Source organism: Narcine bancroftii, chromosome 10, assembly GCF_036971445.1.
Source record: "Narcine bancroftii isolate sNarBan1 chromosome 10, sNarBan1.hap1, whole genome shotgun sequence".
Classification (NCBI taxonomy): domain Eukaryota; kingdom Metazoa; phylum Chordata; class Chondrichthyes; order Torpediniformes; family Narcinidae; genus Narcine; species Narcine bancroftii.
The window spans coordinates 62,259,319-62,322,625 of NC_091478.1; the positions used below are offsets into that span (position 1 = coordinate 62,259,319).

At 42.7% G+C, this 63,307-nt stretch overlaps 1 protein-coding gene across 1 annotated transcript; it reads right to left on the bottom strand.

Annotated features, from left to right (window-relative positions):
• Positions 1 to 8,754: 8,754 nt before the first annotated feature.
• On the bottom strand, positions 8,755 to 56,229 carry trim71 (tripartite motif containing 71, E3 ubiquitin protein ligase). Its single transcript, XM_069901013.1, has 4 exons — positions 55,192 to 56,229; positions 31,120 to 31,287; positions 11,939 to 12,073; positions 8,755 to 10,833 (listed from the first exon to the last, which is right to left on the bottom strand). The coding sequence occupies exons 1-4, from the start codon at positions 56,104 to 56,106 to the stop codon at positions 9,382 to 9,384; spliced, it is 2,670 nt and encodes an 889-aa protein (XP_069757114.1). The 5' UTR covers positions 56,107 to 56,229; the 3' UTR covers positions 8,755 to 9,381.
• Positions 56,230 to 63,307: the final 7,078 nt, after the last annotated feature.

Consider the following 63,307-nt stretch of genomic DNA (forward strand, 5'->3'; position numbering starts at 1 on the left):
TCTAAGGAGCAAAATGTTGAATCCATAAATTAGAAACAGTAAAGGAATAAAATATCACTGGTGGGAGTTATCTACAGGCCACATATTACAGTGGCACAAGCAATAAACCAAGAAATATCAGAGGCATGTAAGGGTGGAACAGCAGTATCATGGGGGACGTCAATATGTACATAGAATCAGGTTGGTTGAGGCAACCTTAAGGACTTCATAGATTGCATGGATGATGGCTTTCTTGAACAACATATTACTGAACCTACAAAGGTACATGCTATCTTGGATCTGGTCCTGTGCAATGAGACATGCAAAATTGTAGTTCAGGATCCCCTTGGAAAGAGTGATCACAGTATGACTGAGTTTCTCCTACAAACAGAGTGTACAACTGTTCGGTCAAAAACCAGTGATTTAGGCCTCAAGGGCATCAGACTAGAAGCTCGTACAAAGTCACCAAGAACAGTGGGAAACCAGAAGATTGAGAAAACTAAAAAAGCAACAAAGAATCATGAAGAAAACAATAAAGGGTGGAAGGTAGATAATGAAAAATGGTTAGTACAAAATAGAAAAAAAATACATCTTTATAATTATATCAAACAGAAAAGGGTTGCTAAAGTGAAGGTGGTCCCTTGGAAGATGAGAAGGGGAAATTTATATTGGATGAGGAAACTGCTGAAGCTTTGAATGACTTTTTTGTCAGTCTTCACAGTTGAGAACATGTCTACCATGCCAAAAACTGATGTCATGGATAGGAGGTGAGGAACTGGATGCAATGGCTATCACGAAAGAGGTGGCACTGAAAAAAGATGAGGATCTAGAGATAGTAAAGACCACTGGTCCCAATGGGATACACCCCAGGGCACTGAAAAAAATTGCAGAAGTTATCGTCAAGGATTTGATAATAATCTATCAAAATTCTCTGGACCCCGAGCAGGTCCCAGCAGCTTCAAAGACAGCGAATTTCGCACTACTATTCAGACGAGTTCAGGCAACTATAGGCCAGTTAAACATGGGTGGTTAGGAAAATGCTTGAAGCCGTCATTAAAAATGAAATAGCGAGGCACCTGGAGCAAAATGGATCCATTAGGCAGACGCAGCCTGGATTCAGAAGAGGCAGGTTCAGTTTGGCAAACTTACTGAGTTTTTTGAGGATATAATACATGCAGTAGAGAGGAGCAGATGGATGTTGTTTACTTGGATTTCCAGGTTTTCATTAATCTGCCACATAAAAGGCTTCTACATAAGGATGCAGTTGGGGGTGATGTATTAACATGGGTAGAGGATTGGTTAAGCAATAGAGTGGGGATACAGGGGTGGCAAATTGGTGGTGAGCAGGTGCTATGGAGTCGATGCTGGGCCCGCAACTGTTCACAATATATATTGACAATCTGAAAGAGGGGAGAGGGTGTAGTGTATCCAAGTTTGCTGAATTGACACTAAATTGAGTGGAAAAGCAAATTGTGCAGAGGACACGGAGAGTCTGCAGGGATGTGGATAGGTTGAGTGGGCAAGGGAGGGTCTGGCAGATGGAGTACAATGTTGGTAAATATAAGCTTGTCCACTTTGGAAGAGAAATGTAAGCTCATATTATCTAAATGGAAAGTGATTGCAGCAAGCTGCTGTTCAGAAAGACCGGAGAGTGCTTGTGCATGAATCACAGAAGTTTGGTTTGAAGGCTATCAAGAAGGCAAATGGAATTTTGGCCTTCATTGCTAGAGGGATAGAATTTAGCAGGGAAGATATGCTGGAACTGTACAATGGTATTGGTGGGGTTGCATTTGGAGAACTGCGCGCAGTTCTGGTCTCCCAACCTGAGGAAGAATGTATTGGCTTTGGAGGTTCACCAGGTTGATTCCAGGGATGAAGTCTTTAAGGAATCGGCTGGGATTGTACTCACTGAATGAGAGGGGATCTTGTAGAAACAAAAAATTATTAAAGATCCATTGATAAGACAGAGCTAGGCAAGTTGTTTCCATTGGTAGGGGAAACCAAAACTAGGGGGACATAGCCTCAAGATTTTGGAGAGATGAGGAGGTACTGCTTTTCTCAGAGTGCAGAATCTGTAGAATTTGCTAGTTCATTGAAGCAGTGGAGGCTACTTCAGTAAATACATTTGAATCAAAGTCAGATAGACGTTTACATAGCAAGGGAATTAAGGGATGGGCAAATTGCAGGTAGGTACAGACGAATCTGTCACGCAATCAGCCACAATCTCATTGAATGGCAGTGAAGGCTCGACGGGCCTGATGGCTGATTCTTGCTCCTATTTCGGTTCTCAATAAAGCACTGAATTGATGAAACACTCCCCTTCCCCTCCAACAGCTTTGACTTGGCTTCAATCTATGATGGGAATGAACCAGGAGGCATTGCAGGACTGAATGTAATTAGGTGCCTAACAAAGTGCCCACAGAAATTTCAAGGTGGTGCACAAATGACTGAAATTGCATCAATTCTTGGTTAAAAAACCATTTTCCACTGAATAATCCTGCAATCCAATTACTGGATTAAACTATTCTCGCAAATCCTGACCCATTGATATCGAGCTGCCTGGATTTCAGAACCCATCAGGATTTGTACAGTGGGCAAATGGGGTTCTCAGTATCTATTAAAATAACATTCTGAAACAGTGTGCTAAATGACTGTATTAGGTTGTGGCTGGCTTGTTTAATACTATATTTTAGGCCATATCTCTTGATATCAAAGCTAAAATCCAGTAATTTTTTTTTCTTAATGACCCAGCATCAAATGCTGTTTCAAATTTCTCACATAATTCCACGATTCTTGCTCCAGAAGTTCTAGATTTTCGGCTTGGTCGTAGATTGTACTTCCAATCCAGTGAGGACAATTCCCATCTCCCCACCACCCCCCCCCAATCATAAGTTCAGCAAAATCACCCCTTGCAAGTTTCTAGCTCATCTCCTCTTATAACGTCAGCCCAGTCATTGCTAGTAGATCTACACTGCATTCCCTTTAGAAAGGTAATTATTCCGTTCCTAAAGCAGGAAATAAGACAAAACGGCTTCTGTGTGCGTAAAGCAGTGGAATTTAGCCGAACGAAACAAGTTGGGAACAGCCTTGGTCAAGAACTAACAGGAAAAACAGTACTTTAACCTTTTTTTTTAAAAAATGTTAACGATACAGCATGGTAGAAGACATGAATCAATGAAACCAATTAACTAAAATAATCCCCGTACATTTTGGATGATGGGACGAAATCACAGCACCCGAAGAAAACCCACACAGACCAGAGAGAGAATGTACAACCTCCTTGTGGGCTCGATCCTGGGTCATTGGCAGTGTTGTGCTGACCATTATGCAGTTATTGGAGGCAGAAAGAGATTTAGTCAATGAGGAAAGCCAATGCATTCATCATGGGTTATTGTCTTTAAATAGTTTGTCCGAATTAAAAATGATTAAATGCAGCCTGGAGAACAAGTTCACAAATTTGCATTTCTAATGTACTGTTTCTTCCAAGTATGAGGAGTCACCTGGGAAACATTTTTTAGGTATTTATCGAAGAGCCAAAGCAGTGCAAGGAGCTTAAAGTAATAAAATCTAAAAGTCGACAAGTTCACAGGAACTGATGGCCCTCATCCTGATTCCTAAATGATAGATGATGGTCTATTTTACACCTTTTACCTTGCAAAGCTCATCAAAGTACATTCAATTGCAATGAATTGAGCAGTTATGATAAATTAGCCAATTACACAATCATTTTGCATCTGGGAACGAAAGGCACGATAGACTTTATGCCAACACCTTGATTTCCCCACTGTAACCCATAGCAAATTAACCAAAATAAACTTGCTGAAAAAAATTCAAACAAATATTAAAATCAGAATAGAAAAAAAATTGGATTACATGGTCCATTGTGGTAATCCTACCCATAAAATCGTGAAGACACGGGTGTATAAAGTAATAACTTTTGGAAAAAAAAACTGCACAAGCACATGTTAACTGTAAACAAATTTTATTGAACTTTCATCCAGATAAAATTGCACAAACATCAATTTAGGCTTTTAAACACACAGGAATAAGAATTGTTCCAGATCAGTAAACCTCATTCCTTGGTGCCGAGGCTGGGTCCTTACAATTCAGAGGTAAATTATATAACAAGGAGGAAAAAAAAATTACCCGTCACCTTACTGTAAAGACAAGCCCAAGAGGAATTTTCCTTTAAAATGAACTTTTTTTTGGTAGTCTAGGACCCCATTTCCCCCTCTCCTTTGAGCAGTGGTAACCACCAATGAACATTAAATGCTGAGTTGTTGCACAACAGTAACTTAAACAATACTGCTTGGACATCTTTAAATACAGAAACAGGCTCTGTTATTTTGAGGCACTTGTCTAAGTTTGAGAAAAGGGCCTTTGACCACTTGCACCAGACATTTTAATGCTATCCCCTTAATCTAGGACACAGACTACAGTTACAATTAGAACAGAGGCAATTAGCAAAATCATTTCTTACACAAATCAATAGAACTTTTGATTTCATTGCAGCCCTGCCTCTAAAATAATGAGCCCAGAACTTAGTTTCACTATTTTTAGAAAACAGCGAAAACTTCTTTCAAGCTATATATTACGTCTTCTCAACCAGGATTTCTGGATCTTGGACCAGACACTTAAATTCTCAAGAATAAATTTTGAATAAAGTCTGCTTAACTAGTGGTTTGAAACCCAGTTTCAGAATATAAAAAAACTTGAGCACTTCATAAAATTAGTCCACAAAAACAAAATCTGTTCAAACAAACAGCACAGCAGGTGCTCCCATTAACAATTAGGGTCACATCTTGTCAATGAAAAAGTCAACAACTCTTGTCTACATTTAAACATCATCCAACTACTGTGAGTGTGAAATGGATTATTAAATTTCAGATTAATTTCGACAACTGCACTGGCTGGTAATAGGCCAAATCCTGCAAGACTAAATTGGACCTACTGGCAAGCTTAGAAAACCCACCAATTCCAAGTGCCCCAATCACCAAATTTCTGTTTTGAAAGCTTATTTGAAAACCTTCAAGGGCCTGTAGTCCAACTGGTTCCCAAATCTACCCTTTATCTAACATTTTTCCCTGCAAAGGCACAGCCACCTCTCACCAGCACGTAATTTGAAGATTTGTCTCCTACAACAACAAATTAGGTACAACAAACCACATTCAGTGTATAGAGAGGAAAGCTGGTGGCTACTATGTTATCAACTCAATCTCAAATAAGAAACTTGACAATTAAAAAAAAAATCATACCCACCCATTGCAATAAAAAGGTGTGCATTTTTTAAAAAAAGTATATTTATTAATGAACTGGCAACATTCAGTAGACAGCAGGGCTTGACAGAAAATTAGATATCTGGAGTTTTTTTCTGTACTCCTCTTTGATGTTATTGAATTGCAGAAAAATAAAACAAAATGGTTCTTTCATACAGTAACTGATTCACTGAAAAATACAACACTGGAAAAGTGAAGCCGTGCTGAAATTGTAAAAGCCCATTTTGGTTTTGCAGAACATTTTCTGAACTAATGTAACCACGACAAGAATTTTTAAAGAGTGGCCAAGGGAAGAAGCCGAGCTTTACCAGCAAGGTTTTACAGCAATTACTACTTTGTTCTCCCTTTTCTTTCCAGCAGCTGAATCATGGGTTCCATTAAAATCCCAGTAATGAACAACAACAAAAAAAACAAATGCACATTAGCCCCCGGTCGGTGCAAGCTGTTTGCCCAACGGCAGGCGAGCCAACTGGGTTCCAACATGAGGTAGTTTGAAGCTGCCGCAGAACGAAGCACCGAGGTAGACAAAAGCCGTTTACCTGACAAGGCACAAGAACCACATCTTGCATCCCTAAAGCCTTCAGAGGGTAGGATCACTTCCCTGAGAATTATGTATCATTTAGATCCTATTCTCTAAATTAAGCTTCTTTGGGTTCTGCAAGCTGATCTTTTGTTGAAGTTTGAGGTAAGATACTGTGCCTGATTAAGTTTAATAATTGTGAACATAATCCATTAAGCACTTTTAGTGAATTTTCTCTGCATTTGCTTGTAAGGCTGTGTGAAATTTGCTGTGAATTCAAGCTAAATTAAACTGTAGAGGTTTGTACAAAATTGGAAAGCGACGCGTTTTGGATACTCTCAAGCCTTGTATCACACAATTCAAAATGCATACACATTCGAATCAAGTTCATATTAAGTTACCAATTGAATAGCAGACATTTAAGCCAAATAGGAAAGAATGAAGGGCAAATTTTAGGGGGAGGGGAAAAAGGGACTTTGTCGACCCCTGAATTCAACCTGTAACTTGCAGTTTTGCATCTGGAAAGGGCCTCCCAAATGTGTATGGTCCCATTAAAACAATATTCAAGAGACAAATTCAAAAACAAATTACATTTGAACAGCCATCCCACCAAATGCTTTCTGACAACCTCATTGGGAGTAACATGATCGTAAGTCATCACACTTTACATGAGCTAAGTTCCCCAGGAGCCACAGCAAAGCACAGTCCTAACTCCATTACAGAGGTCACTTGGAACTCTACTTCACACCAATTAACCTGCAGCATCAAAAGATTTGAAATCTGGGAATGGGAGCATTCTTGCTTTGAGAAGGTTCAATTTGCTTTGAAGACTGTGAAGCCCTGCTATCCCAGAGGAACTCAATAATAGGGTACATTATCAGACTGACTTGGTTTATACCAGTTTTGCTTTTAAAAGGCATCGAAATTACCTTTTAAAAACACCCCAATTGGGGGCGCCAGGTGTGTGCTTGTATCTAAATATTGTGCGTAGAAAAAATGGCCTTCAAGAGATCTGAAGGCAGTCCATACAAAGTTGCAAACTGGAAAAACCTCAAAAGCTAAAGAGCACAGTATTCAGAATACAGCAACTAGATTTAATAGGCCTTAATATTAAAGACAAAGTTCAGTTCCTATTTTAAAAAGTTGGAAAGCTTCAAAGCAGATGCCAAATTGATGGGGCCTCCCCAACAGCTTTGTGTTAATGATTCACTACCACTCATGAAAAGTTTCCTATTTTGTATCGGTTACAGTCCACCTGCAGCAGCAAGTTAGCTAGCAACATCTTGAAAGCTAAACCGAGTCATTAGGGAGGTTCACAACAATGCAGAATACCCCTATTTATAAATGGTTAGCCGAATATCTGGTCATTTCCAATCTTACTCAGCGCCAGCCAGAAATAAATCACTGTGGGACTGATGACCTCAATTTGCATCAATACTGTCCAAATCGTCATAAGATTTCTCACTATTTTATTTAGTAGCATTCCTCACCTTCCCAACCCCCAAATAATTCCAACCAAACAGCAAAAACCCAGTTGTGGGTGCACTTGCTCTGCATTTTCCAAACTGGTGGTTGAAGAATACAAAAGCCACTGCTTCTGCAGGTTGGCCTAGTAAGCTCATTGTTGTTGATGGTCCGTCCGCTCAGCCATGCAAATCCTTTCTGGGGCATTTCTCATGTTTTGATAAGCAGCTTTAGGAGCTGGACCTCAAAAGTACAAAAGCAAACACCGTCACAAGTGAGCACATCTTATCTTTAGAAGAAAAATAATCATAGGAAAACAGTGAAATACTTGGAAATCCCTCGCCTTCACAGCTTTTAAAAACTACTGGACCCTTTTGCCCTGACTCGTGACTGCAGGGCAGGCAGTACAGCAGCAGAGCTACAGATAACAGCAGGCAAATGACTTTAAAGGAAATTAAATAACAAATGTGACTGTGCTTATAACATTGATCACCAAACTAGTGAGGTAGAAGATGTAATGGAGCATCCTAGCAAGTTGGATGAAACTGGCTGTGTTAAAATTATACCAATTTTGGCCGTTAACCACCTTTTAAAAAGTGATTTTGTAAAATGTTTATATGCTAGAGCTCCTAAACTGTATAAATAGTTTTAAACTAAAATCTGAATTGAAGGCTGTGATGAAATAATTTGCATAAACAATTTAAAATAGTTTTTTTTTTAAAGAGACATGTCTCATTTCTAAACTAACGGGCTGCTTTTCGGCTACAGGGAAAACACAAGATTCATAGATGGAAATCAATCTATGGAAGCTACCCTTGCTTCTATATTGAAGCGGATATTAACTAAGGGGATGGGAAAAAAAACTACAACCAAATTTCTACCAGAATATTCACATAGAGCACTGTTACAATCAGCAAGTCTCGTCAGTCCTTGTGGGTCTTTGCATTATTACCATGGCTTCAGCACACATGAAATCATCATTATTCATGTTGAAAAGAATGGAATTATTTTCTACCAACCACATTCTCCAAATCCCAGCAGTAAAGAACTGATCTGAAAATGCAATAAGATATTGCAAAGAGCATCATTATCGCTAAACAATTCCTCAACAAAGAATCAGATGATTTGCTGATTTTCCTGATTGAGAAAAGATTAGGTATTCAAATTAGGTGCACGCTTCACTTCTGGCCATCGGGTTAGTGACAGCACACACGTTGCAGCAGTAATGCACCAAGCAGCACCTGTGAACACCTCCCACCCAGAATTCATCCTTTTGCAAATCCCAATTAGGACTGAACAAGAGGCAAGAACAAAAAAGCACAAATGCATTTTTAAAAAAAACAGCCAATTCTTATTTCTAATACAAAGCAATACTGCCTCCAAGACCAAAGTGGCCTACTATACAAGTAGGAAATAGATTTCATACAGGTACCTGAGATAGCAGTTGAGGTAAATATATTTTTGATTATCCCAGGTGCCATAAATATAGTTTGATCTTCAGGGTATCAAATAACAATTTTATTTTTACACAACACCCCAAATAAACACTCAGAACTACCCTCAAGAGCTTCTATGTGCATCAGGCCAAAGAACATTACACCCTAAAAACAAAAAAAAGAGGTATTTAGTTTACATTCAGGTGGAGTGTAGGGTTACATTCAGAAAGTGTAGGGCTAAACATACAAGATGTTCAATATCAAATAATCCCTGAAAACAAAATGTATGCCAGGTAGGCAGCCAAGGCCTTTAACAGTCACCCACAATTGGCCATTTTTTAGGCTATACAAGTGGCCAATAGTCTTCCTACCTGAGAGATTTTCATTAAATAAAGCTACAGGACACCTTTAATACTAAGAAATAACTCTTTGGATTCAGATCATAAAGGCACCAATTGCCTGGACACATTTGCACAGTTCCATGGAAATATCCAAACATTAGTCAGCCCAACATCTGCAGGCAGTGAGGTAGGTCTGCTTATAAATTCATGTAATTTTGAAGTAGTCTCACAGCTCAAGATCACACTTTACCAACATGAGGTAGATGACTGCAGTACAGAAAAAAAACCTGTCTTCTAGAGGGAAAACAATTAACATCGTCCCTGAGCAACCAATCGACAATATAGAAAAAACAAACACAGCATTATTAAAACAAGAGGATACGATTGTTGCCAAAGTCGACGACTACTATCAGTCCATCTGGCATGAGGGCGATTCCGGACGGACGGTCCATCTGCCCAAAGCCACTGCCTTGGGTCCCAAACTTGCACAGGAAGTTGCCGTTTGGTTCGAAGATCTGAATGCGGTGGTTTCTGGAGTCTGCTACAATGATGCGGCCTTCTTGGTCAATGGCCACGCCCTGAGGTCGGAGGAACTGCCCATTACTTGTGCCTTCAGAACCAAGGAATCGTGCTGACTGGAAGTCAGGGTGGATGACCAGCAGCCGGTGGTTGTTGAAATCTGTGACCACAAGGTGCCCTTCATGATTAAAGGCCACTCCTCGAGGAGAATCAAAGTGCTTCCACAATGCTCCCTCAAAGCCGTATTTACTTACAAAATTGCCATCTGGGCCAAAAAGCTGAACTCGATGATTGCGAGTATCTGAGACCAGAATCTTCCCATCAACGTTGACAGCAACATCCCAAGGATAGTTGAACTGGCCGTTCTTGCTTCCTTTCTCTCCAAATTTAAGAACAAATTGCCCCTCGAAGGTGAAAACCTGAATACGGTGATTATCCTTATCAGCTACTATGATCCGACAATTCTGGTCACAGGCAACACCAGCAGGTCGATCGAACTGCCCTGATCTGGAACCCGCTGTTCCAAACTTGTGGTGATATGTTCCACTCGGTGTGAACACCTGGACACGGTTATTGCTACGATCAGCAATAATGATATAACCCTCCTTGTTGACACAGACACCCCATGGCCGACAAAGCTGCCCATCTTCATCCCCCTCCCCACCAAATGAGCAAATTGGAAGCCCAATTCCAGTGTAGTTGCGTCCGGCTTTGACAATGACGCGAAACGGGCTGTTCTCAATATGCTGGCCACGGATCGTGACTGAGACTACATGCTCTCCTTCCAGATGTGGGGAGTAATTGACTGTATAGGTGCCGTCATGATGATCCAGGACATCCGCTCGAAAGAGGCACCCATCGGGTCCCATAATGACAACCACCACCAAATCGCCACCAGATGATCTCCCTTCGCCAGTGTGATCCTTGGTGATTACAGTGAAGTTGCTCATTTTCCCCCGCAATGCTCGCTTCAAACCCTCACCAGTTGCTGTTGATATTGGGGCATATGCACTGCTGCCAATTATGCCCAGTGACTTGATGGCCTTGTATAGCACACCGTCAGGTGGGATGAAGGAGAGCATGTCGTCATCTTGAGGTTGAAGGAGATTCCGAAGCTTCTTCAGGTCTTGGATTTGGACAAAAATTTGGTCTTTCGCCAAGAGTACGTCCACATCTCTGCCATCTAATAGAGCTTTCTGCACACAGTCTATGGTGCTTTCCAGTCGGGTTAAATTTTCACGCAGTGCTTCCACTTGGAGGTGCAGAGTCTTGGCCTTCATCTGCCGGATCTTTTCTACCTGCTCACGTGAAAAAGATTTGAATTAATTGAAAATACTGAATGCTATTTCAAAAATTTATACAAATTAGTGTTTTAACCAATTAATTTTCTTCTCCCAACACAAAAACATTGATCACTTGGCCTCACAACTCTGAGTGAAGATTCACTTCATCGCAATCCTAAATTTCTTCTCCCTACAATTAATTTGTCTAGTCTCTAGAAATGTTACATATTAATGATCCTCTCTCATTCTTCTTGATGTCATTGGGCATCACCTTCATCTATCCAGTCTTTATTCATTCATCAAGTCCTGCCAGCCCAGGAATCAGTCTGATAATGATTGTTGCACCTCCTCAATTCCCAAGCTTAGACTGTGTGCTTCATCCGCACACAGGCCAAGGTCACAATATTACTGCCACCTCACCTGGTAAAGCCACATGAATCCAAATACCTCCATCATCGAACAAGAACTCCTCACCTGCAACAATCATGGATATTCTGTGCTCATCAATATTAGGGCAGCGCGATAGCCCAGCCAGTGGCACTGGTGCCTCGCAACACCAGAGGCCTGGCTCAAATTTTGCCGCCAGTACAGTCTCTGTGTGGAGTTTGCATGCTCTTCTTGTGACCATATGGGCTTCTTCCAGGGACTCTGGTTTCCTCAATTAATGGGATAAATTGTTCCTATTGTGGAGGAGAGTGGTAGAATCTGGGGGGAGCTGACGAGGACACGGAGAGAAGGAAACAAATGAAAGTGGGTGGTCTTGCTGGATTTTCTCTGACGACGAATATTTTCTTTCAATGAAAATGACAGAAACTAGAAACGAGCCCTCGTGTTAAATTTGACAGGTAAAGGAATTTTTTTTTAGGGAAGCAAGAGGCAGTTTTCAACGACGACACAACTAACATTGAGTGGTATCAGCTGTGCTAACCCAAGCCCTATAGAACATGGGTTCAGAGTTCAAGCATCATGGCAAAGTTTGCAGTCAACCCAACTTGAGACAATGACTTGAAATGGAATCAAACAAAAAAAAGGCCTAAAGAAAATAAAATGATAAAGGGCCTTGAAGTTACATTGTAGATCAATAAACAATGGTGCTGGGGGGGGGGGCGGTTTCACTCACTTTTCTTAATAGCTCACATTCACGTTCCTCTAGAGCCTTCTTGTGCCGCGAAGTTACCGCTTTGACTTCTGATCGGATAACTTGAGCTTTCATCTCCACTTGTTCTACCATGGCCCGAACTTTCTCTATACTGAGCTGTACAGCAGGGAGGAAGAGTAGTGATAATTGGAGGGAAGGATGGACAGGGAGAAAGAGAAGGTACAATTACTAACAGCCACAACATACAAAAATGACCCCAAATTAACATTCTACTCAAAGCAATGAGAACATCCAAGCTTCATGGATCAACCAAAGTGCAAATTCAACAATTAGCCTCCCCCAGACGGTAACCTTTTACCTTGCTCATTTCTTACATTTTAGATTTGCTTTTGCCAGCTAAAAGTTGAGTTACTCAGAGCACTTCCCAAAATCTTCATTCAAGATGGAGGGAATGCCAGCCATAAAAAAAAATCCCCATGAAATTTCAATATCAACACCTCCCACTGAAGTTATTATCCATTTCTTCCTTTTCTAGCCGAGCAGTACAAGGGTTAGTCCAATTTTTGTCACGTCTCAAGGGAAGAATGAAATTGCATGCACACTTTTTTCAGGCTCAGAATCATGGATAATATAAAGATTCAATCTGTTAAGCAATTATCGCATACTGGAGTTTTTGTATTGAGATGCACCAAATAATGTACGTTCATTGGTCATTTGAACCCACACACATTGAATTACACGACCAGAGTCTTGCAACGAGGAAAACAGGCAACAAATGTTGCCATCCCTAATTTTACAGTAGCTACAATGTTAATGCTCTATATCAGGGGTGTCAAACTCAAATTTACAGAGGGCCAAAATTAAAAACTTGGACTAAGTCGTGGGCCAAACTAAATATTGATAATTTTCAACAACTTCTGCATGTTTTCTCTTCTTTCAACATATGTAATGTTAAACTTTTTCTTATTAAAATAAATGTTTAATAATAGTTTGCTGTAAAACCAGACTTCTTTTCATCTCCTCCACCTTCTGGAGCTTTTGCTTCTCGTTCAGATCCTTATACCTCTCCTGGTGTTTCGTTTCATTGTCTCGTCGTATGTTATATTCTTTAACTACAGACACGCTGGCTCCACACACAAGACAAACAGGTTTGTCTTTTAAAATGATGAACATATAGTCTGCCTCCCACCTGTCTTGAAAGGTCCTGTTTTCTGTCTTTCGTTTGACCATTTTTCATAAGGGGTTTATTACATGTGAGTTAGGCGACAGGTCGCAGGTGCTAATGAAAGTAAAGAGAGGAGGTAGGGGCGATTAGTGGGCTGACGGGCCAGCGCCAATGCATTTGCAAAGCATTCTGGGATTTGTAGTATTAGCTGTGCATGCGGGCCAGTGGGCCAGTTCTAATACATATTTGATATGATCTTGCGGGCCAAATATAATTATATCACGGGCCAAATTTGGCCCGCGGGCCTGAGTTTGACATGAGTGGTCTATATGATCAGAAGTTTCCACTCAAATACCGCAAGGTATTGATGTGAAATGTCTTTATTTCTCCAAATTCCTTTGACGCCCAACCAATTTTTGATGCAAAGATGCAATCACGTTTGAGAAAGGAATTAACTCAAAAAACAAAAAACAAACAAAAAAAAAATCAATCTGGATGAAACAAATAAAAAAATTAAGGTGCTTAGTGTCGATGGCAGCTGGAAACGAGGCGATTCTACCAGACTCCACAGGAACCTGCATCCAGTTACAATGGCTCGTTTGCCGTGCTTGATGCAACTTCACTTGGAGCATCATTACACAGGAATCCCTGCAGGAGACAGCGACAGACCTCAGCTATGCTTTAATCTATTACTTTTCAGTTGTTACAACAGCGCAAAGCTGCTCAAGTGTCTTTTTACTTAACAGCTAGCTATAGAGCATTGTAACAGGCACTTCTAACCCATGAACTAGTACTGTCCAAATATATCAATTAACCTACCAATCCCATACGTTTTTGGAACATGGGAGGAAACCTGAGTACACGGGCCGCTAGTGCTGTGATTGCATTGTGCTATCCACTAGGCTAACCACGCCATCGTGTGCACAAAAAGAGAAACCCAATTTAGCTCACGCAAAATATTCGCACAGTGCCATCAAATAACATTTACTCACCCACCACCTGTGCACTGATGTACATTCTGGGTTTCAAGCTCCAGACATCATAGACTTGACCAAAATGCAAAGCAAAGATAGAGTGCATAACTAACAGCCCTCAATTTCAAGACTATTTAACCAAGAGTGGCAACTGTAGTCAAAGGACATTGAGGATGACTAGGGACAGGCAACAAATGCAGTCCATTAAGTCTATACTAAGCAATTATGACCTTGCATAAATATCATGGGTTAAAATGTGATGTACAGCTAAAAGTTGTGTTACTTCTTTCAAATCTTGAAAGCATTCCACGGCCAAGATGTAAACAATTCCAAATTTATATAAATTCAGACATACAGCACAACAACAGGCCACTTTGGCCCACAAGCCCGTGCCACCCAATCAACTTGCATCCCTTGTACATTTCAAACAGGGGGAGGAAACTGGAGCCCCCGGAGAAAACCCATGCAGACACGGAGGGAACGTACAAATTCCTTACAGACTGCATGGGATTCAAACCCTGGACCTGATCGCTGGCACTGTAACAGCATTGTGCTAACCGCTACACCACTATGCTGCCCCGAACTGCCTAAAAACAGCCCAAAAAAGGAAATTTTATTTAAAACAATAGAACTGCAGATGCTGAAATAAAAGCAAAAAACAAAAGCATGAGGGACACAGGAGGCCAGACAGCATCCATGGAGAGTCAATGCTTGGGGCAGGGACCCTATTTTTTTGGAAAGGTTTACTTTCCTTGGATGCGATCAGATTTGCAGAGTCCCTCCAGCTTTTTGCCAGGAATTTGCATTCTGTATGGCAAATAGCCAACTGATCTTGTGGGTCAAACTGGCATGGTTCAGTGCCAGGCTGGGAAACGCCACAAAGAGATGGTACCCAAGTTATCTGACTGCGATCTACAAGGTTCGGCCAGGTCCAGTGCTCTGATAGCATTCATTTTTCTAACACCACCGAATCCGCAGATCTTGATATTAGATAATCCAGATGTAACATTTTTCCATTCGAAACAAATTACGAGATTTTTCTCGAATCTATCTCTAATATGCAAATTAAGAACACGGCGATTACCATTGGTGAAATTTTGTTGGTCATTAACAGGTACAGCGTCAATACATATTTTGTGCACCTCCCTTCTGTAGACTTGCACGATACCCATTTACCATGCTAATGAACTGTTTATTAAAGGGGTTCGAAAAACATTACTTAACAATGTATCTCTCTCTCTCATCATTTAACTGTCACTGTGGAGCTCCGAATATGAATTGCAAAATCTCTAGCCTTTATGTAACTGGGAGGTGTTATACAAAAGGCACATTTAAAGGCGCAATTTCTCAAATGGAAATTGCAACAAAACTTTAGTCTTTTAGACAGAGGTTCTTTGGTTTTAAATTTTGTACAAAGTCTGACTTTCATCAAAACAACCTTTTGCAAGTACTCGCTGAGACCCCAAGTTACTGCAGGGAAAGAAAAATCTGTCATAAGAAGCAATGGCAAAGTTGGTCAAAAAAATAACCAAGCCATTCAAAATATTCTTCTTCCTTGCCACACATTTCCCAACAGTCTTAAATATTTGCTCACCAGGCAATTTCACTGCGAGGGGATTTCCCAAATCTCACTAGCTCAAAATGTAACTTTCTATATCGCTTTCAGCAAGCAATTAGGTACTTTTTTTGGGGGGGGGGGGGGGGGGGAAGGGAATTTGCACAATTCCCTCACAATAATCCCTCTAACTTAAAATGATTTTAAGATGAGGCAGCCTTCATTTCCACAACTTTTGGGATAGATCATGGGAGTAATTTCGAGGACTAACAAAGAGCCTTTGTGGAGTTCTAAGTGATGAGCAGAAGACAAGAAATGCAATGTAGGATATTTACAGACAAGTCATCCATTACTGATTGTTATGGAGCACAGACGCAACTGTGCAAACAACATGGACTGACTACAAACTGTGAGTAATACTCAAAAGTATTTGTGGGAAGAATGAACGCATGTCTGATGGAATAAAGATTGCTTTTGTGAATTTACAGCAATTTCTTTAAAAAACAGACATTAACTTAAGTAGATCAATCACATCAAATCTTCAAATGCTTCTTTTAAGGAAAGACAGACCGGGGAACTTATGGATCCAGTTGAAACCCATGCAAGGGACCACATTTGGGCAATGCCAGCTGGTTTTGGAACATAGCAAGTTAGATGTGGGATGGATACGGGGCAGTGGCAATCATTTGGAGGGCATTTTGAAGACAGAAATGTAACAAAAGGACCTAATGCACTTCGTCTCCTCACCACATCCAACCCTCCCCAACCCATTATCCCTACACCACGTTTTTGCTTCTCCCACAAGTCGGGAGGGCAACATCCTCAATATCTATTCTGCAATGCCTCCTCAATCTTGTACATTCCAGTCAGGTCACCACCTCTTCACAATTCAAGAATTCTGTGGCCTCTCTCAATTTAAACAAATTCAAATACAGATAGGGTGGTGAAGAAAACCTTTGGTATGCTAGCCTTCATAAGTCAGAGTATTGAGTACAAGAGTTGGGATGTCATGTTGAAATTGTACAAGGCCAACTTTGGAATATTGTGTGCAGTTTTAGTCACTGAATTATATAGGAAGGATAGCAACAAAATAGAGAGTGTAGAAGACTTTTACAAAAATGTTGCCTGGGTTTCAGGGTTTGAAAGGTTAAACAGGCAAGGATGTTACTCCCTGGAGTGTAGAAGATTGAGGGGTGATCTGATAGAGGTATTTAAAATTATGAGGGGGACAGATATAGAATAAATGTGGATATGTAGCTAGCTGCTACAAGCTATGGCTCTGTGGAGCCTATAGCATGGGAGAGATGATAGCTGTATGCAGGTTAGCTCAGAAAGAACATGCTGTTTGTTCCCAGGAAGAACAACATGAATTCCAGTTGAGTGTAGTTCATACCGAGCTTTATTGGGCTCACAGCCCTGCTTTTAGTCTCAAGATGAGGGGCGTGGTCAAAGCCCCCTTAGCATTGATTGCTGCATTTGCAATCTGCTTTCCCTAATAGGCCAGCTAGAGTCCTTTAGTTGTGGCCAATTGGGAGGGCAGCCTGCTGGATTGTCACATTCATCCTTCATTTTGTGAGGGCCTGCCACAGACAGGCTTTTTCCATTGAGAGTGGGGGTAATTCAAACAAGAGATTATGGTTGAGATTGAAGGTGGAAAGTAAGGGAAACATGAGAGGGAATTTCTTCACTCAGAGGGTGGTGGGAGTGTGGAATGAGCTTGGGACAAAGTGATAGATGTGGGCTCAATTTTAATATTTAAGGAAAAGTTACATAGGTATATGATAAGAGGTATGGAAGGTTATGGGCTGGGTGGGGGGGGGGGGGAGAGCGTCAATAGGACTAGATGGGAGGTGTTTGGCATAGACTAGAAGGGCTAAACTGACCTGTTTCTGTGCTGTAATTGTTATATGGTTATACAAGTGGATAATTTAGTATTTCAGCACAGTACATAATCTGAAAAAACTGTACCCACTTGCTTAACCATTCCATATCTTTTTTGCAAACCATTTACTTCAATGTTTCTTTAAAAAAAACTATTTTATACAACAAGAAGATTTGCAGAGCACAGTCAGTTCCTTCAAAGCCACTAATAGATTGCAAGTAACCCAGGCCACACCATTGATTAGCAAGGCATCCAAGTTGACAATTTAACCCAATTCTATTTCCTGCATGCTATCCAATGCTCATATCCTAGGTGCCAACCTCCAACAAGCGCCTGTTCCATTTTCCCCACCCAACTTTTTTAGTCCTCAAAAAAAAAAGACAAATGTGATTTCCCCTTCCCCTCTTGGAATCATTCTGGTAGATACTTGTGCAAAAGAATGCCATGCTTCACCATATTAGATTAAAAATCAGTTCACAGCACCCACAAAAACACTGTGCTACTTGCTCATAGCTAACCTAATGCAAAGAAGAACAATTTTAAACCAATTTACAGGTGTCTTAGAACCTATTGAGAAATTCATCTGGTCATTTTTTTCAAGTAGGATTTCCATTTCCCCTGGCTCTTTTTTTCCCATCTTAAAATTCTGCCAGATTACTTCAATACTATTTTTTTAAATAAATTTTTTATTTTTCACACCATAAATCACATTAGCCATGATATACACTATTTCTTTTTCACACATATACAGTGACTTTTTATCTCACCCCCCCCTCCTCCCAAGCCACGCCCCCACCCCCCACCCTCATCCATTTTAGGTATACAATCTAGGTTGCATTAAGCCAGTCAGACAATGTTGTCATTCAACAAAAATACACCAGAAATTCTACTGAGTCCATTCTTTTCTTTCCTTCTCCTTCCATCAACTTAGGTAATGTTTGTCCCCGGTAGGTTTTCGCTATTGTATTTAATGTAAGGCTCCTATACTTGTTCAAATATTTCAATATTATTTCTTAACCTATATGTTATTTTTTCTAATGGAATACATTTATTCATTTAAATTTAGTAGTTTCTTCCTTTTAATTTGGTTATGTATTCCATTAATATTTAAAGTCATATAGTTCAGAGTAGCCCTTTTATATTTTGTTTATCTTCTCTTTCCGTTTTTCCATCATTACCTTTCCTCCTTTTCCATTTCTGTTTTCTTATTTTCAACTCTTTATAAGACAACATTCCTACAACATCCAACATTTTCCTTTTTCTCCTATTTCTATCTTATTTATCCCCAATCTCCCCTTCCCCTCCTGAGTTGTCCTTTATCCCTTGTCGGACAACCACATCTCCCCTCTCCATTTGGATTTGCGAATCCACTCGCAAGCGTCAACTGATTTTGCAGTGACCGCTATTTCCCCTCACCCCGCCCCCCCAGAAAAGATTTCACTTTTCATATGTCACAAAGGTCACTCTTTTAGTTCCCTCCTTATTCTCTCTATTCCATTACCTTCCCTTATTAATTCTTGTCTATACTATTTATATTTTCCTCTGTACAGATACATTCACGTATGCACATTGTCTCTATTCACTCTTATACCTCTTTACCCGCATACATATCAATCGTGATCATTTTTACTCTCATTACCCGTCTTCATCCCTCAGTCTATTTTTGTCTTTACCCACATACATATCAATCGTGATCATTTTAACTCTCATTACCCGTCTTCCTCCCTCAGTCTATTTTTGTAATTGTTCTGCAAATTTTCGTGCTTCTTCTGGATCCGAGAATAGTCTGTTTTGTTGTCCTGGAATAAATATTTTCAATACCGCTGGATGCTTTAGTATAAATTTATACCCTTTCTTCCATAAAATCGCCTTTGCTGTATTGAACTCTTTTCTCTTCTTTAGGAGTTCAAAACTTATATCTGGATAAATGAAGATTTTTTGCCCTTTATACTCCAGTGGTTTGTTGCCCTCTCTTACTTTTTCCATTGTCTTCTCCAGTACCTTTATTCTTGTAGTATATCTTAGGAATTTTACTACAATAGATCTTGGTTTTTGTTGTGGTTGTGGTTTAGAGGCCAATACTCTATGTGCCCTTTCTATTTCCATTTCTTGCTGTAGTTCTGGACATCCTAGGGTCTTAGGGATCCACTCTTTTATAAACTCCCTCATATTCTTGCCTTCTTCATCTTCCTTAAGGCCCACTATCTTTATGTTATTTCTTCTGTTATAATTTTCCATTGTATCTATTTTTTGAGCTAGTAGTTCTTGTGTCTCTTTAGTTTTTTTATTAGATTCCTCCAATTTCTTTTTTAAGTCTTCTACCTCCATTTCTGCTGCTACTGCCCGCTCTTCCATCTTGTCCATTTTCTTTCCCATTTCTGTTAAGTTCATCTCTATTTTATTCATTTTCTCTTCTGTGTTGTTTATTCTTTTTCTTAAATCCTTAAATTCCTGTGTTTGCCATTCTTTAAATGACTCCATGTATCCTTTAATAAGAGAAAGTATATCCTTTATCTTGCCTTTCTTTTCTTCTTCTATTTCTCTGTACTCTTCCTCTTCTTCTTCCTCTGGGTTGGCCATCTGTTGTTTCTTTGTTGCCCTTTCCTCCTCTTCTTTCTTGTTTCTATTGTCTTCTGTGGTCTCTTCTTGCTGCAGGTGTTCTGCAGCTGTCGTTGCCGGCTGTGGAGATCGACTCCCCAGCTGGTCCCCCCTCCCGTCGGTGTGTTTTTTTTCATTCGCATCGCGCAATTTTACTCGGCTCAGCGAGCCATTTTTGTAGTCCATTATTTACCGACCTGAGGGAGCGGGTTTCTCTCTCCGCAGCGGGCCTCTTCGGACAGGTAAGGCCTTCACCTTTTTCCTCCTTTGTCTTCTCTTCCTCTCTTCTTACCGTTGCTTTCGATTTTTCTTTTTTTGTCGCCATCTTCTTTCCACCTTTATACTCACTTTTCTGTAACTTTTATTTCTGTGCCTTTGTGTTTTTCTTTGTTTTTCCCGACTTTTCTGGAGAGGGCTGGAGTTCACCGTCCGGCCACTACTCCATCACGTGACTCCTCCCCATTACTTCAATACTTGATGCAAGAATATTCAGTGTCAAAATAAAAAATACCTCCTTGCCCAGAAAAGCAATCAAGTTTTACCTAGCCCAAATGAAAATCAAGGTGCAGAGGGAGAAAATACAAAATAAAAGCAGCTGGCAGATCCAGCCACATCGGCAGAAGGAGAAACAAACTTTTCAGACTGGGCTTCCTTTTCCTGACCAACTGAGCACTTCCAGGTTTTCTGCATTTAAAAAGTCATTCCCCAAAAGGTCAATTTAAAGTGAGAATACACAAACTACATTTTCTAACCTCCTCACATAGACACTCAAAATATACACAGGGACTACCGTATCCATGGAAGAAGTAGAGCTACCCCAAGTCAACCCTCCAACCTCTTCATTTCAAACTGCGATCTTGGCCACATCGGTTTGCTGGCCATTGCTGCATTATGGAGGCAACCGGAACATCATACTCAAGAAAGAATGGCTTCAGTTTCTCAATCAGAACACTAGAGTAGGAACAGGCATGACTAAATTAAAAGGCAGCACAAGACACACAAGTCCTCTTTGAAGCAACCTGCAATACATAGAAGTGGAGAAAACTCAGCTAGTCCCACAGCAGCGATAGGAAGCAAAAGGTGGCCAACTCTTTACTTTCTATGGATTCGCGATGATCTGCTGAATTTTTCCAGCACTTTTCCATTTTGCATGACCCCAGCATGCACAGATTTTCTTGTTTAACTCCTTGAAGCAACCTGCTAGAAACACTTGGCTGGTCTCTTGTTGCCCACCTGATCAACAGACATCTTTTATATAATTTTTTTATTTTTCACACTGTGAACCATACCAACCAAAATACATACATACATTTCCCTCTTAAATATACACAGTGGAATTTTCTACCCCCTACCTTCCCACCCTCCCCCGCAAAACCTATTTTTTTAAATTATATGTTATTTTTTCCAATTGAATACATTTATTCATTTCCATGTACCATTGCTGTATTCTCAGGCTCTCTTCTGATTTCCAAGTTGACATTATACATTTTTTTGCTACAGCTAAGGCTATCATAATAAATCTTTTTGGCGCTTCATCCAGTTTGAAGCCCATTTCTTTACTTCTTGTATTACTTAGACTTAGAAGAAAGATTTCTGGATTTTTTGGTATTTTGCTTTTTGTGATTTTATTTATACCTGATTTAGATCTTCCCAAAACTTTTCCACTTTCTCACATGCCCAAATTGCATGTACTGTTGTTCCCATTTCCTTCTTACAGCAAAAACATCTATCTAAAAAACATTTTCTATTCTTTTGATCCCTTTTCTCTCCCATTCTCTAAAGGAAAGGTTATCTATTGTAAAAGGGATTAGCTGATTTTGTGTCAATAATAATTTTGGTAGTTAGACTTATAAACCTTCTCTCTTATTTTATCTAGCTCTATCTTAGTTCAAACTGGTTTTTCCCTTGTCTGATAAATACCTTAATTGTGCTGCTCTATAATAGTTTTTAAAGTTTGGTAACTACAAACCACCTTGGTTGTACCTCTCTGTTAATTTACCTAATGCTATCCTCGGTTTCCCCCCCCACTTTCCATAAAAATTTACTTATTATTCTCTTTAGTTCATTAAAGAATTTCTCTAACAACAGACAACTTTTGAGGTCACCATTCTTTACCAAAAACTATATTTCAAGCACTCTCTCATCACCTTCTTTCATTCTCCCATGCCACCCAACATATCCATGCATCATTCAAGTCATTCGGTAGCCTTATTCTTCGGTCACTGGAAAAAGGTTTCGTGCATTGTGGAACGCCCCTTTAAGAGACCGATGCAAAAACCACTCACGGGATCATATGGTGACAGCTGCAACAATTCAACATATCAGTATGGAACCAGATGCTGCAGTTTGATAATAACAGACCGAGCTTGGTAAAGAGTTTTAGAATAACCCACTATGTGGCTTAAATGGTGGGAAGCAATTTGCAGGCCACAACACTGAAAGGAGTGTTTCCCAATACAGTTCAGAGCCACAGTAGCATATAGACCAGGGGTGTCAAACTCAAATTCACGGAGGGCCAAAATTAAAAACTTGGACTAAGTCGAGGGCCGAACTAAATATTTATTGAAAATTTTCAACAACATCTGCATGTTTTCTCTTCTTTCATCATATGTAATGTTAAACTTTAGGATATAACTTTAGGAGGATAATGTTACAGGTCAGGAGTAGGTAGCTCAAGTTCACCCTTTGCTTGACCTGAGGGAAACCTGTGGAGATGTAGTCAGCATTCACAGGCTGTGTCCATTTTGGCCTGCATCAGGACTCAGCATTTTCTGCTCACTCCTCAGGCTCTAGGCCTCTATTCACCCTCGACCCACCATCCCTCTACCTGACCAGACCTTTACCCAACCTCTACTCACCCCTCACTCCTCTCACTCTGCCTCTACCCACCCCATCCTATACATGCCCCTCTACTGCCTCTCCCCTCAACCTGTTCCTCCCTCTACCTGTCTCTCACCCTCTAATCACCCCTCCCCTACTCGCCCTGCCCTTCCCCTTTTACCTCTTCCCTATCCACCCCTCCTTCTACTCATCCCTCCCTCTAACTGCCCCTCGCACCACCATAGCTTCCCCTGCCCATTACTCCTCACCTACACCCTCTGTCCACCACTGCTTACCCACCCACTCAGGCCCAGCACGCTGCCGATCAGCCTTTGCGGACAGCCACCATCTCTCTCTCTTCACGTGCAGGGCCGAACCAGTCGTCCCTGGGGGCCGCGCGGGTACATGCGCTGAAGGCCGTGGCGACCGGGAGAAGTGCGCTCGCACTGTGGAAGGGCCGTCCGGTGCCAGTCGCGCGGGGCTCGCGCTGCCCGGGGGCCGTGCGCAGCCTGCCATGCCCGTCACGCCGACAGGAAATCACAGGCGCTCGCCCATCCGCCGCACCGCTCGACAGGTGGGAGAAGTGACTGGTTGTGCGGGGAGCCTTCCAACTGGCTTGCCGGCTAATGACATGGACAGACTTCTCGTTTTACAATTTCTCGTGTTACAACGGGGAAGGATTTGCAATGAAGGGGGAGGATGGTGGGGGTGACATTACCAAAAAACAGCATCGGCTCTCGCTGCAGGGCGGGCCACCTCTAATACATTTTTGAAATGATCTTGCGGGCCAAATATAATTATATCATGGGCCAAATTTGGCCCGCGGGCCAGAGTTTGACATGTGTAATATAAACTATGGACAAGTATTCAGAGACCAAGGCAATTGATCCATAGTGAAACCCCAGGACAACAGCTGGGGAATTTTAATTCAAGTATTAAAAATAAATCTGGATTTTAATAAAAAGGTGATGGAGAAACGAGACTCCCACATAGTCCAAAAGAACCTTGATGGTTCCCAATGATTTTCTGCAATGCTATGCATACTCTGTCTAACCAACATGAAACACCAAATTTACCAGCATGGTTGACTTGTAATTGCCCTCTTATAAACTAGCAAATGACTCAGTTTGGAGAGGCAATAAAGGAATGAACCTATCTAATCTGTGGAAGATACTGGTACAAGGAGTTTTCCTCTTTTATTCCCAGGCACAGGAAGGTGGGTGGGGAGAAGAGACATAACTGTCCTCCCGAACACAAAATTACACTTCCTCAAATCTGAAAAACCCTTGGGCACCTGATTAAATGTAGAGCCTTGATAGGAATTACCAATTCAATTTTTTTTAAAATTCAGACAACTTCATCAGTACATCAGCAGCTCCTGTTCTCTAACTCTCCATTAGTTCTAGTAATAAAAAGGTAAAGCTATTGAATCCTCCAGATATAACTGGGTCAGTTTATGCACATTGCATTTTGACATTGCAACGCCAGATTGCAGAGCAATTGGTTGAAGTTCTGCAGCAAGTTTGGTCACCATTAAAAACTGCAGCTTTGAAAGCTGCAGCCAGAATGCTTACACAAAGGCTGGAAAAACTTTGGCAATTCTGAGACTTGCATGTTACACATCACAACTACCAACCTTAAATTTAAAAGTTGATTTAGATAGGGATAAAAAAGTGATTTTTTTTTTCATGCTTCAAGAGCAGAGAAATGAACTAGTTACTTTTATACTATTTGTTTATGTAAATAAAAATCATGAAAAGTACATAATACTTTCTAACAGCCAGAGTAAAATATGAATGCCTGAAGATACAATCACTGGGTCTTACCACATTTACCCAAATAGAGACATTGGCTATAATGTTAACGTCAAGGAAAAATGAATTCATTGTGCATGAATCAAAAGTATGAATGTCAATTATGTTGCAGAGGCCTTGCTAAAATGTAGCAAATCACATGCAAGATGGCATCAAGCTTGAGCAGATTAATGAAAGGGAAATTCCATTCAAAGAGGGAAATGGAGCAGGAATGGGGAGAAACCGAAAACTCAAGTGAAAATGTATTTCACTGAAGCTTGTAAGCTGTTCTAATGTAGAGCTGAGCAAACAGGTGTGGCAGCCTGATCAGCTTCTGGGCTCCTCCCAATAAGCAATCGGTCAACATTAACTATGTGAGGTACTGCCTCAAGTAGGCAGCTAACATCACAAAGAACCCCCCAGCAGCCTTGTCAGCTCAATGATACTGACCAGCAGGCAGAAGGTACAGAAGTCTGAAGTCCAGCACCTCTAGTTTCAAGTTTCCCTGGCAGCTATCAGGCTCTTGAATCTCCCTGTACTACCCTGACTCCAACCACCAACCGCTCCAACCACCAACCGCTCCAACCACCAACCGCTCCAACCACCAACCGCTCCAACCACCAACCGCTCCAACCACCAACCGCTCCAACCACCAACCGCTCCAACCACCAACCGCTCCAACCACCAACCGCTCCAACCACCAACCGCTCCAACCACCAACCGCTCCAACCACCAACCGCTCCAACCACCAACCGCTCCAACCACCAACCGCTCCAACCACCAACCGCTCCAACCACCAACCGCTCCAACCACCAACCGCTCCAACCACCAACCGCTCCAACCACCAACCGCTCCAACCACCAACCGCTCCAACCACCAACCGCTCCAACCACCAACCGCTCCAACCACCAACCGCTCCAACCACCAACCGCTCCAACCACCAACCGCTCCAACCACCAACCGCTCCAACCACCAACCGCTCCAACCACCAACCGCTCCAACCACCAACCGCTCCAACCACCAACCGCTCCAACCACCAACCGCTCCAACCACCAACCGCTCCAACCACCAACCGCTCCAACCACCAACCGCTCCAACCACCAACCGCTCCAACCACCAACCGCTCCAACCACCAACCGCTCCAACCACCAACCGCTCCAACCACCAACCGCTCCAACCACCAACCGCTCCAACCACCAACCGCTCCAACCACCAACCGCTCCAACCACCAACCGCTCCAACCACCAACCGCTCCAACCACCAACCGCTCCAACCACCAACCGCTCCAACCACCAACCGCTCCAACCACCAACCGCTCCAACCACCAACCGCTCCAACCACCAACCGCTCCAACCACCAACCGCTCCAACCACCAACCGCTCCAACCACCAACCGCTCCAACCACCAACCGCTCCAACCACCAACCGCTCCAACCACCAACCGCTCCAACCACCAACCGCTCCAACCACCAACCGCTCCAACCACCAACCGCTCCAACCACCAACCGCTCCAACCACCAACCGCTCCAACCACCAACCGCTCCAACCACCAACCGCTCCAACCACCAACCGCTCCAACCACCAACCGCACTATTGGAAGATCACTTTTTTTTTGCATAAACTGCAACTATAAACATTTCTCTCCTTTCTATCTTTTTCTGCCTTGATATATTAGCATAATGTGAACTATTGTGGTTTATGCAATTTAGCAGCAGCAAGAATTTTCGTGCATCTGTACGTTGTAATTGAATAACAATTAATCCCATCCAAATTCAGGTCAAATGATTATGCCCATGAGGATAATGTGATCAGCTGCAGAGATAAATAGAGCACAAGAAAACAAATACATTTCTCCAAGGAACCCACAAATTCATTTTTTAAGACAATGTAATCCAAGGATTACTGTAGAAGCACAAACTCCAGCTACTCTGAACTTGTAAAGTATAAACACAAAGAAAGCAGGACTATGGGGACATAGCATATGGAAGTATCCCACAAAGTCAGACTTGGAATCATTGTCATTACTTCTTCAGTGTTTTCTCTAAATCTTCAAACTTCCCTTTCAAATACCATAGGTGCAACTTTATGAGAAGGACTGCAATTGTTGACCACGTTTGAGGTAGCTATGAATGGGGTAATCAATGCTGAATTTATCAGTCACGTCCACATTCATAAAAAACAAGGACGTTATCGCTAATAGTTTAAGGTTGGAAAAACTATCTTACAGCTCAAATGCCGAGACAAACCACACTGGCGTGTTAAATTACCAATTGACTAACACAGCAGAGCTTTGACTGTTCAGCCAGAGACACATTCAATGCAGTGACCATGTTACAACAAAGTTTACACTTCAGAGGAAAACCTTTAACATGATTCATTAATCTGGCAAGCTTCACACTTTTCCATTTCTCTCCTCAGTTAAGTCTGCGACCATTTTAACAGGTAGACTGCAATATCCCAATGAAAATATAGTCATTTATTATATTTGGCAGTTTCCCCCTTGAAAGAACTGATTATGTAAAAACGTCACTTACATCTGGGGAGGCCACCTATGGCAAGTTTAACATGATTTGATTTGATCTTCAAATGTGAATTTAGAAAGGGATTCAATGAATGCCGATATACCTCACTACAATAAGAAACAAATTCCTCCTTCACGCACCAAGTTTGACATGCGGAATATCCAGCCTTCAAATATAAAAGTCCAACTTTTAAAATCAATTTAATCAACTAGCCTTCAAGATGGGAAACATTCAATGCTTTTAGTACATTTTTGTGGTTAAAATGTGTCTGATAAGTGACAGAAACTTGACTGCACGAGATTAATGCTTTAAAATCAATTTGCATGCTCAATCAAGCCCTCACAGACAATGATTTGGATCAAATACAGGTCGTCCCTGATATACGACTGAAGGATCGGTCGTATCTCAAAATGGATGCAAGATTGAATTTTGCCCGTGTGTGGAGTACTAAAGTCTTAAAGCAAACATTTTAAATCAAATCCTTTTTTCATCATAGATTTGACCTTAACTTAAGGCTTCCTGAATTTGTCGATCAACCACGGCAAATCTTTCCCATGCTTACCCTGTTAGTCAGCATCCTGGGGTCCCTATGCTGGGCGTGGCTACCTCAATTCTGTATGCGCACAGGAATCAAGATGGCCACACCCAGACTATGGACCCCAGGACACAGACTAACAAGTGTGGACATTTTGGCTCTTGCATGCCCTGTACCCTCATCATGGTTTGTTAAATACAATATAATCTGTGTAAATTTTATATATTTTCTTTTTTTTAAAATTTTGGTCATATTTGCAGATGCATGCAAGTCGCAAGTTGGGAGCACCTGTCCAAAGTACCTGGACTGCCCTGAGGTTTCCCAGAACTAGCAGCTGTGAAGTCACCAGGCTTCGCCACCAAAACCACAAGCACTGCTTTGATGAAAGTGACCCGGAGATCCAAGATCAACAGCAAATGCAGGGTATTTCTGGACTGGAAGCTTCAACCTGCTTCAACGAAAAGTTTACCAACACCTGATACTCCTTTGAAAAAGTAGTTTAACTGTTCCTCTGCTCTGGCAGGATTGCTCTAATAGAAGCCTGTATCTGCTTGGGATGAAAAAGCCCCCTCTTGCATCTTAGTTCTATTGCATCAGTGTTAGGAAGGTGGGTGCTGTGCAAGCTACACAGACATTCTCCCAGTGATTACATCCCAAAGATCCATTTGCTCTGATAAACTTTTGCCCAGCATAGGATAGTGGCAAAATAATCTAAGCTAAGTTGATGGGTATGCAAGAGAATAAGTTGAAGAGGTCGGGAAAAAAGGTGGAGTGGGGGGGAGAAAAAGAACTGATGGGATCGCTCTGCTTATAGACTGTTGGAGTTAATGGATCGAGTGGTCTCCTCCAGTCGGTAGGATGACAATTAGCTGCTGCCCTAATCTGCCCAAGTCAAACGGGTTGTGGTTTTAAGATGCAATGGCACAGACATCATGGTAAAATACTGCAGGACATCATTTGGATTGTACACTGCAGGCAAAGGTAGAGGGGATGACTATGGTAAATCAATCCCATCGAACATGACAAACTCAGAGCATCTTGAAAGCAAGCCAAAATGATCTCAAGAGAGATGCAGAAACAAGTAGAAGCTAATAATTTACCCATTGTCTGTCTTTGAATTAAAATTTTGATCCATTACACCTCAAGGCCTAAATTTCACAACCAACCACATTCCCATCTTTCCTTAACAGGAAAATTATTTTGTGCTCAAACTATTTATCAAGTACCAAGGTGGGTGTAACTGTGAACAACAGAATCATAGAACACTACAGAACAGAAACAGACCCCTTCGGCCCTTCTAATCTGTGCCAAACCATATTTTTTAACCTAGTCCCACTAAGCTGCACCCAGTCCATAGCCCTCCATGCCTCTCCCATCCATGTACCTGTCCAAATTCTTGTTCAATGTTAAAATTGAGCCCAGATTCACCACTTCAGCTAGCAGCTCATTCCACACTCCCACCATGCTGTGTGAAGGAAGAAGCTCCCCCTAAACATTTCATTCTTAATCCATGTCCTCTGGTTCGTATCTCACCGACCCTCAGTGGGAAGAGCCCATCTACATTTAATCTGACTATTCCCCTCATAATTTTAAATACCTCGATCAAATCTCCCCTAATTTTTCTACGATCCAGGGAATAAAGTCCTAACCTGTTTAACCCTTCCCTGTACACAGTTCCTGAAGTCAGGGCAACATCTTAGTAAATCTTTTCTGCACTTTCAATCTTATTGATATCTTTCCTGTAGTTAAGTGACCAAAATTGTACAGTATACTCCAAATTTGGCCCCACCAATGTCTTATACAACTTTACCATAACATCCCAACTCCTACACTCATTACTTTGATTTATGAAGGCCAATATGCCAAAAGCTCTTTACAAACCTATCCACTTGTGACACCATTATCAGGGAATTATATCGAGATAGTCCTTGACTTCTGACCTATGTGAGTTATGTCCACCCACACATACAACCAAATTTTGTTTTTACATCTTTATTAAAACTACTGTACAAGTACATATTTTGTATTAAAAGTACTGTATACAGTGGTTCACGCATCCAGCAGCAGCCCAATGTCCCTGCTCTCCATGGCAGCCCGATGCTCAAGTCCAATGACTATTATATACCAGCTCATATGGGGATTGGGAACTATCTTTAATGAAGGTACTGTATTTATGTTTACATTTTTCAATTAAAGATTCATTTGTTAAAAATCTTTAAAAAAATTTCTTTATGGTCTCGCTTAATCAGGCATAGTGGGCAAACCCAACTTACGACCAACCCGAGTTATCACCAGTTTGTTGGTCCCGATTACTGTTTTACCTGTATTCCCAGATCCCTCTGTTACACTGCACTTCTCAGTGTCCCACCATTTACCATGCATATCCTTTCTTGGCTTGTCCTTCCAAAATCCAACACCTCACACTTGTCTGCATTAAATCCCATCTGTCATTTTTCAGCTTTTTTTTTATATAGCTGGCCCAGATCCCTCTGCAAGCTTTGAAAACCTTCTTCGCTGTCCACAATGCCTCCAATCTTAGTGACATCTTCAAACTTGCTGATCCAATTTCCCACATTACCATCCAGATCATTAATGTGGATGACAAACAACAATGGTTCCAGCACCAATCTCGGAGGCTACCACCAGTCACAGGCCTCCAATCTGGGAAGTAATCACTCACCACTACTCTAGCTTCTCCCTTCCAGCCAATATTTAAAGAGTATAGACTTAAATAAATATGGCTAATCCAGAATTAGTGGGGAAAAGAAAAAAAATCTTTGTGGTTCTTACACCCGAAACATTCTTCTAATATTCCCTCAGTAAGAAAACCTGACAAGACTTTTAAGTAGTGGACATCAAAATGCAAAAAGGGACTTGTTACACTGGCACTTTGACCAATCGTGACTTAACAGCTTGAAACAATTCTGTTATGCTGAAGCATGCATTATACAGAAAGGTCCAAGGTTCAATCACTTACCCAGGCTTCGCCCTGGTGTTCCAATGGAAAATTTCTTGCTACATGCGACAAAGTAAAAGGAGGAAGATATTTGGTTTTTATCCCAATTTGCTTAGTATTTTCCATGGTTATAAGCTTTCCTAGGTCAAACAATTGTAGTTCTTTGAGATCTGATATAACAACATTTCTGAATGACGACATGTAAAAACACAGATTTTTCCCATTAGCAACAGGGTTCCCAATAGTTAAAAGTTTCAAAAGGGGGGTGCAGAAGAGGGGGGGGGGGGGTGGAAAAGAGAGGAAAAAAGGTGATATGAAGGAGGGTAAGGTAAGAGATTAAAAAAAGGAAATCAGAATGGATTACACTAACAGATGCAGAAATGACAAGTGGACAATTGCGAACCTGAATGGCCTGCCGGCCTTGCTGTGCATCTGCTAGCAACTGTAAGGTTATTTCTTTGGAGTCCTGTACAGCATCCTGGAGGTAGACAAAGCTGTGTCCTACGTGACGGCTCATCGTGCATTCTCGACAGATCGGCACGGCGCAGGTATCACAGTACAGACGCATCACCTGCAAGTCAAGACAGCAATTAACAATGAGCATTTCAAGTGAAGGCATTCCATTATGCTGAAATCATTCAGATGAAATCTTTAAGAATAAAAGAAGCAAATGTTAAATTGGTAATAATGGCCTCATTTACCTCCCCAACACCCACAGGATTTTAAACTAATTGTTCATAAACTCACAGTAGCTGCAGGCCACAAGAACACTTCAGCATTCAATAAGGTCATGGCTGACCTCAGTGGCTTTAATTCCACATTCCTTCTTGATCCTGATAACCCTCAATTCCCATAAATTCAAGCAACCTGTCTGCTTCAGCCTTGATCATACTTCAGGACTTGGTAGTAACAGCTTTTAAAAAAGTAGATCATTCCACAAATTCACAACCTTCAACGCAAGAAAGCTCCCAGCCTTAAATGGTCACGTGCAGGTCCTTTGCAACACGATACATAACCAACGTTTCAGGCTTGAGCCCTTCATCAAGGGATGAGCAAAATGGAGACAGGCTCCCTAACAAAATGGTGGGAGTGTGGGGAGGGAAGGGGAAGGAGGTAAGGCACACCAGCAAACAAGGGGAGAAGGATGGCTCTGTGAATGGAGAGGAAAGGAAGTGGAAATCTGGAAGATGGCAGTGAGCTAGCAGAAACCAGAGGTCAATGTCAAGGCCATCTGGTTGGAGAGTGCCAGGATGGAATATTAGGTGATGCTCCTCCAATTTACGGGAGGCCTGGCCTTGGTTTGCCTGTGTACGAGGCCACAGACATGTCCAGCAGGGGAGTGGGACGCAGAATTGAATGGTTGGCCACTATGAGACCCCCGTCACGGAGGCGACAGAGTGAAGGTGCTCAGCGGAGCCATCTCCCAGTCTGCGTCTAGTCTCTCCGATGTAGGGAAGACCACAACAGGAGCACCGCATGCAGTAGATGAAGAGTTTCTTCACTTGGAAGGACTGTTTGGGGGCTCCCTGAATAACGGTGAAGGAGAAGGGGTTAAAGTTAGCAGCAAAATGAATGAAGTTGATGAACTCATCAAGGTGCACGAGGCAGCACCAATGTAGTAGTCAATGTAGCGGAGTAAGAGTTGAGGAGCCTTGCAGCACGATTTGCTCCACAATGCCAACATGGGGCCCATGCGTAGACTCAGAGCTACCAACACATGTTCTAAATAACTTCCCCTCCACGCACTGCAGTCTACTACTACTTAGAACTTGCTAAACTCCAAAATGAACCATTGTGTTTCCCATCAGTTAACCAGTCTTCACATGATCCTCCTATCACAGTGTATCCTGCTATGGATTTCCTTTGTGGCACTTTAAAAATGCCACTTAGTAACTCAGATGGACTACATCCATTCACTGTTTCTTATCCATCCAGCTTCTTGAACCCCGAAAGAATTCTAATACATTTGTTGAAAGTGAATTCCCTTTCACAAGGCCATCCTGAGTGTATGTCATTTCCCCAATGACAAATGCAAGGATATCCAAATCACTGCTTTGTCTCCATTATTTCTTTACCAGCAGTTTTATGTCTGGTTGTAAAATCTATGGAGGGCCAATATATTTCTTTAAAATAAAACACTGGGATATGTTTCAGGCATTGGTTCATCCAGTATTTTTCTAGCGATGGTTCTGAAAACTCTCTCCTCTTCCCTGACATTACTGAGGGACAGCATGGCTAGCGCGACACTGCTACAGTGCCAGCAACTGGGGTGCGAATCTGGCCCTGTAAGGAGTTTGTATATTCACCCCATGTCTGTATGGGTTTCCTCCCGGTGTGCTCCAGTTTCCTCCCATGGTTCAAAATACAGTGGGGTTATGTCAATGGGGTGGCACAGGCTCATGGGGCAAAAGGACCTGTTACCGTGCTGCATGTCTAAATTTAATATGCCTTACACCATCAACATCTGAAGAACATCCACTTTTCAAATTTAAATAAAACACAAGCCTTCAATGCATTTAAACCAAAACATCAACTATTTCACTGCCAATAGATGTTGCCAAAACCTTTCGGCATTTCAAGATTCTATTTATTATCACATGCACAAAATAGTTTTCCTTCATTTACCCTGTGCTGTTTTATTTCAGAATTACAGAGTCTGCATTTTAAATTTTTTTTATATGGTTAGAAATTCTTATCTAGTTTTAATATGTAATTTGATTTGCTTGTTTTATCTGTTTTGATTTCTAGAAAACATACCTCTAGGATTCCAGCATCTCTCAAAAACTGATGCTGGCTATACAACCGTCCAGTTAAACATCCACAGTTGCCCCACGACCCCATGGAGATAAAACTGCATTATCTTCACTGAGCACCGTCCAAGGTTTCTGGCCACAATAATATCAATGTCAATCAATGACAGAATCAGTGCATTTCCCTATCCTCTGTAGCAGATCACAATGAAGTTAAACATCTACTCAAGAAAAATGTTTAAATGCCATTCCATTCAACTCTATTGTTTGTGAAGTTAACTGTTAATTATTAATCAGGGTCAAACAGGTGGTTCCTTTTGTTTGCACAAGTGTTTACACAAGAACAAGATTTAAAAAGTGAACAAAAATGTGGCCATTGAATGGCAGACTGGGCACCAATAAGCATCCAATTGAAAGTCATCTGACAATTACAGGGGCCATGTTTACCTGGTAGCAAAGAATGATTAGGAGCCAGGATTTTATTTCTCATCGATCTGAAGACGTGCATGGTGGGAAATAAAATTCTTCACCATGGCCGCACTAAAATGCTACAAAGTATTTACATCTTCAGCGCAATTATTTCCAGGAGCACATAGGTTACATTAATTATTTTTAATAAACCTAAAACAATGTACATGCTTATTTATCATTGATTAGCCAATGCAGGTTATTCCTTAAAAGATTGCCTTTTCAGGGAGATGGGAAACAACATGACAAAGATGTCAACAAATGTCATTAAAAAACTGAGATTTCCATACTGTGGAATTGGGCAGGAGTATGATTGTGAATTATGTCACGAAACAAAGTCCCATGAATGATTCAGATCAAATTCACTCAAACCCATAAGGACTCCTTCACCTTCAGAAACTAGCAAACAAACAGAGGAGCTCATTGACCCCTTCAAATATGATTACAGCTGATCGCAAGTCTTCAGTACCCACTCACTCCATACCCCTTGATCCTTTCAGCCACAAGGGGCTGCATCCAACTCCCCTTTGAATATATCTAACAAAACGGCCTCAACAAATTTCTGTGGTAAGAAGTTCCACAAGTTAACAACCGAGTGAAAAAGTTTCCCTACATTTCAGTCCTAAATGGCTTCCCCCTTGTACTTGGATTGGAACCTATAGTTCTGCATTTCCCCAATACCAGGAACATTCTTCCTGCATCTGACTTGTCTAGCCCCGTCAGAATATTATGTCTTAATAAGATGGCCTCTCATTCTCGGAAACAAGCTGGTGAAACTTCGTTGTTCTTCCTCAATCCTCACGATGTTGTCGGATTTAAGGGAGCATCTTTTATGAAAACAGGTTGAGTGCCTTTTCTCCTTGGAGCGACAGAGGACGAGAGGTGACCTGACAGTTACAAGATGAGAGGAATTGATCATGTGGATAGTCAGAGGATTTTCCCCGGGGCTGAAATGGTTGCCACAAGAGGACATGGGCTTAAAGTGCTGGGGAGTAGGTACAGAGATGTCAGTGGTTAAGTTTTTTTTTATAAAAAAAACTAAATGCAGAGAATGGTGGGTGCATGGAATGGGCTGCAAGCAACGGTAGTGAAGGCAGATACGATAGGCTCTTCGAAGAGACTTTCGGATTCGGAACATGGAGCTAAGAAAAATAGAGGGCTATCAATAATTTCTACGGTAGGGACATGTTCGGATCAACTTTGTGGGGCTGCATTATGCAGTAGGTTTTTCTATGATTTCTAATTGCATGAATGCCCATTTGCAGATTACGAGAGCAAAACTGAACGCGATCCTTGAGAAGTGGCCTCACCGAGGTCTATTCAACTGCAATTTCCATATTCAAGAGCTCTTGCAATGAAGGCCAATGTGACATTTACTTTCTAACTGCTTACTGCATCTGGTTTCAGCCTTCAATACACTCTGGTCTTGTTGCACCTCCCCTTTTCCAGTTTCTCACCAGATCATAATGTTTTTCTATTGCTACCAAAGTGGATATCCTCACAGAATTCAGTGGTACACCAATCAGTTCCTTGTGCCTGCACACCATCTCCACATTCCTCAATTTCTTTAATATCTAAAGATTTGTCAATCTGTATCAAATACACCAAGCTTCCAGAGCCCACCCACCATGTACTGAATTGAACCGTATTTACGGGAGACTCACATCCCACATAATTCTACCTCTACCAGTACAACCCTCAAGAATTTTATCTTAAATGTAATCACTATTAAAAATTCAAGCATATAGGGCAGAGAGCACTTAACGTCTCCTTGTACAACAAACCCCTACCTCAGATATCAATGACTAAACCTTTGCTGTACTTTTCGATTGAATATATAGACCCCAAATGTAAATGGAATGTACCAGTTCCCAGCAGGATCTTTAAACTGGATGTGAATGCAAATGTTTGTCCTAACACATTGACAGACTATGGTGTTCAAGGCCCATTTACAAACAAGTAGTGAAATGCACACACAAACCACTGGAAAATACAAACTTGAATTTCCATGCGTATGAAATGTTTACATGCTTCAAGATACCATTATTGCCATGGAGTGGCCACTGGAATCGGAGTGGACACGACGAAATAACCACACGAGGTGTTTTTAGAGTGAATCAAACAGATTTACTCTTCATCTCCCGCACAACTTTTTAAAAGCCAGAATCCGCACACACTGAGGTCACATGGCTAGTTCAATGCCTCCTGGGAGTTCTGGAGCTGCCAGAGCACTGCTACAATGCATCAAATATGCAAAATGAATTACATAAACTCCATATAAGGAATACGAAGAGGCACCCCCACCAATAAGGGAAAGAAGCAAAATGTTCCTGAAGAGACGTGTCCATGGATTCGCCTCCTGCGCTCCCATAACCTCTGCCAGCTGCACTGCCTGCTGTCCGATACACTGGCAATCCCAAACTCCCAGTTCTGAACCTCTCCAATGCAACCAGGATGTCTTCAGAGCCCAAGGCCCTCTGGGAGCCATTCTTGCCCTCAGCACCCTTTCAAATCCTGGTCCCCACACTGGGTTCCCAAAATGGAGGTCCTTCAGAAGCTGATCCCCCTCACTGGCCCGCTCCTGACATCTCCATTCCTGGAATGTCCTCTCCAAAGGTTCTCTTCCTCAGGAGTGGGGTTCTGTGCCCTGCTCATCCCCCGGAGTCCACGATCCTTCATGATTTGCTGTCCATCTTGGTGCAGGGCCTACGTGGTTTCACAATGAAAACAAACCTCTGCTCACCCACAAGATCTACATTGACTTTAAAAAAAAAAAGAAATTGACATCAATAATAATTTCATAGAACAGACTGGGAATGAAGGCTTTGAATTAAATCAAGATTAAATGTCAGCTCTTTCTGCATGAAACGAAATACAACAATCTTTGTTCTTTTTTAACCAGTCTCAATTGAATTTGGAAGCAGAAGGCAACTTCAATTTCAACACTACATAGTTTTTATTGACTGGCAATGGATTTGGTATGTTCACAGAACTGAAAACAGAAGACTGTCATCCTTAATCCCCGATATATCAACACAAGATCCACCCAAGCTTGGCTCGGGAGAACTTGTGCAGCTCAGAAAACAAACTCCATAGCATCAACTCTTTATAAGAAAAAGACCATTATTCATCCAAAGAATAGTTTTTCATTGAAAAGCAGAAACTGCATTACCAGGATTTTAATCACACAGCTTGCTCCTGACTTCACCAATCTCAAAATATTCTTCAATTGCCTTCTTTATGTTTCCATGCAACTACTTGCAATTGTACTTGCCAGTAATCAACACCAACCAGCATTAAAAGCAAAGGAAAATGCTGAAGGAACTCAGGTCGAACAGCATCCGAATGCCAATGTTTTGGGTCAAATTCCCTATTCCTTCTCTCCTCTCCCCACAGATGCTGCTCAACCTACGAAGTTCCTCCAGCAATGTTTTGCTTTGCTCCAGGCTCCAGATCCTTGCAACTTGCTGTCTTCAGATCACTGTTAATATTCAAAATCCAAGGCATTATCTTTCACTCGCTCTTGCAAAGCTCTGCAAAGTAGAGGTACAGCTGGATTGGTATGCTTCTTGGAGCTAATCATTTATAACCCCCAATTGGCAAAAACGTGCACAGCTGGCAGAAGCTGCCAACTTCTTGCTACTGTAGTCTTTTTCAACATGCTTCCCAAATGCACTCCAAACAAATTCACAACGAAGGCGCCACAAAGGAAGTGCTAAATTCAGGACAGACTTCTCTGGTGGCTCTTTGGCTTGGCTTCGCGGACGAAGATTTATGGAGGGGGTAAAAAGTCCACGTCAGCTGCAGACTCGTTTGTGGCTGACAAGTCCGATGCGGGACAGGCAGACACGATTGCAGCGGTTGCAGGGGTGGCTCCAGAATAATAAAATGGCCCAAGCCTGAAATTTCTGCAAAAGCAAGAGACAGGAGAGTCCATTGTTAAGAACGGGGCATGGGTAAAAATGGATTTAGGAAGGGCACGCACAATTTTTTTTAAAGTTCAAATCCATAAAATTGACGGGAAAGAGAATGCCTCAAAGCACATATCATCTGCATTCTGTCATATGCCTGGCTCACTGAAAAGTCAAACTTGTACACTGTTCAGATTTGAATCAGGATCATTCAGAGATGATCACATTATCTTAAAGTGCTAGGAGGAGAAATTTAATTGAGACACACAATATGCTTGATCTAACCCATTTGTATTAGGCTTGTAATGCAATACTACAGGCAGAATTCTGAAGAGTATCAATTCAAATGATCTGGAAGCATCTTTACATGCAAGTGAAATTAGTGATTTATGATTAGTCCCCTGCTTGGTACGTATCATAGCACCTAGAAAAGCATTCCCACCCAAATCAGGGATTTGAGCATAAAAATGAAGGCAGTGATATACCAAGGAAGCGCTATATCTTGACAGCGTCATCCTTTTAATAACCACATTCAGCCTTAAATTTTTTAGTTTTTAATTTTAGTTCAGATTACAGCTGTTTTCTTGGTTTTTAAAATCAGTGAATGGCAAAAACTGGTTAAGTTTGGTTATTAAAAGTATCAGCCTTTAGTCCATACAAATACTTTGCATGGATGTCAAAGAGGAAACAGCATTTACACAATTTCATGTATTTATTTAAAGTATTCTCATTTTTCATCAATGGTTTATGAAACAGCTGGATTGGAACTTTCAACAAGGATAAAACATTTTGTTAATTATACTGTTAATTATTTACATCCACCAATTAGCAAGAACCTGTAATAGTTCTTGCCATTGTAGCCTTTTTTCCAAAAATGCGTCCCAACTGTACTCCAAATTCTTCCTCACAGTTAGTCGTTAGTTAGTTAGCCCATTACTGCTAGCTGTACAGTTCTGTTAATAACTACTGCAGAATCATTACTGTGGACAAGTCCAAACTTTGCGTCAATTTTCTTTTCTACAAATTTTTTTTTAAATTGCCATAGTGACAGCAAAAAATATGTATAGCAGTAACATGGAAAAATACAGATGGCAGATTGAAATGCAAAATTGTATACATTTAGAAAAAATTACTTATAGTTTAAGGAGTCGAATTGAAAATTTTTATAAAATTTGGGAACCATATCTGGATTTTATGAATAAAAGCCCATCCACATCCTCCACCTTGCCCACCCCTCTGTTAGTAATTATAAAATTAGTCAATGAATACTGTACATGTAGTGATATAAATGTAGAATTAGGTGTTTTTTTTCTTTCTTGGGGGGGGGGGGGGAGAAAATTAAAAAGTTATTGTATCATTCTGTATGGGTTAAGTTACCGTATTATTGAATTTATACTTCGTATTGATACAAATGATAAATAATTTTTTTTAAAAACAAAAGGTAAAAATGATACACCTGCAAAACAAATTTTCTATTGTTCAGTGATACACCTTTCCAAGTTTCTTCATCCATCCCACATTTAGGCCACTTTTCACTATTCAGCAGTCGATCTTTCCTGTAGGCAGATTTTATTGGCAAAATAAAAATTGCACCCCTCTCCAAATAGAGCTTCACAACTACTTTTGGTTTTAGTCTCTTAAAACTGAACATATCTCTCTCATTGTATTTATTACACCAGACAAGTTTGGATATCAATGATTCCACAGAACTATTTTGAAGAGCAACCCAGTTCTCTGTGCATTATTTATGTGACATTGACACCACTGAAAGAGATTATCTGATCATTCTTTCATTGCAATTATTCACACACTCTATGGGGGATCTTGTATACAAATTTGGCCCAATAATTTTGACTTCATATCAATAGTGCTGCATTGGTTGTCGGCGTAAAAGTGCTGAAGAAACTCAACAGATCTCACAGCATCCACAGGGAGTAAAGGATAATGAAGGTTTGTCGCCCATTACTTTTCATGGATGCTACGTGACCAGAGTTTCTCCACCACACGTACTGCACTTGACCCCCAGCAACTGAAGACTTTCTTGTTCAAATTCATTCAAAGGCAATGAAAGATTGAATGAAATATCTCCGTAAGAGCCAAAAAAAGTTGGTGGGTGAGAAAATTGAAAATGGCAGCACTGCCTGCCGTTGGTGCAGACCCACACAGCAGGGTCCAGTTGACTAATCCGACTACCATCAGCTCCATACAGACTTGGAACGGGCCTGCCTGTTAAAGGAGCAGATGGTAGTTTTATTTAAAATCCCACAATGGCAGGGTCTACGCGCGAGAGGGCAGAGCCTATGATCGGCGGCAGCCACAAGGGTTGCAGACTCCAGGGGAGTGGAGGACTGGCGCGGGGCACCAGAAAACAGGGAGACCACCCCCCAGCTTGAGAAGAAGCAGAGGAGATGACGAACGGGATGGTGACCACAGCGGTGGACAAATGAAGGACACACAGGCTGTGGGTGAGTGCGGTCAAGGTACCTGCACCAGGCTGCGGACTGCTGGAGACTGGCTCAAAACTGGCTGAAGGGATGAGGGATGTTGGAGTCGAGACACGAGAGAGAGGGTGCCGAGGACGCTGAAGAGTTCCTGATCACATTGGAGGTTTGGATCTGATGGCTTGGACTGGATTCTGTGTGGTTGCAGAGGCCACAGCAGTGCTGGAGGTGAATCCACAGACACAGCGACTCTTTGGGGTGGGGGGGTGGGGGGAGAACTCTTTTCCTTCTTTTTCTTTAACTGCAAGAGGTGCTTCAGGGAATTTCTGCCGATGGAGAATCTGTCTGCCTCACAGCAGACAAAAGGTAATTTTGTGTAATATGACACTGTTTTTATAACATGACAATAAATTAAATCTTGAAATTGAAGGGAAGTTAAAGACAACATTTTGTAAACTGTAAAAATAAACACTTCAATATCCTCAGATATTGCTTCACCCAATGTCATCTCGTTGTACACTTCCTTTTCTTCTTTGGCTTGGCTTCGCGGACGAAGATTTATGGAGGGGGTACTGCTTAAGAAATGCACACACTGAATGCATTATGCAATTGGTGCACTTGGCAGACATTTACATTTTACAAAGGCAAGGTCTTTTGAAAATCCAGGATCAAACAAGCTGTTTCATTAGAAATTAAAACTCTGGCTCTCCCACAATAGTTAACTACAGTAAACAACTAGCTAGGCATTTGGATGTCTGCCAGCCAACACTGCTGCTGGCAACATCCCAGATGTGAAAAGTTACTTTTAAACCACAACACCACTGTCAACATATAGCAAGTCAATTTGCAAAGATAAGGTTTAGAAGTTGCACACTTCACTGAGAATTGGTTTTGGTCCAAATTAGATAGTGTTACTTCTGCAACCACACAAGGTGCGTTCCCAGTAATTTAATCACTCAAATTCTTCACATACAGACTGGTCAAAGCATGCAAAAATAGATGCACAAAGTACCACACATAAACCTTAATGCAGATTTTCTGAAGATTTTAAATACACGTGAAACATTTATTGGAAATAATACGACTCAGTTTCAAGTATCATCATCTTGTATCATAACCCTGGTAAACAATCTCTGATCCACTCCTGTCAATTCAAATATATTAAAGCTAAATTAATTTGCCAAAAACCTGACATTACAATAATTCAATTCAAGCTTTGCTGGAGTTCCCAAAAAGGGCGCCACGGATAACATCGTGATTAACACAATGCCTTTACAGCACCAGCGAAGGGGACTGGAATTCAAATCCTGTGCAGTCTGTAAGGAGTTTGTACGCTCTCCCCGTGTCGCCATGGGTTTTCCTTCCACCGTTCCAAATGCACCAGAGGTGTAGGTTAATTGGGCAACACAGATTCGTGGAGTTGTATGTTGTTATCAAAATTTTAAATTTAAACTCCAGACCACCCATGCTAATCAAGACATTTCAACATCTTTTAAAGAAACCCAGGATTGACATATGATCATTCTAACCTACATCACTTAAGAGCTTTGCACAATAACTTCAGCAGCATAAAGTAAATGAGCACACTACACATTTTAAATCCTTTGATTAATTGCAACTATTTAACACCATGAAAGGCAGTGGACCCACAAAAGGCCCAGTGGCATATAGATTCACACAGACTACGGGCGACACCCACACCAGGCATTGGGATTTGAGAGGGCGCTGAGAGCAAGGGCTCCTGAAGGGTTGGTGGGGGGGGGTGTTCTGGATACTGGAAGCTTCCCGATCATATAAGGTGTTTGGATCTGGGAGCTCGGCTTTGTCAGTGGAGCAAACAAGAACTTGTACAAGCACCTGAACCAAATCCACGGACACTTCATCTCTCCAAAGGAATTCTCTTATGCTTCTCTTTCTCTTATTGTTGGGGGTAGCCGGGCAATGCTAGTCGTGCCCCTGTGTGCCTTTCAGGCAGGAAAAAGTTGATCCTTGGCTGTCCATATAAAATCTATTCATTAGCTATTAGCCTAGGGGTAGGACCTCAATGCTGCTCTTCTGAATAATTCTTCATGTCTTTGTCTACAGGATTGTACATGCATAAACATTACTCCCAATTGTTGACATGTCAACACTTGGATACATGCCAGATTCAACTGCTCTGGCAGCTTGCCAGAACAGTATTTATTAAATGCCAGTAATTCACTTACATTTCACCTTGTATCAACCAATCATTTCTTCAGAAGGCCATGGGCAACCATGTATAGTTTCCCCAAAAAATTACAAAGACTTGAACATCTCATCTCATTCTTTCCACAACTTGCTTCATATTGTTAAATTACTTCTTCCCACTCACAAGAGGCATTGGCTCAAAGACCAAAGTGTTCAATAACCCTGCAAATTCAGTTTCCATAGGTTTCTATTTGATTTTTTAAAAATTGTGTATTTGACAATATTTTACCTGCATCTTGACATCTACTTCGACCCAAACAACAAAGAATTTTTTTTACCAGAACACAGTTCGATGCCCCAAAGCAAAGACCTTTTTGGAACAAGATGGGGAAAGACAAAGCCAGCACAATTGTGGTAACAGACAGAATGTTAAACTTGCGCCAGACTAACTTACAGTCCAAGGACCAATTACTCACTCCCAAAATTCCACCTACCAGCCATGTTGACATTCTGCCACTGTCATTACGTTGTACTGTGTTCTCTCTCTCTCTCTCTCTCTCTTGTTAGGTCTCACTGAATCACTGAAAGCAAGACAACCCTCCTCTTATCTAGATCGACCATTACCCCACAGCCTGTCAGTGCTAAAAACCATAACCATGCCTTTGCCAACTGTAAACTCAATTGTTTCATACTTTGGTCTTCATTCTTATAATTTCACAATCACTTCCTATCTTATAATGATCACTTCGAATATTTTAAACTTAAAATTCCACGTTTGTGTTTAGAAACTGACAAAATGCCACTGTACACAAAGCAATTTATTTGAGCCTTATTTCTCCTTAGCCCAAAAGCTTTGATCCCTTGATTCTCCCATCCTGTATATCTAGTTGCTTCCCACCCTTTCTCTTGCATTCATTCACCCCACAAACTGAAGCAGCTGGGTTGGCAGTTTTAAGACGCCCGCTTAACATCAACTAGCCATGCTTTTAACAACAAAAGAAATCAGACGTCAGATTCCTCCCTCATTAGCTTTTACTGAACGATCAGAACTTCAGATTGCTCTTTTTAAAAAAAAAAGCTCCGGAATATAGTCAGTTTCCTTCTCTAAACAGCAACTTGAACAATGAAAGAATGAAACATACTACACTAACTGTATTTGTAAGAAAAAAAGAACAAAATAACCAAATACAACCATCTGCAAAAAAAAAAACATTTTCTCTTCTCTCTTCCTGCTTTGGATGCCTACAATCTTACCCTAAGCATACAATTCAAAGCAAGGCATGCAAGGTCACATCCCCAGAACACAAGGTCACAAGTGACAAAAAAAGTGTCATGCATTAATAACAAGCCGTAGAAGGCATTAACACCAGCTGCTATTTTAACCGTTACTTAGTCACTTCATATATATGCAGAGATATAGAAAACAATAGGGACACTTTGGCTCAGATAACCAATTCTTACTACCCCAATGCTTTATATGGTGCAAAGCTTAAAAAAAATACAACCTGGAATAGAAGCAATTATAAAGTGAAGGAAAAAAAAACTTTCATTATGAGAATAGTCATGTTAATGGGGTAAGACAATCACAGAATAGTTTTGGGTGGGAGGACACACGTCAAAATAGCAAGGGCTCCCCCAATGGCCTTAAAGAACTGAATATGGTAGAAGTACCCTAATAACTGGGCATCAGCTGCTTCAATAAAACTAGAAATTAGTCCTCATGAAATTAAGGTTATTATGAAAGGTCCTTTATTAAGTAACTGTCAACAAAATTATGAAATCAGTAACAAAGGTTTTTGACATCACAATTATATAGGCAAATTTAAATTAAATTTAGACGTACAGCACTGAAACAGGTCATTTTGGCCCACGAGTCCATGCCGCCCAATTTACACCCAATTAACCTACAACCCCGGGGGGAAGCCTAACGCAGACATGGGGAGAATGTACAAACTCATTGCAGACAGCGCAGGATTCGAACCCCAGTCCCGATCGCTGGCGCTGTAAAGGTGTTGCTCTAACCACACCACCAACCAAACTATGATAGCAAATACCAATGCCTTTGCAAGTCAATTTTCATTTCAGAAATTTTAAATAAAGTATTATCTTTTCCCATCCAGATCTAATATCAATTGCCTAATAAAAATCTTTCACCAAATCAATACATTTTCTTCCTTCACTGTCCATGTTTAAAGCTAGAAGTTCCCTGTCAGGTACCAATATTCACACACAAATAAAATTACTCAAACCTTTTGGGAGGCAAGTCAAATGCATTTCATTCATGCTACTTGTATAGAAACCAAGCAGCCAAAATGCTAAAATATGTCCAAAAAGCAACAAAAGCTCAAGCATGAAACATTATCAGCTAGTCTAGTTTCAAACAAAAAAAATTGGGGTTGTTTGTCATTTGATCAAACTTCAATATAGAACAATCCTGCCAAATTGGTAACAATCTGAATGCAGAATGAATTGAAGACCGCAAATTAACCTCCAGCTAGTAGCTCGCTATGATGAAATCAAAAGATTGTTTATATTTTTAAAATGATTTGTGAATTTCCCAATGACATGAAGTTTGTGCTCAGAGTGAAGGGCGATTACACACTAGGGACAAATATACTTCCTATTTTACCCACTTAGTGTCAACAAGATTTACTCAAGGTCAAAAATAACAGAAATTAAAGTTGCTTCTGCTCCAACAAACACTTAACACAACCACTCCCACTTCAAAATGTACTTCCTCTGCCAGAATGGAAGCTGGATGTTTCCCAAATCATCTTTAACCCATTCCTTTCACTCTTCAGGAGGGTCCAGCTCAACAAGGTTGAACCAATTCGCCATGCCCTTCTCAGGCCGATCCTTAGGGACTTGGAAGGATTTCCATACAAGGACATTGAGGAATCGACATTCTCGATCACGAGTGAGCAGGACATGCCTGATGGGCAGGCAAGTGGCTAGTTTGGGAGAACCCTAAACCTTCCACTGGTGTCCTATGTGCATCGAATAAAAAGACTCCGTCTCAGACAACCCCAACTGCTCTTTCTGCAGTTCAAGAGGACACAGGGATTGTAAATGAGAGACTGCGGATGCTTGGAAACTGAAGAAGCGCACAAAATGCTGGAGGAGACAGCACCCATGGAACTTTTCAGCCTGAATCATAAACTACCCATTGCCTTCCACGGATGCTGCCTGAACCACTGAACTCCTCCGCGCCCCTCCTGGGTAGGGATTCTCTTGTGCCAGTGCAGATGTTTAATTTTTTTTCCCCCAAAAGAGGTTTTCACAATTCTTTTTTTCTTCACCCACCTGGTCACTTCTTGTCACCGCCCATTTCTAGCACACAGAGGTGACATGACCTGTCTGAACCAACAGAGGAATTAGGGCACCACCACTATGGGTTGCCTGGGCAAGTGTGCTGACATTGCTGCATTAATCCTAGTGATGGATTGGAGGATTCTACACACTCCATGCTCAGCGTCTTTCTCATGCCTCGAGGTACCTGCTGCACTTAATTCCACACCTTGGAAGTAAACACAGAGCCCATGAGCTTTTTCGCAAGGTTTGAAATCTACACCTTCACGTTATGTCTGTTGTTTCTTTGGGGTGATTTTCTAGTGCTTATCATTAACTATTAATAAATTTGTTCGGAACAGATTGTCACAAAAATAAACAAGCAATGGGAATAATGGTGTACAATGTACAAAGATCTTGATGTCAGGAAATAAATGCGATAAATCGGTGGCAATATCGCTGACAACATAATGCAAAATAACATGACATGCAGCCAATTTGAAGATTTAAATTAAAAAAAATCAAAAATATCCAATGGATTTTTGATTCTTCCTGCTCATTATAGTTATGATTTGATGATGTGGAGGGGTTTACCAGCATCTTAATATTGCCATTGAAGATGGCAGCACCGCCGCCAGTGTGGCCCCACAGGGAGCTGAATGCAGCGTTCCTGCAGAATCCAGCCACCCTGTCAACTGTGGTCGGCTCCATGAGTGGCCCACTGAGGGAGCCGACAGTGGTTTTTGAGATCTTGTGACCTTGGGGTCTGCACTCAAGATGGCGGCACCTCTTAATTGGCAGCAGCCCCTGCGGAGGACTGCAGCAGGGAGAAGAGATGACCCATGGGGCCGTGACCACAGAGGTGGACTCGTGAGGGGACTCTACAGTGGGCTGCTGGCGACCTGAGGCGAGGAACCCGTGGGCTACTGGAGACTGGCTCGAACTGGCTGGTGGGGTACCAGGAATCAGAACCGGGATGCGAGGAGGTGCCAAGGGCACCTGATTGTGTCAGAGGTTCGGATCTGGAGCCCGGGTTGCCACTGGTTTGGACTGGGCTCTATGGGGCTGCGGAAACACTGGAGGCGAATCTACAGGCACTTGGTGACTCTGGGAGGAGTCTCGCTTTTGCTTCTTTCTCTGACTTTAAGAGGCACCTAGACAATTTCTACCGGTGGTGAAACTGTCTGCCTTGCAGCAGGCAAAAGGGACTTTCATAAAAGGACAGTGTTTTATTACTATGACAATAAATTGAATTTTGAATTGACTAAACTGTGAACATAAAGCATTTAGTGATATCAATTCAAATTTCAAGAAAATCTGACCATGACATCAACTGTTTTCTGCTCCAGAGATGTAATGTTGCCTGAACTGTGCATTTTCTGTTCATTTTCCCCAACCGTTTTCTCAGGAAGTTGGGAAGAGGTTAATAGTATGCATTAGGAAAAATGAACTGGCTACAGAAATTTTTGTAAGAAAATTAATTTGGTACCTTGATGAGAAACTGCCAACCTACTGCACAACTTCCTCACAGTGGCCAAGCAATGACAAACTATTCCACCCCCCCCCCCCCACAGAGATAAGAACATCAACTCTGCCAGGAACTGTCTGCAATACGATGTTCATATAACCATATAACTATTTACGGAGCAGAAACAAGCCATGTTGGACTTTCGAGTCCGCACTGGTTCACTGATTTTGTGCGCCCTCTTCAGGCATTGGTCCCGGTAGATCTTCATTCGATAACGATCTGCAGCATTTAAATGGGAAAACCTGCTGATGTTTAATTTAATTCCTTTTTGACTATATTTTCTGATTAAAGCTCATCAGCGCAAATTACTCTTCAAATGCAGAATTTTACATTTACTAAATTGAATTATCTCACCTGGAGGCCATAAAGTGAAAGATTAAGAAAAAAAATCCATTCATAAGACATGGAGTGGGGGCACTGACAAAGGGAGGGTGTGAATCAGTGAAATGATTATGTCTGGCACTCACTGTGATTTCCAACACATGAGCATTCCTAAACATGTGAAATTCATTCACAATCAATGGTAAATGTTAACTGGAGTATTCCAATTCAATGCACCAATCATGGAAATGCAATAAATGCATACATTCTATCCCCAAAACGTTGCTTTTTATTACCCAGTAACTAACAGTCATGAGTAAAGTAACCACAAGGTTTACTCCAGCTGAGAAGCTTCTCGGAATCATTCCTGGGGAAATTTTAACCCCAGGCACCACAATATTCAGAATCACTGAACTGGGGTATTTCTAGTTAACCATTAGAAAAATCAGGTTGATTAAATGTGATGCACTGAAGTTTACAATGAAAATTGAAGATGAACAGTAGGGATAAGAAAGAATCTGGGTTAACCAAAATAATTTCATTACATGCCCAGCAAATAGGCATTGCTTGCCTTTGAACAAACCATTGCAACTGCCAAGATGCCGGACAATTAACACACACACACACACATTGACTTAAAGTTATTACCCACAAGCAAGGAGCCTACACACATGGAAAGCAGCTGCAAGTAGGAAATGCAGTGCGCCCAACTGCTCTTCTGTTCGTCATTAAAACACTTGAGTGCAGCAAGTGTCTCCTTGTTATGCCCGGAAAAATTATGAAGCAGAAGACATCCTTAACCGACTCAAAGGAGTAAACCTATATATAGATTTCAAGAAAATGCCTCCAGCGCAACATTAAATTTAGTTCATCAACATGGGGTCCATGCTTTGCACAATCAATAAAATTGGACAGCTGTGCTGCATTCAGTAGAAAAAGGTCACACTGAGAAGATGCAGCGAGGAACTAGTCATTTTAAAAATACTTAACTGGAGAAAACTATCAAAATTAGCCACATATTCAATTACACTTATGAAGTTATTCAAAATTAAGCACAAGCTCCCAGCATTAGTACAAGAGTCAACACCCATCAAAGCGAAGGGTATAAGTGAAGCACCCACATGCAGATAAAACAGCCTGTCAAATAATGTAAACACCCCATGAATCTATAACCAGGTCTAAATGTACTTTATTTCCATTCAACTCCTTAAGCTATCACTGGCTTCAAAATGTAACAACTCACAAGTTACAAATTGATTTTTTCATGTAACTATTTTGTTCAAGTGGTATCCAAATGCTCAAACTTCTGGCACAGAATGTCTAGAGGCAAAAATCTGCTGTGCTGTGTGTAGATTTCTATGCTCCCCACTGCCTTTTCTCAATTTGACAGGTTATGATGCCATTCACTCAACCAAGAGCAATGTTGCAAATTCACATCAGTGTTCTGTCGATTCCCCATTTACATTGCAAAATAAGCAACTTTAAGTTTGCTGCTGGCTTTTAAAAAAAAAACTAGGAAATCGAATATCTCCAACCAAGTCAGGGAGCAGTAAAATATTCCCAGTATCAACTCCAAATGTGATCAGAAATAAAAATCATGCATGATTCAAAAGGCACCAAAATCTTGCAAAATTATGCACAACCTCCTCATTACGAACCCGTTCACAGTGAACCAGCACATCACAATTAGAATACGTAGAGGCAACACCACACCCTTCCAAGGCCCAGCAACCTTGCCTCCCTTTTGACCAGAAGGTTCAGATGCCAGCTACCCTCCCACAGAACTTGTACTGTTGTCCTGATTTTCCATGAAGGAGGCCTGCTGAGAGAGATGATGGGACTACCAGGCACCATAGAAAGGCTGAATAAATCCATTCAATAGAAACTTGAAGAAAAGGACGAGCTAATTGCTTTCTCTCTCCCACCCCCAGCCTACGCTGCCAACTCATTCACACTCCTTTCAGTCTTGGTTCAACACAAGTATTAATCCAGAAGAAAATGAAGGAAATTTAGTGTCACAAAAATCAAGATTTCTTTCCTTTGGATTTAAAAAAAAGTTTGCTGAACCAGAAGGAAGAATGAAAATGATTTTGGAAATACAATTTGATCAAATCTCCGAATGGCACACATAACATGCACAAGTATTTGCAGTTTAGATATACATTTACAAAGGAAGTGAAATATGCAACTTCTATCCAAATTATTTACTGGGATATTTTATCTGGTTTAAACACTTTCTTTTCAAAAAAGGATGACAAAGCTGCAGAGAATCAGAAGCAAATTCACTGTAACCACAATTATTGTGATCAGGCTTGTTATTACAACAAATCCATGAAATAACTTTACTTTAAATACTGTGAGGCTTAAACCAAAAAAGAACAAATGCCAGTTCTTCGATTCCCTGAAAAAAAAGGGGTGAGAGAAAGAATTTATAGCCCTAGGCCGTCTGAACAATATTCTGATAATAATGTAGCACTTAAATTTTGGTTACAGTTGTAAGATGGGGAAAGATACCAGTCAATTTGGTTGACTAATATCTCTAAACATAAATGACCATAACTCTCTTGCTTTCAAGACTGATATGGGATTTTTGATTGCATCTGTGGGTACAGTTTAAAACGCCACCCAAAAGGCGGAACCTCCATAACTGCAACAGACCTTATGAGATGCACCGGTACCGGAGCAGATTGTTTGTTTTGAAAAGCCTGTCATTTAACCTACAACTACTTACAACAGAAAGGTTCTGTTGCAAAGGTATAGACAATCTCCTTGAGAAAGGCCACACCCCTTTTAAAATTGAGGCACCTGTGTAGACCTCCTGGGATCTGGTTGTGATTACTGGGGCAAAAGTGCTGGAACCCCTTTTTAAGTTGCAGGGGGAAATTGACCCATTAAATCACCAACCTGGTGATTAAAGGGGGAACTCTGCCCCCGCAGTGATGCGTCACGCACTCACTGGAAGTACTGCCAGATGCCCGATGTCACACGCACGCAAGCGGTGATACCACTGAAATAAATGGATCAAATCAGCCGTGGACAAGATCTTGGTAAGTTCAACTCAGATTTCTGAGTTAGGTCAGGGACCTGGTTGGGTTCCAACCTGACAGGGTTGATTGGGTCGGACCCTTTCTAACTGTCATTCGTGTAACTGGGCAAATTGCTATTTTACGTGGCCGTTTGTAAAGGCCTAGTGGCATTTCATAGACTCTCTCCAATTAAACAAAGCATGCTTTTCTATTCTTCCCAGCCAAAGTGGACAACCTCATATGCCCCTGTAGTTTTTGCAACTATTATGTATAATGGGTGTAACACCTGTAACGCCAGAGATCAGGATCGGGTCCTGGGTTCGAATCCTGCGCTATAAGGAGTTTGTACATTCTCCCATTTCCTCCCACCCTTCAAAAATGCATGTAGGTTAATGGGATGTAAATCGGGGACACGGACTCACAAGGCCGAATTGGCCTGTTACAAAGTATATCTAAATTTAATTAAACATTTAAAGTAACCAAAATAGATCCCTTTGTAGATGGGATCTCCCAATGCTATTGCTATTATCTATATTTGTATCGTCAGCAAAGTTGACTGCAGCACATTCAACTCCTTTATTCAAGTTGATGTATCAGTTGATCTCAAATGAGCCTTACAACACATTAGCACAGGCTTCTCCACTCTGCATTCCCATTCTTTCTCTCCCCTGATGCTACTTGTCCCAAGTTCCTTCAGCAGATTGCTTAACTTCAGATCTCAGCACCTACAATCTCCTGAAAAACTGCTTCCTAACTCTGAAAATGCACTTACCTATTTTATGTAAGCTAGCCAATCTTTTTTATGCAACGATACTTTGCACACAAAACTGTGAGCTCTTGCCATCTGCTGTAAGCTTTTGTGTGGCACTACTGCCTGTTGGTAGTTCCATTCTATGACACCCACTAATTCTCCTTTATCCTCTTTGTTTACCATACCCTGAAAAGAGCTGTAATAGTAAATGTAAAAACACAAAATGCTAGAGCTCAGCAGGGCAAGCAGTGTCCTTTATGTAGCAAAGATAAAGATACAGAACCCACGTTTCAGTACTAGAAAATGCCAGCAGGCATCCAAACAAAAGAGTGGGGGGGGAGGGTAGCAAAGGCAAGAGATGATCAGTGGAGGGCAGAGCAGCACAGGAGGAGGAGGGATGGCTGGGTGGAAGAACTGGAAGGACAGGAAAGGGGGAGGGGAAAGAAAAGGCTAGCAGGTTTAGTGGAAAGCAGTAAAGTCAATAACCCCCTTCATCGGAGTTAACCTGCCAGTATCGCGGGTCCAATCGTGGAGTGTGAAATGACATAACCGGGCAGGGCAAATAGATTTCAACCAGGCTGATACACAAAGGGAGCAAATGTCAGAGCCTGGCCAAGTTAACTCACCAATCCCCTTCTGGTGGTGTGAAGTGACAACCAGTCAAACCAGGTATGATTACTGGAGGTGGGACCCCCTCCCCCCCCACTTTAAAATCCTGAGTTGCAGAATTACCTGCAAGTAACGGTGAGGCTCCCGGGATCAGCTTAACCCACAAATTTTCCCATTTCCTAGGAGGGTTGGCAGTGAGAAAGGGGCTACTGCTAATGCCATCTAGCTGGAGAGCAAGTGGTCAGGGTGGGACAGTACACAAGGCCTAGGACAGACACATGAGTGTGACCCAGAATCGAAATGGTTGGCTCCTGGAAGGTCGCTGTTGTTGTGAACAGAGAGGAGGTGCTCAGTGAAGCTATCGCCCAGACTGCAACCATTCTCTCCAATGTAGAGAATGCCACAAAGGGAATGGATGCAGTAAATAGGACCCCTGGATGCACAAGCGGTGAAGTGTTGCTTCAGTGAATGGCCCGTTTGCGGCCCCAGATCATGGTGAGGGAGGAGGTGTGGTTGCAAGTGCTGCACCTCCTGCGGACACAGGGGAAGTGTTGGGAGTGCAATGGGTGGGAAGAGATGAGTGCACAAGGAATCACAGAGAGATTGAAGGAAAATGTGTCTGGTGGTGGGATCCGGAAATTCTGGCAGATGATGTGTTGGTCGCTGAGGATAAGGAGCCATAATAAACTGGCAAAAAAGCAATTTCTCTCAGAAAACCATGAATCTCAAACCATGTTCACAGCTGTACACTTGGCTACAACTTTTTCAATAATGAACTCCACCATTGCCTCAATGAAAGATGCAACGCCAATCAGCCATCCCACTCAAATTGTTCAGTTTTAAAATCTGCTAGGGGCTTCCAAAACAGCCCGAATTTTGGAAGATACTGTCTAATTTGTCCTTCTTTAAAGACCTCAATAAAGCCCATGGAATCTGGCAATTATTTATTCCAATAGTTTCCCTATTACTTCTCATCTCATGAGAAGAGCTTTAGCCTTTTTAAAACATCTCATAACAAAAAAATTTTATTCCCCAAAAGTCTACAATTTCCTTCCTTCCCTGGTCTCATCCTGCAAAAGGCTAATGTTTACTTTGGAAAAGGGCTTCTGGGAAAACTAATTTCCTGCTAAATTTTCCAATCTATTTTCTCCAGTGGGTTTAAAGAATCTTCTTGAGATGTCCCCAAATCTTTGTCACCTTCCACTAACCCATGCCACAAGGTACAAGTTGCCTTTCAATTCGATGCCATGGCCACCCTTCTTAGAAGTAATTCTGTCAAATCCCAACCAAGTTTGCGAATACTGCTGGATAAAAATGATTGCAGTAAAATGACTCAAAATCCTGGTTTGGCCTGTAAATTCATCATCCTGACATGGAATCTCACCGGGAAAGAATGGTATTCTTTCCCCCCCAAAACTACAAGATTAAACTAAAAAAAAACCCAATAATGAAATGATCAATTTTTTTTTTAAATCCACAAGAGCATCTGTTACAACGTTGGGCACAGTACACATTCAACGACATCTCTGGTCCAGATTCAGAAGTATGAAACAGTGGGCAACCTAATTTAAATCAAACTCATCCAGTGGCAGCATGCAATTTTCCTGTAGGCTTGGGAGCCCTGACAATAAACCTCGATGTGAGGTCCCCCCAGAGACTTCAGTGATTAAAGCCCTCTGGAAATGGGCATGTGCAGCCAACGGGGAGCTCGCTTCCCCATTCAATTGCCACAAAGGGGACTGTAATTCTTTAACCACCACCTGCCCAAAGGACCGAAATTCTCCCTTCCCTGCCAACAATTTTCACCGGCGAAACCCATGAGTTGGGGCGGCTCACGTGAAACTCTCAGGCAGGAGAGTGAGTAGCCGAATGAGACCTCTCCGGGGGGCGGGGGGGGGGGGGGGGAAGGAAGACACAAAGCCCTTTCGCTTCCAGCATGCAAAACATGAATGGACCTAATCGCTTTCGAGAGAAAAGAAACCTCACGCTCTGCCCCAGCCGCCCAACTGCAGGCACCATTTTCTACGCGGAGAAAAAATAAGCGGAGCGACCCTGGCTTGGAAGGGAAGGGAAGGGAAAGGAAAGGGGGGAACACGGGACGACACACGTGTAGATCTACACCCCCACATTTTTAATGGTGCAGGGCACTCACTTCGATTATTTCAGCCCAGGATTGATCGACACGGTGTTGGGCCATGTTCACACGGCCGGGTGATGCGCGGCAGGAACGCGTGCGAGCGACCAGGGCCCCCGGCTCCATGGGCAGAGAAGCGGTGGGACGGCGACCACGTTGTTCCGAGGTGGCAAGGCCGGGACTCGGTCGCGAACGGGCACCCTCCGAAGGGGAAGATGGTCGCCGTCTTTATTTGTCCCCAGCCGGGGGAGGAATTTGCCAAATTAGATCGAGAAAAGGGCAAACATCCAATTTCTGCCAAAGTTATACGGTTAAAAGATCTGCCTTTAAAAAGTGTTCTCAACTCAGCCTGCAACTCAAACCCTCAGTACACACAGATGAAACATACAGCAACGATTCCCAAATTGGTAACCACTGTCGAAACAAGTAATAGTGAGCATTAACAAGGAAACCCTAACACGTTCCAGCAGACGACCTGGAAAGGCTCAAGCCCGAAACCTTGGTATCTTGCTGATCGATCGGCTTGAGTTGGCTTCCCCACAGCATCGTGTTTTTTGCTGCCATCAAAATACGTTACCCGCCGATCCGATAACAGCGGGGAGAAGCCGAAGGCAAACCAGTTCCCTAAGACAAGTTTTACAATCTTTGCTTAAAAAATAACCTGCAATTTTTAAAAACAAATAGATATACAAAAAGGTGAACGACTGGACACCAAACCTTTCTTTTGCGCCAATGAAATCGTCTCATCATAGCTTTAAATTTAACATTTCAGCGAACCAGCCATTTCCTGACGCTCGCATTCTGAATACCGGTAATGGCAAGACAGAAGGCACTCGCCAAAAGCTGTTGACGAGACTCTCGCTTCGGTGCAAGAGGGCCGGTCAGAAGGACAGGCATCTGCCTGGCTTTACAAGGCAAACGAATTTTGGGCAATCCTGGCCACGCGAATAAAGGAACCTTGCAAATCCCATTTGGAATCTGTATCCTTTTGGAATGGATACAGAGTTGAACTTGCAACCTTTCCACCGTGTTGTCCTCTCCCCTCCACCCCACTATTGCCGCGATTGCCTGAAACCTACTTCGTTGTCGTGGTGCTGGCAGTAGCTGACCCGTTCATGTGTGAGCGGCAGGCTGGCGAAGGGCTGCTGGCTGTAGTGTTGCTGCTGCTGCCTGAAGCGGTGGATGACATGCTCCTTGGTGAGGCGGACCCGCTGGTGCGCCCGCACGCAGTGGTCGCACAGGTACTCGGCACAGTCCATGCAGCGGGAGGTCACCGGCGCGCCCTCGTCGCAGGAGCTGCAGCCCGCCGGCGAGCTCTTGGCGCGGCCTCGCCGCTGCAGCCCTCCTCCTCCACCACCACCACCCCCCCCTCCTCCGTCCAGCTCGTCCTCGGCCGCCGACACCACGTCCAGCAGGTTGTTGAGCAGCAGCAAGTCGGCCGGCAGCCCGTCGCTGTCGGCGGCCGGCATGCGGCGCTCACAGATGGGGCACGCCAGCTCGGCGGGGCCGCACGAGTTGGCCGAGGTCGAGGAGGAGGAGGTGGTGGAGGAGGAAGAGGAGGAGGAGGAGGAGGCGGCGGCGGGAGGCGAGGGCTCGGCCTCGGGGCGGACGCGGTGACCCGCCGGCCCGTGGCCCCCGCCTCGCCGCCTCCTGCCGCCGTGAGCCTCCAGGCACGCCTGGCACAAGGAGTGGCGGCAGGGCAGGAGGCGCAGCTCGTCGGCCGGGCCGGGGCCCCGCAGGCAGCAGAGGCCGCACTGCGGCGGGTCCTGGCGCCCCTGCGCTTCGGGCCGGGCCGGGCCGGGAGCCGGCGGCTGCTCTGGGCGGGGCGGCGGTGGCTCCTGGCCGCAGAACGGCGCGGCCATGGCGGCCTCGGGGCGCTGGTAGCAGCGTGGGTAGAAGCGGCCCTGGGCCAGCTCGGCCGGCCTGGGAGGGGGCAGCCGCTCGGCTTCCTCAGCCACGACCGCTCCCCTGTGCAGTGACCGAGATATCCACATTGACGGGCCGGCGGGGGCTCATATTCCCCCCGGGGAGGCGCCGTGTGTGTGTGGGGGGCGGCCGGGCTCCCCCCTCCCACCCCACCCTCTGGGCCCCACTAAATCCCCGCTCTTTCCTCCTCCTTCCCCCCCCACCCCCCGGGCTCTCTCTTCAGTGTCGTCGCCGCCGGCCGCCGCCTCGCTCCATCTTCTCGCACTTTCTGCCTCTCGGCCGCCCGCGTCTTTTTTTTTGCCCTCCCTCCCTCCTTTCCCTCTTCCCTCTGGGTCTCCGACGTGGGGCCGGGCTCCGTCGCTCACGTCATCACGCAGCCAGCGTCAGGTGAGACGTGCTCGTCCGCCGTGGAGCCTCCATTCATGACTCTTTTTCATTCATGGTTTCGGAACCACGCCCTCGCCAGGGGGATACCTGGTATCTATAGTCCCTGTCTCGCTGCCAGCCCTCCTGGCAAACGGGAAAAGCTGTCCCCGGGAGCCGTTCACACCGCCCCATTATTTTGCGGGGGATTTTTAAACTTCAGCACCTGGGCAGCCCTCCTGGGACCCGGGTGCAAGCACCTTTTAAATTGCAGGGGGATCCGTCCATTAAATTGCCCAACCGGGCGATTTAAGGGGGATCCCGCCATCGCAATGACGCGTCACGCACTCACCGGATGCACTGCCCGATGTTCGGATGCTCGCTGCCCGATAACGCACGGGCGCAAGCGCCGACATCACCCGAATAAGCGGGTCGCTCATTTTCCAGTTCAAATCGCCCGTGGACGTGACCTCCGTAAGTTTAACTGGGTTCCCTGACTAGCTCTGAGGTAGGTCAGGGACCCGGCTGGATTCTGATGGGGGTGACCAGGTCGGACCCTTTCTAACTGCAGTTTGAAAGGGCCCTAATGCAAGGGCAGGTGGTGATTTCACACCACCCAAAGGAGATTGGTAGGTTAACCCGGCCGTGCTCTGGCACATGCTTCATCTATGCATCAGGGCCCAGTGAAATCTACTCGCCCTGCCCAATTATGTCATGTCACACCATGTACTTTGACCCGCAATGTTGGCAAGTTAACTCAGGTATAATAAACAATGTGAATTGCATCACACCTGGTTATTATCTCTGCCCAGGATACATGCAGGACATGAGGCGATGCTCAACCAATGCTCTGTTGCTCTTTGTTGCCTTTTTGGCAAAAAAAATCAATGGCATGTAAATAATCAGCAGAATTTATGTCATGAAAACGTCATGGAATTTGTTGTTTTGCAGCATCAGATGCAAACGTTTCTATAAAAACACATTTCAAAATAGTGCAAGAAAAGGTCAAATGGAGGCAGTGCCTTTGGTTCACTGATCATTCAGGAATCTGATGGCAGCAGGGAAGAAGCTGACCTTGTGCCGCTGAGTGTTCGTCTTTCGGCTCCTGTTCCTTTTCCCCGATGATAGCAGAGGGAAGAGGGCCTGGGGTGGGGGGGTCTTTGAGGATAGAGGCTGCTTTTTTTTAAAGACACCGCCTCATGTACATGTCCTCGATGGAGTGAAGTCTGGTGCCTGTGATTTTGCAGTCAGAATTAACAACCCTCTGGAGTTTATTCTTGGCCTGAGCATTGTTACCTCCTGACCAGACAGTGATGCAACCAGCCAGGATGCACCTGTATAGGCTTACATTAAGGTCTTTAGTGAATAATTCACTCACATGCACTAATTTCAGGTTGAAACGTCATAGGTTCCTATTTATTCATTTATCAACACTAGTCTTTGCTGCCCCAATAAAGTTATAAAGATTAAAAGCCAAAATAAAAACACCCTGCTGGAGGAACTCAGTGGGTGGAGCAGCATCAGTGGGAGAAAACGAACAGTCGACTCTCTGGATTGGAGCCCCTGGTCTCTATTTCCACTACTTCTATTTCCACTTATACAAAAATTGCTCTGGAGTAGTTTCTCCAATTTTATTCATTTCAATCTGAACCCAAGCTGTTTTCTCACCAATTTGATAACAGGAGGACAAGAATCTTAATTGAGCTGCTTTATAGAAAAGTTTAAAATTTGGTAATCTCAGTCCTCCTTGTTCAAATTTCCAAGTTAGTTTTTCCCAAGGCTATTCTTGGCATTTTACCTTTCTAGATAAATTCCTGTACTTGTTTATTTAAATTTTGGAAAATTTTTTCCGGTATTGAAATGGGTAATGATTGAAACAAATATTGTATTCTTGGAAAAATGTTAATCTTAATACAATTTACACACCCTATTAAAGTTATTGGTAAATCTTTGTAAATCACCCTCTATCTTTTTTTATTAGTGTTAAATGATTTAATTTAAATAAATTGTCTAAATTTCTATCAAAAAACAGATCTTATTTAAAATACTGGAGCTCTGCTCATGCTAGACATAATGGCTCCAGAGACTTTGCAGAAGTTTTGGAGAGTGCCCAAGAGACTTCACTAATGGATTGTTGTTTACAAAAGGCAACAGATGAAAGAACTTGTCAGAGCCATATTCTGTCTGGAGTGGAACTTGCTGTTCTAGGAAGTTCATGTGGTTTTGCAAGCAGAGAGAGAGTAACACAGGATTTTATTCTCTCAGAGAGAGAGACAGACAGACAGAGATACAGTCAGTAGCAGCAACTGGGACTGGAACTGGACAAGCTGGCAAGCTTGTGGAAAACCCATGTGGAAGATGGGTTGTGAGTGCTTAGTTCAGCCTGGTCAAAGCCCTTGTGGTTCATGCAAGAGGAGAGGACTGGCTGTCTAATGTTTCACTTGAAATAAGAGAAACAAAAAAAGGCACTCTGTGGTGACCTGAAAGAAAGACATTATCACCTGGAGAACCCTGTAGGGGAGTTTCACCAGCAAGACCCTGAAGTGGCTGATTAAAACAGAAACAGTTGTGGGTGTCCTGGAACAACAAATCTCTCTCTGAAAACCGACAAGAACTTTCCTGAGTGGTAACCATGGTGAGTTTTATAAATGTTAAATTCTGTCCATAGTATAAGAATTGCCTGCAACCAGTGAACTTGGAGGAATGAGATTGGACTGTGAACCAAAGAACTTTTCTGAACCTACACGTGCGCACACGCGCGCACACACACACACACACACACACACACACGTGCCCTTAGAAAGGGGGTTAAGTTAGTCAATAGTGATAAGTTAAAGTCTGATTCTATTTTCATGTTTAAAGATAATTAAAAGCAACTTTTGTTTAAGTAACCATTCGTCTTGGTGAATACCTATTGCTGCTGGGTTTTGGGGTCCTTTGAGCTTGTTAAAATACCATTAATGTTCCAACTATCAAATAAAGAATATTAGAATATTATAAATATCATTAAAAATAATTATATATATTATAAAGATCATCTAGACAAGGATGTCTTGTCTCCATTTTTGTTTGCATTGGCAATAGGACCTTTGGTGGAAAAAAATTAGAAGAGATAAATAAATTAAAGGTTTTGAGATAGATAATAAAGCACATTTATTTGCAGATGGTGTTATAGTTTATTTAACAAAGTTAGAATATCATTGAATAAATTAAATGTAAAATTAACAGAATATGGATTAGTATCTGGTTATAAAGTTAATATTGATTAAAGTGAAGTCATGCCTATAGCTGATATGGACTCTACACAGAGTTTTAAAAAAAAGTTCAAATGGCAAAAAGAAGCAATTAAATATTTAGGGATAAAGTGTTTGTATATGACCTACAAACCTGCCCCAATTTATCTCTCAAAACATATCTATATTCTGTCACACCACCATCACCACACATGGTCTGGAGCTTATCTCATTTCTTTTTATGGGAAGTATCCCACATTACCGCACGACCACAGTCATAACACTTAATTAGCAACACCCTAAGGGTGTGCCTTTGAAGAACTAAGGGGTGCCTTTGAAGAACTATTTATTTTTTTCTAAGTCACATTTGGCAGATGGAATGAGTCCAACACAGGTATCATGCAGAAATGCACAGAGACTCCAAGGACTGGAATCTGGACAAGCAAGGAACTCAGCAGGTCAGACAGCATCCATGGGTAGAAATGACCAGTCAACAAATCAGGTTTGGACCCTTTATCAAGAGCTATCGAGACAGCTATCATGCATTACCTCCTATCCGCTCATGTTATTCTTCCTTCTTTGGCTTGGCTTCACGGACGAAGATTTATGGAGGGATAAATGTCCACGTCAGCTGCAGGCTCGTTTGTGGCTGACAAGTCCGATGCGGGACAGGCAGACACGGTTGCAGGGGAAAATTTGTTGGTTGGGGTTGGGTGTTGGGTTTTTCCTCCTTTGTCTTTTGTCAGTGAGGTGGGCTGTGCCTCCCAGAATCACAGTGCGGCTTTCGTGCAAACAGAGGAACTACTGACATGGTCTTTGCCCTCAGACAGCTCCAAGAAAAGTGCAGAGAACAAAACAAAGGACTCTACATCACCTTTGTTGACCTCACCAAAGCCTTCGACACCGTGAGCAGGAAAGGGCTTTGGCAAATACTAGAGCGCATCGGATGCCCCCCAAAGTTCCTCAACATGGTTATCCAACTGCACGAAAACCAACAAGGTCGGGTCAGATACAGCAATGAGCTCTCTGAACCCTTCTCCATTAACAATGGCGTGAAGCAAGGCTGCGTCCTCGAACCAACCCTCTTTACTATCTTCTTCAGCATGATGCTGAATCAAGCCATAAAAGACCTCAACAATGAAGACGCTGTTTACTTCCGGTACTGCACGGATGGCAGTCTCTTCAATCTGAGGCGCCTGCAAGCTCACACCAAGACACAAGAGAAACTTGTCAGTGAACTACTCTTTGCAGACGATGCCGCTTTAGTTGCCCATTCAGAGCCAGCTCTTCAGCGCTTGACGTCCTGTTTTGCGGAAACTGCCAAAATGTTTGGCCTGGAAGTCAGCCTGAAGAAAACGGAGGTCCTCCATCAGCCAGCTCCCCACATCTCCATCAGGCACACAAAACTCAAAACGGTCAACCAGTTTACCTATCTCGGCTGCACCATTTCATCAGATGCAAGGATCGACAATGAGATAGACAACAGACTCGCCAAGGCAAATAGCGTATTTGGAAGACTACACAAAAGAGTCTGGAAAAACAACCAATTGAAAAACCTCACAAAGATAAGCGTATACAGAGCCGTTGTCATACCCACACTCCTGTTTGGCTCTGAATCATGAGTCCTCTACCGGCATCACCTACGGCTCCTAGAATGCTTCCACCAGCGTTGTCTCTGCTCCATCCTCAACATTCATTGGAGCGCCTTCATCCCTAACGTCGAAGTACTCGAGATGGTAGAGGCCGACAGCATCGAATCCACGCTGCTGAAGATCCAACTGCGCTGGGTAGGTCACGTCTCCAGAATGGAGGACCATCGCCTTCCCAAGATCGTGTTATATGGCGAGCTCTCCACTGGCCACCGAGACAGAGGTGCACCAAAGAAGAGGTACAAGGACTGCCTAAAGAAAGCACTTGGTGCCTGCCACATTGACAACCGCCAGTGGGCTGATATCGCCTCAAACCGTGCATCTTGGCGCCTCACAGTTCGGCGGGCAGCAACCTCCTTTGAAAACTCAGATCCATTTTAGGGTCCTGTGTACAGAAAAAAAATGCTTCTTCTGGGTGTCTACAACAGTTCCAACCCAGATCCCAAGGAAATGCTCAATGTTTAGTGGTTCAGCTTTCAGAGGAGTCGTTACACACTAAGACCTTGTCTCTCCTCTCACGTACTAATATCTTTGGCTTGGCTTCGCGGACGAAGATTTATGGAGGGGGTAAAAAGTCCACGTCAGCTGCAGGCTCGTTTGTGGCTGACCAGTCCGATGCGGGACAGGCAGACACGATTGCAGCGGTTGCAAGGGAAAATTGGTTGGTTGGGGTTGGGTGTTGGGTTTTTCCTCCTTTGCCTTTTGTCAGTGAGGTGGGCTCTGCGGTCTTCTTCAAAGGAGGCTGCTGCCCGCCAAACTGTGAGGCGCCAAGATGCACGGTTTGAGGCGTTATCAGCCCACTGGCGGTGGTCAATGTGGCAGGCACCAAGAGATTTCTTTAGGCAGTCCTTGTACCTTTTCTTTGGTGCACCTCTGTCACGGTGGCCAGTGGAGAGCTCGCCATATAATACGATCTTGGGAAGGCGATGGTCCTCCATTCTGGAGACGTGACCCATCCAGCGCAGCTGGATCTTCAGCAGCGTGGACTCGATGCTGTCGACCTCTGCCATCTCGAGTACCTCGACGTTAGGGGTGTGAGCGCTCCAATGGATGTTGAGGATGGAGCGGAGACAACGCTGGTGGAAGCGTTCTAGGAGCCGTAGGTGGTGCCGGTAGAGGACCCATGATTCGGAGCCGAACAGGAGTGTGGGTATGACAACGGCTCTGTATACGCTTATCTTTGTGAGGTTTTTCAGTTGGTTGTTTTTCCAGACTCTTTTGTGTAGTCTTCCAAAGGCGCTATTTGCCTTGGCGAGTCTGTTGTCTATCTCATTGTCGATCCTTGCATCTGATGAAATGGTGCAGCCGAGATAGGTAAACTGGTTGACCGTTTTGAGTTTTGTGTGCCCGATGGAGATGTGGGGGGGCTGGTAGTCATGGTGGGGAGCTGGCTGATGGAGGACCTCAGTTTTCTTCAGGCTGACTTCCAGGCCAAACATTTTGGCAGTTTCCGCAAAGCAGGACGTCAAGCGCTGAAGAGCTGGCTCTGAATGGGCAACTAAAGCGGCATCATCTGCAAAGAGTAGTTCACGGAAAAGTTTCTCTTGTGTCTTGGTGTGAGCTTGCAGGCGCCTCAGATTGAAGAGACTGCCATCCGTGCGGTACCGGATGTAAACAGCGTCTTCATTGTTGGGGTCTTTCATGGCTTGGTTCAGCATCATGATACTCCAATCTCAACTACAGTGATCTATAGTATTATTGCAGTCTGCAGGACCTTACAAAGTCTAAATTTGCTAACGTGTTACTCATATCACACCAGCGACTAAATTTATCTGTGCGCTACTTGTTTGAGGACACAGTTGAGGTTACGAAAGGCTCTATTTACACATTATCGTGAAAGGGTAATTGAGCCATAAGGTGTAATCTTTGATTCTGTGCCACATTGTTAAATGACAAGATGGCAACTTGCCAAACTCTTTACCTTGCACATGATCTTTGTGTTCCAGTATAAATGGTTTGTGATGAGTTGTCAAGTGGGAATGTTTACTGCTGAATCTTGGAGACGTTATGGTCCAAGTTACTTC

Bases quoted from the DNA above. Each gene is read 5' to 3' on its own strand.
- trim71 (XM_069901013.1), bottom strand. From the start codon at position 56,106: ATGTGGATATCTCGGTCACTGCACAGGGGAGCGGTCGTGGCTGAGGAA. The intron at 31,288-55,191 runs GTAGGTTTCAGG...CTTGACTTGCAG, and splicing joins GCCAGCACCACGACAACGAA to GTGATGCGTCTGTACTGTGA. The intron at 10,834-11,938 runs GTGAGTGAAACC...TCACGTGAGCAG, and splicing joins AATGTGAGCTATTAAGAAAA to GTAGAAAAGATCCGGCAGAT.